The sequence below is a fragment of the Ostrea edulis genome, chromosome 10 (genome assembly GCF_947568905.1).
Source record: "Ostrea edulis chromosome 10, xbOstEdul1.1, whole genome shotgun sequence".
NCBI lineage: Eukaryota > Metazoa > Mollusca > Bivalvia > Ostreida > Ostreidae > Ostrea > Ostrea edulis.
Window position 1 is genome coordinate 11,235,132 of NC_079173.1, and position 60,948 is coordinate 11,296,079.

General features: G+C 35.6%; 3 protein-coding genes across 6 annotated transcripts; all 3 read left to right on the forward strand.

Moving 5' to 3' along the window:
• Positions 1-1,788: 1,788 nt before the first annotated feature.
• LOC125666438 (uncharacterized) lies at positions 1,789-6,725 on the forward strand. Its single transcript, XM_048899602.2, has 4 exons — positions 1,789-1,863; positions 3,512-3,563; positions 4,670-4,876; positions 6,507-6,725. The coding sequence occupies exons 2-4, from the start codon at positions 3,515-3,517 to the stop codon at positions 6,665-6,667; spliced, it is 417 nt and encodes a 138-aa protein (XP_048755559.1). The 5' UTR covers positions 1,789-1,863; positions 3,512-3,514; the 3' UTR covers positions 6,668-6,725.
• Positions 6,726-15,430: 8,705 nt separating this feature from the next.
• Positions 15,431-48,931, forward strand: LOC125666369 (serine/threonine-protein kinase Nek10-like). Of its 4 annotated transcripts, none has more exons than XM_056151919.1 (28): positions 15,431-15,898; positions 19,236-19,357; positions 24,140-24,200; positions 25,934-26,055; positions 27,055-27,153; positions 27,410-27,536; positions 27,737-27,815; positions 28,428-28,584; positions 29,396-29,482; positions 29,822-30,043; positions 30,409-30,496; positions 30,667-30,720; positions 31,999-32,038; positions 32,659-32,978; positions 34,356-34,529; positions 35,875-36,016; positions 36,375-36,496; positions 37,434-37,536; positions 39,375-39,453; positions 39,599-39,728; positions 39,931-40,001; positions 41,153-41,302; positions 42,120-42,316; positions 43,106-43,312; positions 43,958-44,149; positions 44,628-44,848; positions 45,793-45,904; positions 46,320-48,931. In XM_056151919.1, the coding sequence occupies exons 2-28, from the start codon at positions 19,317-19,319 to the stop codon at positions 46,475-46,477; spliced, it is 3,555 nt and encodes a 1,184-aa protein (XP_056007894.1). In that variant the 5' UTR covers positions 15,431-15,898; positions 19,236-19,316; the 3' UTR covers positions 46,478-48,931. The 4 variants fall into 4 exon arrangements, with proteins under 4 accessions (XP_056007894.1, XP_056007892.1, XP_056007896.1 ...); XM_056151917.1 differs by having other exon boundaries at positions 15,431-15,761; XM_056151920.1 differs by lacking the exon at positions 15,431-15,898 and adding an exon at positions 15,926-16,492.
• A 4,624-nt stretch (positions 48,932-53,555) lies between these two features.
• LOC125666804 (sphingosine-1-phosphate phosphatase 2-like) lies at positions 53,556-60,663 on the forward strand. Its single transcript, XM_048900097.2, has 3 exons — positions 53,556-54,180; positions 56,649-56,738; positions 59,837-60,663. The coding sequence occupies exons 1-3, from the start codon at positions 53,680-53,682 to the stop codon at positions 60,401-60,403; spliced, it is 1,158 nt and encodes a 385-aa protein (XP_048756054.1). The 5' UTR covers positions 53,556-53,679; the 3' UTR covers positions 60,404-60,663.
• The last annotated feature ends 285 nt before the right edge of the window (positions 60,664-60,948 follow it).

The following is a 60,948-nucleotide window of genomic DNA, read 5'->3' on the forward strand; positions in this document are numbered from 1 at the left end:
GTTCCATTAACCATTATCTAGATGATTTGCAGTAAGAGACTAAAAAACATGCGAGATGTCAAATTTCCTAAATACATTATACATGCACTGTTTTCGATCTATCTCTTGCAGAGGAAAAAAAAACCCCGGTTGGTCCAGCGACTAAATTGATTTTCCTAGGCATAGAAATTGAAATGGTGATAAAAATTGCTGAGGAGGAAATTGTTCTACAAAGAAAAACTTTGGTCAAAACGAAAATAACTCTTAAAGACTTGCAGTCCATTAACTCGATATCAGTTTAATTCAATGTTAAATAAATCCATTGAAATTGCTAAGTTATCAATATATTCTTATAAATCTCATTCTTTTCGTATAGGGGCTGCTACAGGCAGCTTCGTAGAAGGTAAATAGGGACTCTGTAATAAAAGAGCAAGGTAGATTGTCATCTTGTGCCATTAATATAATTATGGTTTCATGTGTAGGTGAGGAAAAACGAATCTGGATAATTGGGTTTTTCAGCATGCTAGACAGTCGATGGATAATGCACATCTGGGCGCATAAAAACATCAAGATTATCGAATGAACATCAATATTTGAATAATATTGCAACGTTTTACACGCCATATATAATGTTCTAAGGTTTAATGCTTACTCCTCCTAGGTATCTGATCCCACCTCTAGTATATTCACGGGTTTGCCCAACTCTATTTTGTATTGCTTGTGAGAGTTATGAGATTGATCGCTGTTCGTTGTCTTCACTTTTCATAATGGAAGGCCTAATTTTGAACATGGCATAATGTATGTTTTAGAAAGGGCTAGCCATGTTTTGCGACAGCCCTTTCATAGCTGGTGACCTCATTGACAAAAGAAACCCAAACAAAACTATCACAAACTTTTATTGTGCCTTCATTGTCTATAATAATAACATTTACACACCACAATAAAAGTGAAAAGCTATGCGTTCAATCAAAAGTAGGGACTCACAATTAGTAGCTTACACGTGCAAATGTAAGTGTTAAATGTAGAATCTAATAATATTACATGTACATGTACGATATAGAGGTTCTATACGGAGTTTACGGACAACACCCGTATTATGTAAAAATATCGAAAAGTAAAGATACACGAAGTATCCACGGCTGTTGAATATGTAAAGTACTACGAATTTGGTGTAATTTATGTCGACTTAAGAATATGTCACATTCTACCAATAATGCGTACATAATTTAAAATATTATATCAAGTCCCACCAATTTTGAATTGTGTGTAGAAATACGTCACGTTCTACCACTTCTGAAATGTGGGTATAATTTAAAAAAATGTGAAGTCCGTCGAAATTCGAAATGTGTGTAGAATATGAAACATGACAAGACCTCAAAAGTCTGAAATGTGTTTAGAATGTGTAGAATTTAGAAAATGTCAAATCTTACGAATTCTGAAATGTATGTAGAACTTAAAATATAAAATGAAATATGACAGGGTTCACGGCGGGTGTGAACGGTCGACAGGGGATGCTTACTCCTAGATACCTGGTATGTCCAGGGGTTCATCTTAATTTGCCCAACTCTTTATTTTTGTATTCCTTGTGGGATTTATGAGATTGATGACTGTTCGTTATATTCGCGTTTCATGTTCTATCAATTTTGAAATATATGTAGAATTTAGATTATGTCAAGTTCCACGAATTCTGAAATGAGACACGTGTAAATGATTGTTAAAACAACTATCGTAATTTATTAGGCTATGATTACCCCCAGGATTGAGTTTATTGCAAAATAAATGTAATTATCATTAATCATTTCTGTTACAGAAATTATCTATATATATTCGCACACGACCGGGACAAGATAGGATGAAATTTGTCAACACGTGCACACCGGTCGGGTAAGTAATTTTTTTATTTCAGGTTTCGCCACACCGGCATAATGAATATACATTGTATAACGCCATGATAGCTCTTCATGAAATACACATGTATATTGGTTGAAGAGACTTGAGGTATATAATCTTATATAGTTTCAGAAATTGAAAGACATTTCTTATATTTGCATTCTAATAATTTCAATTACATTTTAATTACAAACTGCGGTGGTCCACCTACATATGGATGAGGTCATGAAAGTCTATTTATGAGCATCAATTGCACATTAGGCCGCATACTTTTAGAGACTTTTTATACACCGTGTGAAAGGTCATAAACTAATGTACACGGCAATTACTGATAGAATCGTCTGTTAAGAAAACTTTTAAAGAAAACTGCATAGCATCAGTGCAAAATGTAAAATATGGGCTAGATGGTTTCGTGTTTAAATGTTCAATAATTATTTCTTATTGAAAGTGGTAGGATTCTATCAGTAATTCTGATATACTATGGGTATTTTAACGTCATTATCGCTAATTAGATCAATATTCAAATCTTGGGATAATGTGCTACTTTTACATTTTCCATTAAGGTACCTCCAAGATCTATTTACAACAGTCATGCAATGACGTCATACGGAAGCGCATGTTTGTCATGTTGTTATGATACAAAATGTTCTCATGTAAACAACCAAAATAGTTTTTAAGAGTTAGTAGCTCCCTCTCTCTGTGTAAGACAGATTTCAAAAATTATGCGGTTTACGTGCATAAATGAAGCATGACCTGCCTTAACATACCCGCGTACCACCGATCATAATATATGAACTATTATGATCGGTGATATGGCATTTTTAAAAACGGTTTCTATGCGAGATTTGTGTATTCCATTCAAATATATAAACTCTGAAGTTACATATTTTATCAAAATTACGTCCGAAATACCCAAGGAATTAAACATTTAAAAATACAAGGGGGGTACCGGAAGTCCTGTCCACAAGCACCTGTGTTAGTTTCTAGTAGTAATAATTTTAATGGAAAAACGAATTGTCAAAATATCCTTTTAAGCACATTTTTAATTTTTTCTTCCTCTCGATATGGTTAAATCTTTGAGTTTTAGTTTGTATGATAGGAGAATTTTTGGACTTTTCAAAGACACAAAAAAATATTCTTCTGATAAGATTATTTCGAAAGACTTGGACAACGATGTCACGTGACCACACAAGATAAAATGCATGTTCAAGAATAGTATGAAAGCTCTGAGAATACAAATATCATCGAAATCTGAAAAAATTGTTACGTGATGAGAAATATCGCTGATTTTATTTGTTTAACGTCGAGCTCATGAATTTTTCGCTCATATGGAAATGTCGCAGACACCATTAATTAACGGTGAAAGGCTGCAAAAATTTAGGCCAATGCTCGGTGCTTATAGTAGGGAGGGATCTTTAATATCGTGCCACACCTGCTGTGACATGGGGCCTCGGTTTTCGTGGTCTCATCCGAAGGACCACCCCATTTAGTCGCCTCTTACGAGAAGCAAGGGATGCTGAGGACCTATTCTAACCCGGACCCCCTCGGGAAGAGAGTTATCGAAGAAATACAATCATGCATGTAGAAAGATAAAAATGCTAACATTGACAGAATTGTGCAATAACTCTTTTTCATCTTTCAGAAAATGGGACATAACGCAGTATTCGGTCTGACTTTGTTTGCTGTTATATTAGGTATATGTTACATGAATTTCCATTTTATACAAGTACAATAAGGGGCGTTGCCGAACTTCGTCTTTACGTTAATGATTGGTTCCTGGATATACCAGAGGTGGTATCAGGTGCCTAGGAGGAGTAAGCATCCCCTGTTGACTGGTCACATCCGCCGTGAACCCTATATCTTGATCAGGTAAACGGAGTTATCCGTTGTTAAAATCAGTATGTAAAGAACGGCCCAACAATTGGTATAAAACACACCAGACAGCATTTAATTTAATGAGAGGTAGTATTTGTATATTAGATTATTTTAACGACCATATATTTTTTGCGAATGGGATATCAAAAAGAGTGGTCAAAATAAGAAACCCAGCGCTGGAGATGATATTCTCCTCCACTCAGTATCAAAATTTACCTCAATGTCCGAAATATATCGCCGCATCTGTGACAACACAAATGGATAGAATCGTCTAGTGATAACAAATTCTTACGTTCTTGTGCTACTTTTATCGTCAGAATTGCAAATGAATAAATACCGAACAACTAAATTCCCCAGTTAATAATTCTAAATAGATGGTCATTCTTCATTTGAAAACAATATGTCTTATAGTTTCTATTCTCTTTGTGTGGGTTTCTTTTATACTGATTCGATATGCAAGAGCTTGTTCTGGGTATAGTCAGTTTTTAAATCGAGGTAAGCTACTGACAAAGAAGTTGATGGTACAGGGATTTCAACAGTCTCGATTGAAGTCAGCATTTCGCAAATTCTATGGTCGTTATAACGATCTAGTTCGTCAATACAACCTCGAATTGGGTCAAATGCTGTCTGACGTGTTTCATACCGATTGTTAAGCCGTTCTTGGCACACTGATTTTGACTGCGGATAACTCCGTTTACCTGATCAGGATATGGGGCTCACGGCGGGTGTGACCGGTCAACAGGGGATGCTTACTCCTCCTAGGCACCTGATCCCACCTCTGGTGTGTCCAGGGGTCCGTGTTTGCCCAACTATCTATTTTGTATTGCTTGTAGGAGTTGTGAGATTGATCACTGTTCGTTATCTTCACCTTGCATACATGAATACTGTACGTATAATAAAGTACAAGTTAATCTTACATCCTCAGGTATTACACTCAGTATTACACCCACAAAGTACTTTGAATGTGAAGAATATCCGGGCGACGAAACAGTAGATCAAACTCGGAGGGATTGCATACGTGAAAAAGTGAATGACGTGGAGCGTTTATTTTGTAAATATTGGGAATGTACTACTCCCAGCTGTCCCGAGGCCGAGCGACTAACGGCAGACGACGGCTGTCAGTTTTGTCCAGGTTTGTTAACATTTATTTGTTTTTGTTGTTGCTTTATTTTTTGGTCTTAAAAGAAAATATTTACATTTCCAATGTTTTTGCTTTTAACATCTTTACAAATTGTAATGATAGCGTTTCTCATTGATTGTGAAAAATGCGCGTATTCACTGTCATGATCGTGTGCCCATCCAACCAATGTTCAAGCCAAGATATTTATTTAACCAAGGCAATTTAAGGGACAAATCGCATACACTGGTTCAAGTTTTCATCAAACGATATGTGCAGAGTCTATTTTACCGAAAGTATCTTTCTTAAAATGCATGAAAACATGATTAGAAACATCTTCGCCCGCTTCGAATTCTATCGAGGTAACATCGTCAACTTCGATCAATAAATTTAAAGTTGTACGTGTACATGAGTAAGAATTCCAACAACCAATCAACTTAATGATGCCTCCCTGGCCAGGCAGTGTTTTAAATTCATAAATTCGTCGTCTAATAAGTCGGTAAAATGAAGAGTATTAAGAGCCTACCTTTGTTTGGAAATGCCGTCTGCCATCTTGTTTTGTCCAATCCTGCACACGATCATGACAGTGGTATTAGTCTTCATGAATTATAACGGCTTCGGATTCCAACAGAAATGAAAGTATAAGAAATAACCTTCAATTTTGAAAAAGAAAATCCATGAGGTTATGAACTGTACCGCTTTACGCCGGTGTAACGACGAAAAGTGACCCCCGTAGAATTTTGACCGGGGGTCATTTTTCTACGTAGAAATTTGACCCCCTGGTCAATATTCTACGTAGAAAAATTACCCACTTTTTGTAGAAATTATGGCCTTGTGGTCATTTTTCTCCGTGTGGATTGTAGAAAAATGACCCGTAGAATAATGACCCTGTGTCATTTTTTGATACAAAACACTGGTATTGGTAGGAATATTCTTGTTAGGCAAATACATAGGGGTAAAATCACGCAGCCTTGTGATATCAAGTGTTCAATTCTAAAAGCTTTAAAGTTTAAATAACAAAATTAAAAGGTTATACTATACCTTACATCAGTAATACAAGATGTTTTATCCCCATTAAATGAAAACAAATAACAAGGCTATAATGATGTTCTATGACTATTAAAGCAAGAATACGCGCATTCTTAGATTTGTTTTATCACATTTATAAAATAAGTTTCCACAGTTGTCATTATTTTAAAAATGAAGACCATTTTCTTAGCTGGTGTCAGAAAGAGAGCCTTCTATAAATGAAAAATGTATAGTCTCCATAATTGCAATCCTCTTTGATTTTACTCTGTGTAAATAATGTGCAAAAAAAAAATCAAAATAAAGTCTCAAACGTTTTTCTTCTGCAGAAGTTATAACAAAGGTTAATAACGTTTTTGAACCATTTTTGAAGCTTTCAGCTAATCGATTTTTATAGTGTGGTGGCTAAAAATATGTCCATATATATTCTATTGGGGTCACTTTTTGTCATTATACCGACATACTTTATGAAGCGCTAACTCCAACACATCATCGAAATGAATACAGTAGGAATCTTCACGGGAAATTTGTTTTCTTCCCCAATTTTCTAAACAGTCATGCGGGAAGTACCGTTGTCTTAATGCATTTCAAGGTAACGCTCTGTTGTTTTTACATTCAGGGACTTGTACTATCAACGGAAAGATTTACGAAGTCGGCACAGGTACCAGCTGCATAGATAACGTCAACTCCTGTTACTGTGTGAGCACGGGATCAGTCATCCATACTTTGGTGGGATACAATCGCAACGCATTATGTAATGCGCCAAATCCTGAAACGTGATTTTTTTCCCCTAGATGTAAATGTTTTTCTTATATTAAAATCTTATTTGCACAAGAAATTCGAGTCGACTGTGTTTATCATTTTATATACATACCGGCCGATATCTGTTGTGTCTTTTATTACAAAAGTTTTACACTAGATTTATCCAACATAATTCAACTGACAAATTTCACCAATAACTATCTCCGTCATCGTCGGAAACCCACAGTCGGTTGCACTACGTTTACCTCCCGTGGGACACAGCGCTGATATTTTCGCATACCTCATTAAAATGCATGACCTTACGTGACCTATCGAGGACCAATGGGAATCGCCGTAAATATTCCAGGAACTCAAAGTCAAAGTATCAGCAGTAACCACTATCAAAGATATATAGATGAAAACTCCAGATTTGGCACCCAAACTGGCTGATTATTTTGGCTGCTACTTCACTTTCAAATGTGCCCCTCCCCGGCTTGCGAAAATCCTTGATCCGTCACTGGTATGTTTATTATAATAACTGCTACATAGCACGTGAATAAAATGCATTGTATGATACAATTTAAAAATTAGATGCAAATTGAAATCAAAATATGGTCTTTCAATCCCGTTCATATGTCATGTTGTAATTATCGTAGGTGAGACTTCAATTGTGTTTGTAAACACGAAAGAGGTATGTAAAGAAGTTCATAATTACTTATTCAAATTATGCCGACAACACAACTGGAACAAATTACGGCAGCAACTTAATACGCAGGTAAATTTAACACGCATGTACCTATAGTCCCATAAACCGATGAAATACCAAGTCTGTTTTTAAAAAAAAACACTTTGCTCCCGTATGATGGATAAAAGTGGCGAGACTACGAGTGATGAACATGTAGACCTGTATAATGACTCGTACGCAGTATTAAACGCTTGGTAACCCAGGCTTTCCCCTCCCCAGTCTTTATAGACACAAATACACCATCCGCTTCAATAATATAGATAAAGCATCTCGCTGAAAGCTTTGTAACTTGTCCAACTTAAATGTAGTCAAAATCTTCGCTTCAAAGCTTGTTTTTCTACGCTCCCGTACACTGAAATTAAGGGGCTTTTTCATTGGTTGAATATCGCAATAAGGAATGGTGAAGCGACAGGTCGCATTTAGAAACTGAGACACGTCATCCAGCGAAAATATCAGCGTTTTGTCCCACGGGAGGTAAACGTAGTGCGACCGACCGTGAGTTTCCCACGATGTATCCGTAAGCAATTCCCAACTCTTACACACGGCGTTGGTGTTCCTCTGTGACGTCCGCTCGCACTCGTTCCCTTACATGATATGAAAAGGTGAAGATAGCAAACAGTGATCAATCTTATAACTCCTATTTAAGGAATACAAAATAGAGAGTTGGGCAATCACGAACCCCTAAATATAGCAGAGATGGGACCGTGTGTCTAGGACGGGTAAGCATCTTCTTTCGACCAGTCTCACCCGCCGTGATCCCTATATCTCGATCAGGTAAACGGAGTAATCCGTAATCAAAATCATATCCATTATGTACATGTGCTTTACATTTCCTTTCAATGAGAGAAGCATTCGCTCGTGCCATGGCCGCGTCAAACCTATGATTGATTGTATATTGTTTAACGTCCCACTCAAGATTTTTTCACTCATATGGATACGTCACCATTTGCCGGTGAAGGGCTGCAAAATTTAGGCCTATGCACGGCGCTTACGGCCTTTGAGCTGGGAGGGATCCTTATCGTGCCACACCCGCTGTGATAAGGGACCTCGGTTTTGGCGGTCTCATCCGAAGGACCGCCCCATTTAGTCGCCTTTTATGATAAGCAAGGAGTACTAAGGACGTATTCTAACCTTGATCCCCACAGGACTCAAATCTAAGACGTTAACATAGGTAGTGATTGCTCCTTCACCAAACGCTCGGTATTTAGACGTCAGAATCACAGGTCTTTCGGATTAAAAACAGAGGCCCTGTGTATTGGCCAGATTGGCACGTTAAAGAACTCTCAATGCTACGACCCTGAGCGCTAAGCATAGGTCTAAATTTGTGGTACTTCACCTGCAGCTGGTGATGTCTCAATATGAGTGAATATTTTTTGAAGTAAAACAAACAAGCAAACAATCCAATGAGAGATACTCAAAACATTGTACTACATGCAATGGCGGATTTAGAGGAGCCGCAGCCGGCGCCCCCCCTAAAATATTCAAATTTAAGGTAAATCGCGGTATCTTGTTTCGGAAAATGTACTAAACGATAAAAGAAGCAATAATTTCTTCCACACCCGGAGAAATAAATGACAAAATCTTTTGATTTCTTAAATTACTTTATTGAGAACTTAATTTTTTCCCAGAACCCTTAAACTTTGCATCATTTTATTAATTTCACCGTATTTAAAATGATAGAAAAAGTACAAATGACTAAATAGGAGAAATATTTCAAGCCCCATAAAATCTGTAAAATCCAGGAGCTTCCCGGGGCTTCGCCCCCTTGGTCCCCACCAGGGCTTCGCCCTGGACCCACTGCCTCATAAAGTGGCGCCCCCCGTAACCGCAATTCCTGGAACCACCCCCGACATGTATTATACAGACATTTTGTTGAAACAAAATATGTAATTCTCAGTCACAAAAGTCCGAGTTTCGTGTACTAGCAAGTATCCATAAAACTGAATTGTGTTGCGAGCAGCCACTTGTTATCAAAAGAAATTTTTGCGTTCTATTTTGCACTCCATTGACTAGCTTGGAGGACAAGTACTTGTAATAGATACTGATAATAAAGTTTTTAAAAAAAATGTTACGCGTGGTCTAAAAAATAGTCCAGAAAACAGAGACACGTGACCTTTTACCATACCCCACAGGAAGGTTTACAAGCAGATCACCTTTATGTTTCTTTATGTGGGTCAAAGCTGCAACTTGTTTTTCTTTAAGAACCAAACCCTGTTGATATCTGTCGGCGATTCTTTTTAATTTTTCCGCGTCCTCCATATTTGTTTACATTAGTAATGCAATATTCTGCCGAGATATAATCCCTTGTAAAATACGGTGAAACAAATATATCTTTTTTTTAGTTTTCACATATAAACTATTTTGTAAGTTTTAAAGCTTAAAAATAAAACTGATAATTGATTTATTCATGATTCATTATGTAAATGTAAGTTTTGCCAAGAATCTTGTCATTTAGACGTTGACAGAGGTGTTGTAGCGCAGCGTAATACGCCCTCTGGTGAGAGATTGCCTATCCACATGTTTCAAAACCAAAGAAACTGTCCCCTGCCACCTTAAAAAAAATCGACAAAACGAACAAAAGAAAAATGCAGTTCATGAAATTGACACATTACTTTTTTAAAAGTAACTAATACAACATTTCTATGGTTACTTCATTTACAACAATGTTTTCATTTTTGCATACAAACAGAAAAACTCGCCGTTTTTTGTTTTGATTGCTTGTGTTTTGGGAATTGTCTATTCGGTAGGGCTAATCCCTACAAAACAGTTTTAATGATACCTTAAGCTAAGAATTACATAAGAATAAATAAGGTTTGACTTCAAAATGAGGATCACTGTTTTTTTAAAGCATGCAAAAAAATAATCCATCCACCTGCTGTAAGTTTAGACTGTCTGTATGAGGTTAACTTAAAGTTTTTGTTTTTTTCAACACATCTGTTCTAAAACTATCCTATTCCTTCAGAATATTTTTTTCCCCTTACAATTGCTCAAATTTGAATAACAATTATCTTTTCCATCAAACTCTATGTATTTTATGATATAATTTTTGGCAAAACTATTACAATATTCTCAGGTCTTTATCCTGGTTAATTTCTAAAGCAGTTGTACTGTACAATATGCAAGAATAATTTTTATGCAAATTTGAGCAATTTAAATCTTTTTAGTTTGCTTTGTTTCATAACTTTGTTAAAAAATAAATATTTTGATATACACACTGAAAATCTCAATCTCTACCCAGAGTTGTCGTTCCTTGCTCTCACTTACACCTCTGTTAACGTCTCAAAATAAGCAATGTTATTCCACATGTAAATCCACTTTTTTTACGGCTAATAAAACTAAGAACTATTGTATAAAATATCGGGAAAATGTAGGACAAGCAACTATTTGTATATTTTTTTCCATCACTATATATTCTTCATGTACCTATACATGTATAGACCTGGTGCAATAGAACTACCCAATATCCACGTTTCAACCCAAATCAATGCTTCTTGTGTCACAAAATAACTTGACATCTGCTCAATATTTATTTATTTACGTATATTTTTGTAACTGAAGTCAAAACCATACTTTATTTGAGCATACGTGCCATTTTACAAAAATCTTGTAAAATCCTTGAGACGTTTACAGAGGTGTAGGTGAGTGTAAGGAACGATAACTCTGGGTAGAGATTGTGAAAATCTCAGTTTCATTTGATATAGAGGCTTTAATCAGTGCTGATACAGGGAACAGTGATTTTGATTTCCAGTACATATACCCTTCATAAATACAAACTTTTACAATGGGAGTCAGGACACAGCTTTATAGGCATGATGTCCGTGAGATTATTTATTTTAGCTCAATTCAATAATGAAGACAAGGGACATAATTCAACTTCGCTCTATAGAGTTGCTGCTAAAGACGGCAAGCTTTTTTAAAAAGATTTACTTGTATTGTATCTGTATCATACTGCTGTCTGTATATATGTTTTCAAGACCACAATGTAAACTAATTTTTAAACTAATTAAATAAAGGACATTGTTAATTATTACTATGATGTTAGCCGATTTACCGTTAAATACATTAGTTTTCCTTCTATTTTACTGCATATGTTTTAAGACGATCATAAAGAGTCTTCATTGTGAATATGGTATAAACATGTTGTTATACGTCACTGGTATACCTCCAGATAGATGGAATCGGCCGAGGTGATCCCAGTGACAAGTTTCAACAACGCCTGCGTCCGACTATTCAGAATAACTTTATTTCGTTGTTTGTACATTCTAATACTGTATCTTCAAGGCGCGATGCTACTGTTAGGGCTAGATCAGTTACATTATAAATGAGCGGATACGGGATTCTCTCTCTCTCTCTCTCTCTTTCTCTCTGGCGATTTCTATAGTCTTGTTTTATTTCGGTATGATGAACAGTTTATTGCATGAATGTTCGGGAGAAATGAAGATTTTATCACCCAAGAAAAAAACACATTCCCTTCGGTCATTGCCATCGGGAAAAAAGATTTTTATTGGGTGAATAAATCTTCATATCTCCCTCACCATAATGTAATAAAATGTATAAAAGCCATCACTTGGCATATTTGCTCACGACCTCACCCTGCCCATACCTTGCACTCTTCATAAGGTTAGAAATTCTGATGAATGGAATGTTCCTGTATGTTTTAATCATTTCCATTTTGATTATTTTTTCCTCATTATCTTGCCTTACAGTGAGTACTTGGTTGTTTACCAGCAATACCATCCCCACAATTTCAAGGGTCCTGAGTCCACTCACGTGTTCCACGAGTAACATTGTGACAATAGACGATCGTTTTTAAGTTTTGAACATAACTACATGTATATGCCCATTGCACGTAGCTTGTATATAAAGAGAAAGCCGATCTATAACTGGTTCTTAGTGTGCTACTTCTACAACAAGAGCGCGTATCACTTTTCTCAGATACAAGTCTGATCTGGTCCCTCGTAACTTGGTATGGTATCATGGTGCTCGAATCGTTTGCCTGTCTTCGAAGTGAATGTGCTTAGGAAGTTTCATCACCCGAATCTGATTGATACACGTGTACAGACTAAGTAAGTAATAAGTAATTAGATCACCATCTTTCTCGTGGCCTGTACTGTGACGTGTAGAGGCCACTCATCCAAGGGCTGATCACGCTCGCCGTTGCTTACATGTACCTTGCGTGATTAATTGAAGAACTCTACCATATCAAGAGAAAAGCAAACCCTTTAATGAGGCAGTATAAGTTCCCTATATACTTTAAAATGCTACCCCTACCCCACCCCCATCTCCGCTCAGGGAAGCTTCGTCCCTAAGCTTAGCCTAATTTCTCTCTGAATGTTTGGCATCCGCCGTTCCCGAGGAACAGCCATCATCATCCCTGGACGAAATCACGTCCATACATGGACACAAAGTCCCAGAACTTCGAAGAAACTCTATACTTGAAGCAGGCTTCCCACCACACACCAGAGTCACTACGCTGTCACCATTTTGTAACATGTAGCGGTCATCCATTCATCGCGATCGCTGTTGTTTAGCTTGAGTGATCAAGACAGGGATTCTACCCCACCACCAGAAAAGCTAGCTTACTGACGAGGCAGTAGAAGTTCCCTATATGCAGTTCGCTACATTACCATAACTAGGATATTAGGCCGCAAATACGTCATTGTTTAATTAAGTAAATCTTTTCCTTTGATATAGTATTTTGCATTCCTTGCGTTTATGTACTTTTTAAAGGGACTGGTTCACGATTTTTGAACAAAATGTGAAACATTAAAAATATAGCTCATTTAATGTTGACAGCCAACATTTTGACCTTCTGAATGCAAGAATAAAAGCAATATTTTAGCCTTAAATCTGTGTTATGTAAACAAAGACTCGAGTCTTTTTATGTATACAAACAAACCAGTGAAATATTAATGTTGTAATATAAAGCATCTTAATTTTGCACAGTCACAAATTTTAACTTTTAGATGACACATTTTACCCGAAGAATGCTTGAAATGTGAAAGATATAATAAACTTAGATCGATAACCATTTCTTTAGAACATTTCGTAAACAAGAACATGCCACAATCTTTGTTTACAAAACAAAAAATGAACTCTCTAAAATGAGCTTCTGTGATGATTAATTTTTATGTGAAATCTTCTAAACACATTAGACAGCAGATTCTGATCATCAAAAGTGAAAAACAAAAATTTGGGGAAAATCGTGAATCAGTCCCTTTAAAAACAGAAGCCGCTTTTAATACATTTTATGCTCTTCCTCACTGACTGTAGGTTCACTGTGTCCAACTTAGGCATTCAAACTACCCAATAAATGCACCTCCTACACAGAAGAATCCTTGTATAAAACATTTAAACTTTGTTACGCCTTTAACAAAATGTGTTGCAATAGATGGTTTTCCATCGAAGCGATTAAGCAAGAGTTATTTCCCATTGACCGCCATATTGTAGGTTAACATGCCCGGATTCCTTCATTATTCAACCAAAATCAGCCTTGTTATTCTGGTCACTGAGGTGGAGATAAACTGTTTTTCTTATTAATATACATTTGTTGATGCATCTTTTACTTCATGATTGCAATATTGCAAAGATCCCCCCCCCCCCCCCCCCCCATATATTTCTGCCTTACATGTTTGAAATTGGTTGCCCAAAGAGGAAAATCCACCAGTTTGACCTACAAGATGGCGGCCAAGGGGAATAACTCGGGGTCAAAATACGTCATATGAAAACCATCTATTTAGTATTAGTATTTAATTAATATACTCTTACATCACTTATCAATCATTTGATAATCCATTTTTCTTTGCATTTAACTAAACTGTCAAATTCCTTCACAGTTATGGGAATTATTCATGGAGAATGTAGGCGGGAATCAAGGTTTAGCGTTCGATGGCCTTTTCTCCTCTAGACCTTATACTTCATGTACATTCGATGCCATTGACCACCCTGGGCTTGTAGGGGCGAACAAAAAATGGGGTGTGTTTCTTCGAGGTCGAAGATGATTTAAGGATGGAGGGGTGTATAGTATTTGAGACTATGTGGACCATGAATATCGGCTCAGTTGTTAGATCACCTGTCCAGTACGCAGAGGTCACGGGTTCGATTCTCGATTCAGCCCAAAATTTTCTCCTTTCCTATACACTACCATGCTATGGGAGAATAATGTTCCTTGTGATGCACAGAATTTATAACTTTTCAAGCCCACTCTATCTTTTCTAAATGAATGTGATCATTTAAGATAAAAATTTAACAGGCAGGGAGAAATTGCAACGGACCAGACCGGGATTCGAACTTGGGCCCCCTCTAAACCGGCTCTAGTCAGGTGCTCTACCAACTGCGATATCTGGCCACCTGCGATCGAACCCGGTCGACCGCTACAAAAATAAAAAGGAGTTATGTAATTTTAGGGGAAGGGGGACTTCGATAATTCAAATATATGTTGTTTTTAAAAAAAAAAAAAATCACGAATTACCTGTGTATTTTCCTTTATTGCGAGGTTATTTTTTTTGTTTTTGTTTTTTTGTTTTTGTTTTGTTGTTACAACATTTATTTCCAATTGAATATATACACTTTTATACATGTATGTGAATATTTGATGACGAAACATAAGTATATATTATTAATGTCAAGCATAAATATTTGGTAAACATATCTAGATCTTTGATATCATATCTAATATCACAATACCACATAATCATCTTGGCCTAGATGTATATATTTTGTGTCGCTTTCAGAGAGAGAGAGAGAGAGAGAGAGAGAGAGAGAGAGAGAGAGAGATTAAAGATCATCAATAATAATGGACCATCTCATCCAGTTGGTATTGAAATCTATAATTTTATTAGTTTCATATGCAATTTGCTTTATACTTTACATACTCTTTATTTCATTTATCAGACTTTTCATGTTCGATAGGCTATTTCATAAACACTCCTCTATTTCGTCTTTGTATTTGTTGTAGACTACTCATGTGATAGCAATCTTATAGACTATTGTATGTTACTTTTTGTTTCATTGTTGTTGTTTTTTGTTGTTGTTGTTTTTTGTTGTTTTTTTTTGCTGTTTTTTTTGCTTTTTTTTAACTTGTGCATGCCTAATCCTTTTAATATTCTCTGAATTTTTAGAATATCAAAACGAACTCGAGATCGTTTGTTTTCAGAAAAACAAAATCGAATTGTTCACAGTTCCCAGTTTCACATATGACAACACTTCGATGGATCCCCCCCCCCCCTTTTTTTTTCTCTCTTCTTGATTCGCCAACATACATATTTATCGTCCTTGTCCTGTATTGAAAGAGGAATTTTGATTGGTTGCCAAAGCCGCTTTTACCTGTGTATTGATTGGTAGATTATTGATCGAAGAAAAATGGCCTCCAGACAAATTTACTTACAGGTAAACAGTAAATTTCGATTTCGTGTAATGATGTGTTTTATATTTTGTCTGTAATGTCTACTTCAACGACGATTTAGTCTAGAAGCTGTTAACGGATAGAATAACTGTGTTTTCGACCCGTGCGCAATCCGGTGAATGTAAGTGGTCTAATGTTTACATTAGGGGGAAAATGACAGCTATAGAATTATTAGAAAGTATGTATTCATAAACCATTCTAATATCTCTTGAAGATTACATTAAAACTATTTGGGTTTTGTCCGAGTTTACAGCATTAACTTGGAGCTTCGGGTGTGGATAGTGTATTCTAAGCCTCAATCTAGGCATGCTCTTGCTGACCATAGGCCTATTGAATAAATATATAATGCCCTTAAATATGTAATTTATTTTTTTTTCGAGACGTAACATGTAGAGCCAGTAAATTTACAAGCATATTCAGCTCCGTGGCCTGAGTGGGTCAACAATTACCTAGACCCGTCAAAGTTAACAGTACAGTTATTTCACGCTCTGATTGCACTGAAAGACCCGTTAAGTATATAGATTTTTTGTTTGATCGGTGTGACGTCACGTGTTTTAAATGCCTTCATGACAGGACACGATCGATTTAAAAACATGCTGAACTTTTTAACATTACACCGTTAGGACACAGACTGGCGACTGTGATTCTGCATGTTGAGCAACTCTTTGACGTTTTATTAATTTGGATATATATTATGTGACTTTTTACAAGTCAGGTAGGCCTTTACCAATAAAACTATAGCTAACTAATTGCTTAAATGTATGATAAGGGATTTGTGTGTACATATGTTTATCATATAATTGCTGATGTTGCATATCATATTTAAAAGTTGTGATCATTTTAATGATTAATAAATCTATTTTCCTTAAATCAATGAATTTTAAATTAATTGCCTTAACAAGTGTTTCAGTTTTTGTTGGTCTTTAAATATGAAATTTTGATCTTTCAAATTTAATTTGACAGAGACATGAATTTATCTGATTTTAAGAGTTGTCGTTTTTAACCTTAAGAAATCTTGATTGTCAAATCAGTTAAATGATAACCATAAGAAATCTCGATTGTCAAATCAGTTAGATGATAACCTTATCATCTTGAGGATTTTGAAAATCTCCATAGATATATACCATTCAGATTGGTAGTCAGTGATTTGACACAACTCACGTCAAGGTTTCAAGCATTCTTAACCTGTGCATGTTATCAGAGAAGCACCTTAATATCGAAAGATCCCATGCCAATTTATCAGAGTTTTTGCTTCAATATTGACAGTCACATCCGCTTCTTAAGAAGAATCTTCGTTTGATTATAGATAAAAATTCAAAGCCCTAAAGTTATTTGGCAGTTCTCTGGGGGAAAAAGCTTGCTTTAGAATTTTTGAAGGACATGCATGTATGTATAAATTAATGCGATTTCAGTGCAAATCTTTTGAAAATATATAATTTCAATTCAGAAGAAAAACATAAATTGTTTATCAGAACTTGACGCTTGCCTTTTCCAGTCATTTGATAAAAGGGCTTTTGACATTTTAAAACATACATTTGTCTTTTATAGTTTGTTTACAGGAAGACAATTTTTTTTAAAATATATTTAAAGCGTCAAGTGCCTTTGGTTGCATTATAAAGATGAAGTTTTTAGTAATTTAAACAAGGATTTAATTTTTTATTCCCGTTTGATATATTCAACTGTTGGGATATACATTATTGATGTATAGACAGGCCCAGAATAATCTGATGCTTTGTACATTTAGTATTACACATACATGTATGCATATAAACTCGTGGATTTGATGTATATATTGGTCCAGGAGTTTTACAAATACTTTTTTATCTGCTAAGACAAATGTTTTTTGATTGGTGAAAAATGTTCCCATTTAAGGTGTAAAATGGTTGCATGTATCTATATCTATCTATGACCACATGTAATATTTATAATGCTCCAGGACCTTAAACTGAAAAGAATTAAATGAAGGATATTCTGTAGACAATTGGCTTGTTGACATTTTAAATCATATTCAAACTGAAATCTCAGCATGAGTGCTATTGAGCAGACTTATTTCATGGATTAGATTAGTTTGAAAACTTTTACCATGCTAGAGTCTGATATGTCATAAAAAAAAATCACACCCACACCCACCTCGATATTTATTTACACACTAAAAATTATGCACACAGATTTTATGCATAGTGCATGTTATGACTGCAGTATATGTCACATGACATAGTACTTGTGAACAACTGACAGTCTAGGTAGTGTGTGTGTGGTGGAATTTTGACATGTTATTTTGTCTGATATATTTTCATCAGCTGAGGCAGGTTACAGGTGTTCACCAAGAAGATGCTGAGTGCTGAATCTTGAACACTTCTCTTATCAATTTTAACAGGTTGGGAGCACTTCCCCTATAGCGAGATCTCGCTGAAACGCAATTTTCCCTCTTTAACGAGAAAGTAAACATCGGACCATAAACAGGTGTTTTGGTGTCTTTATTTTCAATATAATGGCAAATTCCGTGCAATGCTGAATAAGTGTGACACACACTCAACATGACGCGAATTGTCTCTATAAAATTTACAACACAGTCAAGAAATTTCATATCTTAGTTGTTGCGTAAGAGGGAAGCAGTCTGAAATCCGATGCACATCGTGAGTGTTTTTGTTTTGAATAATATATTTGCAGAAGTACCGGACATTTTAGCACTTTTTCTTCTTTTCACGCGAGACATGAAGAGATGTACTCCCCGTGTGTTTTTCTCGATTGTACGGGATATATTTACTCTTGCTAGAGAGGGATAATAAATCACATTTTCGCGAGAATATCTCGCTGTTGGGGAAGTGTTCCCAACCTGTTTAATGGTCAGTATCGAACCCTCTTTGATGAAGGCTGGCTGGCTTGTTCAGATATATTGATGATGAAATTTTTATGAATTGGTAATTTTAGATGAGTATATTATATATATTATTTATCAATGATTCCAACATTAATCAGCAAGTTTTGCTAAATTATCAGGACATTTTTGCCACAGTGATAAAACAACCTTCTTATATACTAATTCTTCTGTTTATTTTACTTGTCTATCCTGAATTGAAACTATTTTCTCTCTATTAAGTAATGATAGTTTTAGGATCTTCTTAAAACAGTGGTGGATCCGGGGGGGGGGGGGGGGGGGGGGGGGGGTTGCAACCGTCATTACATCAGAAAATTTTGTTAGAAATAGGCAAAATTTATGCATTTTGAGGGTTGAACACCACCCCCCTCCCCCATTGAAAATCAAAATTAAAGGTAGTACACGCACACCCCTTCAAACATTCCTGGATCTGCCCCTGTATAATATTTACTTTATATTTCGATTAATGAGTTTAATGTAAGTCTCTCATTATATATGTATGTAAAGTGCATGCATTAAGTTTTGACATCAAATTTTTAATATCAGAATTCGGTATGATTTTGAATGTATATAATTTCAGATGTAGACACAAACAGGGCACCAACATGTGAAGGAGAACTTCCGCCCGAGGACCTTATCAATCCAATCCGTCCATTAGAACATGCCCACCCAGGAGAGGAAACGGTCACCACCCACAAATGAGTAAGTACTGGTATACGGAGGACATAACAAATTCCATGGTTGTTTAAGGAGGTACTCTACATATCATCATAATGGCTGACTTCCTTTTAAAATATAAAAGAAAATATGAATATCAGCAATATTTGTCTATTCTTTTCAATTTCTATTGCTTAGCTTAGTAATTCAGTAGGTTAATTAGCATGTTGACTGCTAAACTGTAGATCACGGGTTCGAGACCTGGAGCAGGGGTTTTAAATTTTTTTCGGATTGCTTTCTACTAAAACTGTATTTTTTGACTAGATACAGTAAATTTGAAAGTTTTCAATTTCAAAATATTGTTAGACTACATATCTTCCGCTTTTCATCCATATCAAATTTCTCTGGTGTAGCATACCTCCTTAATAATATGAAAATGATTTTTTTCACCGACTTTTCTTGCCAGATTTAGTGGTTGGATTTGCTTACTCGTCGTATGAATCACCAATAGTGAAATTTGATAGTTTCGTACATATAATGTAACTCTTTAAGGCAGATCATTCCCATGATAATTCTTGGCTAAAATGAGTAGGAATGCCCATTTAGTGACCATAACTGGGTCAGAATAAAAGTCTGGTGGTGGAGGAAAAGTCGGTTGGTTTTTGCATGTTTTAGAATAACAATGTTTACATATCATGTTTTCTGAAACCTTAAAATTGAAGATCAAATATGTGTACTAAGTGGATGACATATTCACTTAGTTTTACACTTTGAATAAACAAAACCTGCTGGTCACACACACAGCCACACACACATAAGTGTATATGTGTTCACATACACACAGACACACACACACACACTTCACACAAACCTAAGATTTGGTGATTATACAAAGCCCTTGAAGTCTACTTCTGTTGTATCAGACATTTCAAGTTTTTTATCAGTCCAGATAATGAAATGTACTGTGAACTTTACTGGTCTGAGGAAATCTAAATCAGTCAAATCCTTCAGACTGGTAAATTTCAAGAACATTGTAGATAAAATGCAAAAATCTGAGTAATGAATTTACACCAAAAAAATTCCTTTAGAAATTATTTCTTGAAATTTCATCATGTCTTTTTGAAATACGTGTAGCAACAAATTATTGATTTGTAAAGTTTTTATACAAAGAAAGCCCCTAGCATTTTTTACCCAATTTAGTAAAGATTTCCTGATTATAATGATATATTCTCCAGTTACAGTATTGTCTATTTTGAAATCACAACTGTGTGAACCTGACTACTACCGTATAAAAATATCTGGTTCCCTGACACGACCTAGGTATAAATTGTATGTCAGCAATTATTGCCAATTCATTTAGATCTCGAGATCCTGTGACTGTCCGTTTCTTTCCTTTAAATATTGTGTTTCAGTCATAGAGGACATTTTAATAAACAGTTTTGGTTATAAACACTTTCCTGTTAACTACTATCTGATAAGGTCGTAGTACTTCGGTGCATGGAAGTAAGTGTATAATGGATAGGGCACTTCAGTCCAATGAATTGATCTCTCAGATTTCTTTTGACTTTGCAATGTGTATATCTACCAGTCATTTTTTAACATGTTTTAAGTAGATCATGAACTGAAACTCCATAGACCAAACATCATGATTATAATTAGATGTTAAAGTTCTTCAAATGCATCGTATTTTTAAAGCCTGCTTTTGCACGTTAGAAATAATCATGTTGAAATAGAATCAAAATATTTTTGGATTATAAATTAAGGCTGCATTCATTTGGTGTTTTTATAAATATAGGGGTTTTTTTGTTGTTTTTTTGTATAATTATTTGTATACAGATGCATTTATTGAATAGACTATGCGTCATTGAAATACATAAAAAGCTTATGTTATATAATCCTTTGAACTGCTAGGGGTTTTCCTAAATGTGAAAACAGGAGGAAAGTGAGAATCATATTTATATTAAGAATAATAATCCCTCCACCATGAATATGACCCTATGAAAAGTTGAGGGAGGGGGAGGGTCAATGGTTTCATCTGTCATTTGACATGGTCCAAATGAACTTAAAACTTTTTTTTTTATATAAATCTGATTAAGTTTGTTGCTTATAACTCAGAGTCTATGGATGTCAAGATTGCAGAAGATGACTCCATCAGCTGACAAAAACTGCAGTGACATAGGGGTTGAAAATTGCAAATTGGGAGAAGAAAAATGGTGGAGGGGATAGTGTTTTTTTACTAGTTGTACATCCATGTAGATACTTTAATTGTTTATGTCTTCTTTCTTTTTTGATAACAACAAAAAGCACTGATTTATAGAGAACTGAAGATTCGAATCAATATCCCTGGAACAAGATTCAATAGCGATTTGAATTATTTATTTATAAACATACAGTCAAACTGAAAAGAGCGATAGTGAATTTAAGCAACAACTTTTTTTTTTCCATTTATTGATATAGTACATGATGAAATATCACACACAGTAAAACATTGTATCCTGTGTGCATTTTTTGTTTTTGGTTAAATTGTATTACATTACAAAATCGTCGAATTTACTGGCATACACTACCATTTCAATGTAAATACTTTACTGTGGACACCTCAAGGCCATAAAGTAAAAATTTTGATTATAATTTAGATCGTAAAATTTATCTAGCACAAACTTTTTTTTTTTAAATGCTGGTTCATGAAAAATGAATTGAATGCAAACATATGCTGACAATTTTATTTGTTTATGAAAATCCTTTCAGGCGTTATTCATAGACTTATTAATAAGTTCTCAGTTTATGGTCTTCAGGCCCGTTTAAGCTTGATTATAAAGACCCATTCAAATATGTTAGAATTCATACAGATCTATGGAGAGTCCCCTTAATCTGCTTTATACAACTTACATTGTACTGGTCAGTATTTGTATACAGATATATACAGTGTATCCAGCTAATATTAGACAAACCAGCCACAATGAATTATGAATGTCAGAGTCCTGGTTCTGAAGGGTGTGGGGGGGGGGGGGATTTAGCAGAAATATCAGTTAGCATGCTTTACTAAGCTTTTCATCTATAATCAATTAGGATGGTATCGCTGCATGCAGTATTGACTTTGTAAATCCTGATAATACCTGAAATGGAACGTAATTAAGAATTTCCCCTCTAAACTTGGATAATTACTTTTTTCGCACCCCACATCGATACAATATGAAGTTGTCGGGTTATTATTTGGCTATATACACACAAAGACATATATATATATATATACATTTAGTATTCTTTTCATTTAGACTGCATGCAGACAAGCGATTAAATTAAACAGCCGTATATAAATTTATTCTGCTATTTGAGTTAGTTGAAATTTTACTTTGAAATATCACATCATGTACAATAAAAGGACTTGCATGATAGCCATATCCGGGTTTCCAATTTTATCTGTTGACTAGATTTCCATCATATAATTTAATTGTCATTGTTAGGCATGTACAAAATGATTTTGAATTCAAGAAATAAAGAGGTTTTTTCCCCCTTTTATTCATTATTCTTATTTTCATTTACTATTTTGGTATATACAATGTAGTTTGTACATTTGCCAGCATGCAGTCATCTTGTAACAGTGTTAATTACAGAATTAATCTAACACATCTTTAATGCCAGTCGATTCTTTTCCGTACAATATAAGGACTGGTTGTCACTGATTCAGAAGTACATAATGAATATAAACCAAAATAAACTTCTATTTTAAACACAAATAATACTGTCTTTCTAAAATTGAAATAGAAACTGTAATTTAATTCCATCAGCACAAAGACTGAATTCTTTTTGTGAGAATTCAGAGGTTTAAAATATTTGTGATAAAATCCTGTTTGTTTAATGGACCCTAGGTTAAGAACTTAATGGCTTATCCTCCCACAACACTGGGAGGTGTATGTATATCTAGACATTGGGTACACTTTGTCAAGGGCCAATTGTACGGACTATAAATGTTGGGGAGTCTTTAGTGCATATGACAAAGGGGTGAAAACTATACAACTGTAATCTACAATGTAGACGAGAGGATTTTCTTTGCCAATTCATTTCTTTTTTTTATTTGAAAGGGAAACCAATGCATCTGAGCACTTTAGTATTAATATTAGATTTAACTAAAGGTTCATATAGGGCTGAAAAATGAAAAAGCTAGGGGAAAGTTAATTTAGATAAAAGCATATTGTGTATGGGTGTGGCCTGGTAATCTTGGAGTGCAATATACACTGTGTGTGTCTTTCATTTATCTATACAGCATACAAAACTTTTAAATCTTTTAACTTTTAAATCATTTCTCACTTTTAGATACAAAATTCAATACTTTTTTTTTTTTAAAAATTTAAACATTATTTATTTTACGATCATTAAGAAATGAGTAGGTCTGCAACTTATATTAATGCTTTTCGTCGGCTTGCATTTTTGCGTGAAGGGGTCAGTTAATGTGGGAGGAAACCATGCAGAGTACCCAGAGGAAACCCACGTACGTGTGTGAGTGGCCGGCTACAATACCCTCTCACATACAACCACTGCTGATCCTGAGGATCGACCTCGGGTCACGCGGTGAGCTCGGGTCGCGCGGTGAGAAGAGAGTGCGTTTACCACTACTCTACCTGGACACGTTTTTATTTGAAAATCAATGAAGAAAATGCACCCATTAAATTCACCATATCCTTCCATATCCGGAAGTCCTATATAAGCAGATAAATTTATCTGAAAACAATCCTTGCTGTTAATGAGTAGGTGAAAACTGCATACTAGGATTTAAGGCTTATTGCATTGTAAATGTCATTTTATTCAGTTAATTCTTATATTTTACAGTGAATGCAAACCTGTAAGACAACTCCTGCAACTTCTAAATGCACCAGTAATCGGGCAACAGGTGAGTCAAATATAGGTCAGGTAACAGGTAATTATAGTATTGGTCAGGTAACAGGTAATTATAGTATTGGTCAGGTAACAGGTGATTATTGTATTGGTCAGGTAACAGGTAATTATAGTATTGGTCAGGTAACAGGTAATTATAGTATTGGTCAGGTAACAGGTGATTATTGTATTGGTCAGGTAACAGGTAATTATAGTATTGGTCAGGTAACAGGTAATTATAGCTTTGGTCAGGTAACAGGTATTTATAGTATTGGTCAGGTAACAGGTGATTATTGTATTGGTCAGGTAACAGGTAATTATAGTATTGGTCAGGTAACAGGTATTTATAGTATTGGTCAGGTAACTGGTAATTATAGTATTGGTCAGGTAACAGGTAATTATAGTATTGGTCAGGTAACAGGTAATTATAGTATTGGTCAGGTAACAGGTAATTATAGTATTGGTCAGGTAACAGGTGATTATTGTATTGGTCAGGTAACAGGTAATTATAGTATTGGTCAGGTAACAGGTAATTATAGTATTGGTCAGGTAACAGGTGATTATATGTGTATGTGTGTGTATATATATATATATATAATTTTTCACATTTGGATATACATGTATATATATAAAATGGTATTAAAGAAGAAATATATTGGGTGATCAGAATTCAAAGTGTAGTGTAAATGTCTATCATTTATATTGAAGAGCTGTTCTCACATTAGAAATGTCTTTGGGGGGCTGTCCTCACATGAGAATTGTCTTAAGTATCTCGTTAAAAGAACTTAGTACTTACTTATTATTGCTTCATCATTGTATACATTTACATAATAAATCAGGGTAGGGTCGACTTACAGGATATATACATTTAAAACCCCGAAAGATCTCGAAATCGCAGAGAATGCCAAAGTGGTGTATGTATGCTTAGGAAGATTAAACCCTTTAATTGTAGAGTGAAGGTGATGTGGGCCTGTTTGTATAAAGGACAATTTCACTATTAAAACTGTTTTCAATAGATTTTTTGTAGACACTTGGAAGTATTGCACAACTATTTTTGTGTATTTGCTCTCATATCAAAACGTTTAGGTTTACTTTACTTTTAAGGAAGGTTAAGATTAATTGACACATTTCTTGGTCGAGAATTTAGAAAATCAACAAATGTCAGACCGAATTTTTTTTAAAAACTGCATATATTATGTAAACAACTTTTTTCTCTTCTTGCATATGTATATAGTCTTAACCAATTTACATGCAAGAACATTGAAGTTTTATTGTAAAAACACTGCATATTTTCTAAATATTTTGATGGAATTGCTTTAACATTTTCATTCTCTGTATGTCTATATAAACAGCTGATACACTGTATACACATTGATCTTAATCCCAAAAAAATGTTAATTTTGAAATACCAAATAAGCAGAATTTTTAGCGAGGATTTAATTTTGGCATTATTAGCGAGGGTGTTGAGATCGCTAAAATTGAATATCGCTAACAATTTATTCCATATTGTAGAGAGTTATCTGTCTTGGAATTATAAAGTCACAAAAATTAGCGCTCGCTAAATATACATACCCATTGTTATGAACAAAATCGCTAAATGTGTTTCGCTAAAAATTCCACTCATTTGGTAGCACATATGACATAATGATGAAATCGTTCTTATTATGTATATCTTGTTATAATTCTCCACACATAACTTTATAATTATACTTTTCTATCATTGAACAATATCAACTCTATTTAAATTAGCTTCCTTCCATATCGTCAAAGAAAAGTGGGAATGACACTTATCAACAATGGCCCCGTCCACAGGCCAAAAGCGTGCAACACCAGCAACAATCCACAGAGAGCCTGGTCCTGGAAAAGTTTAAGTAAGCTTTTGTCTTTTTTTTTTACTAGGACCCCACATTGAAATTGAATGAACCCTGTAGAAAACCACATTGTGTGTCCTCTATCACTGTCATTGAAATATAATACCATGAATCATAGCTTTCAACATATTATATTGTATACAAAGGCAGTTGATGATTAAAGAAAGACGCCTAAAGATTTTGGGGTCATGAGGTCAAAGATCAAAGTTATAACAGACCTTTTACTATGAGAAGTTAAAAGGTTCCCAGCATAGACCTTTTAGATACTTATCCAAAGGCAGTTGATGATTAAAGAAAGACACATAAAGATTTTGGGGTCATGTTGTCAAAGTCACAATAGACCTTAGTTCTCTAACTTTACAATGCTTTCAGCATGACGAAAAAGTTGAAAAAATTTCAACATAGACCTTTTATTTTATACAAATTAGGTAGGTTATGATTATAGAAAGATTTTGTGATCACAAAAGATCATCAATCCAAGTTTGACACACCTTAGGGTGACACAATATCTTGAAAAGCTTACCATCAAACAGTTTTCAGATTCTAGAGAAAGTTAATTATTCATTAAGGTAGACACCCTCTGATAATGGGCATCTGTCTGTCTGTCAGTCCACCATCTCTTTCCTTTTGTGACTCAATGTATTGGACATATTTCAACAAAAAACCTTTCATACTGAATACAAAGGCAGTTGATCATTGAAGGAAGACACCTTTTATTTTAGGGTTGTCAAAGGTCAAGGTCACAGCATGCTTTACCACTAAGTTGACTTCATTTAGACCTTCCATATTGTTTTCCAGAATAGTAGATCCTGCAGCTGAAAATGAAATACATATCTGGGAAAAGAACATATTCATTTTTCTCTGTCAATACAAACATAAACTAGTACATGTAATATATGATTTTTAAAGTTCTCAGCAGGGCCCTCCCTGACTGATTCAGTTTTCTAGTTAGTCTCCATGATATAGTCGATGTATTTCCACATTGTTAATCCTATTTAGCTTACGGTACCAGTCCCAGAGACAGTTTGTGTGTCATCCACAACATGAACGTTTTTCGGAAGTCTTTTCGGCCTTGATCACACGAAGATTATGCTGTCTGTAAGTATAAATTTAAATTTTTGAAAAGGATTCTGTGATTTCATCCATTACATGAGCAAAGATTCACTTCTCTGATGACTGACACAAACACAAAAGCACTGAAAATGGGTGTTCAACAAAAACTGATGAAACCATAGTATGCACTTTGCATCATCCTAGGAAATGCTTTAAATGTAGTACTGTATGTAACTGAATTTACGTCTTGAATAATGAATATACATCTAATCTATGGGTGCTATCTCATTGTCTTTCTTAGGGACTGGATCAATTCGGCTCCTCCAGAAAACATTCTCCGACTGGTGACGTGCCTGAGGATCCTGATGAGAGAACCGGAATTCCAGAAAGCCTTCTACACTCTCAAGGGACTACAGGTTCTGACAGAGGTATAGTTTATCATGTAGCTGAGGGGCCGGACTTCTTCGATTTCCAATTCAACGAATATTTCCGTATTATATTTTAACGCCATAGCTTCTGGGGATGTTAATGAGATTGTTAGTCTAGTTTGAATCCGGTTCAGACTGGAGTAACTTTTCTATGATAAATTGCTTGTTCTGTCAGTAAGTACATGTACTTGTATTTACAGCTGTTCACCAAGGCCACCAACAGCTACCTTCTGTATGGAGACTCCCCCTATCTGGTGGACATTCTGAAGGAAATGTCAAGTGAGTGGATTCATCATTGGCTGTGTATACAGTAGAACTTATCTGATCCGACACACTGTGGGAGACAGATTTCGTGTTCGGATAAGACAGTACGTCAGGTTACACAGTGTGACAATCACTTGGTTGGAATTCACGGTGAAACAGAGTTCAGATTAGACAGTTGTCGAATTAGACAGGTTTAACTGAACATGTCAGATTAGACAGTTGTCGGATTAGACAGGTTTAACTGAACATGTCAGATTAGACAGGTTTAACTGAACATGTCAGATTAGACAGGTGTTGGATTAGACAGGTTTAACTGAACATGTCAGATTAGACAGTTGTCGGATTATACAGATTTAACTGAACATGTCAACATGTCAGATTAGACAGTTGTCAGTTTAGACAGGTTTAACTGAACATGTCAACATGTCAGATTAGACAGTTGTCGGATTATACAGGTTTAACTGAACATGTCAGATTAGACAGTTGTCGGATTAGACAGTTGTTGGATTAGACAGGTTTTACTGGATGTATTCCTGAAGGAGCTCTTCATTCAAAAGAATTAAGATATTAGTTAAGATTGCTTTGCATTTGATAATTTCTGATATAATCATAATCCCCTGCTTTCAGACATTTTCCAGAAGTTTGCTGCAGTAAATGAGACTCAGAGAGAATGGCTGATTGAATGCAAAGTACATGAGGGACTCCTTCTTCTTCTCCGTGGTCATGGTGATGACCTTATTGCACTACACTGTGCCCTACACGCTCTTCTTGCCTTAGCTCAATGGTAATTATGATGTATTGAAATATTGAAAGTAATAATTATGATATACAGTGATCCCCTGCTATATTGCCTGCCCCCGTTATAATGCCATTCCTGCATATCGCCAAAAAAGTTCAAAGTCTCGTTTTCCTCGCTATGTAAAACCTCGTTATATTGCCATCCCCCGCATACCGCCAACCTATTTGCAGGTACGATTTGGTCAATTATCGTTATAATCACACCCACTAATTATCGCCAATCAATGGCAGGAAAATTTCAGTGAGCAGGTTGAACCAATTATCTGCCATTAGTCCTCCAGATATCAAAGTTTGGAGCAGATAATAAGTTACGTAAACGATAATCATCTGAGTTCAAATATGCAGTATTGTTTTTGAAATCTGAGTATGGCGGACACACCGAAATCTAATAGCACATTGATGTAGTAGATAAAATTTGTTTGATTTCTTATGACAGCTGTACACCCCCCTCCCCCGATATAATGCCACCCCCGTTATAATGCCAAAATTGCGTAGGTACAAATGTTGGCATTATAACGGGGGATCACTGTATATAAATAATACTGGTAATTATTGTACATCAGAAACAATGTTAATTACGGTTAATTACGGTAGATATAACAATGCTAATTATGATACTTCAGTAACAATGGAAATGGTGATGCATCAGTAGCACTAGTCATTCTGATACATTAAAACTCTTCAGGATTTGGAAAATAACATATTTTACACGAGTAGCACATCCTGAATTGTTCTAAATTCTGGTAAAATTATTTCAAAGGAAAAGTGTTGTAAGGAGAGGACTCTTTCTTTTACAGTCCCAAAGCCCGACAGTTGATAGCAGAGAGAAGCTGTGCTGAAGATTTACTGGGGATCATAAAGGACTATGACAGTTTGTCTAAAAAGTAGGCCAAAAGTTTACTTTTAAACAGTGACATACATTTATTTGATAAATATAAATAATTGATTATTTATAGAAAATTCAAATTTTTCAGCATCATCAGTTTGCCAAATTATTTTAAATTTAATGAAATATTCTTGCACAAGATATATTTCTATTACGCATAATGTTTTTAATCAATTAAACCTATGACGTCACATGAAGGTGGAAAAATCATTTACAATATGTATACATGACATTGTATAAGCTTGAAATATATTTTTGTTTTTTGTTTACACATTTTGCTGATAATATACCAACAGTGTGCCGTCAGATTTACAATAGCATGCTAACATTTTTGTAGACTGGCAGCGAAGCTCTTACAGAAACTGTGTCATGAGCGTCTGTGTCAGGAGACTGTACAGGAACACCAGGGAATCCCAATCTTACTGAGCCAGTTACACTGTGACAATGTCAATCTTCTACTGCCCGTGCTGCAGTGTCTCATCCACATGTGTACCCACCCCGAGGCCAATAAAGAAATCCGTCAGATGGGAGGAATACCCACAATTCTGGCGCTTTTAAGGTCAGTACAGGGTCAAACACCTGGGAAATATTTCACGTGTCCAGGAAGTTTTCAGTAAAAAGTGCAAGTGAATACTGTATAGGGAAAATAAATCACGGTGGAAATTTTTGAAACTGAATACTATTTTTTATAACCTTTCTTTAATGCACAGTGTTTAGAAAAAGGGGGGCTTTAAAGTGATTCGAAGCTGCGAATTTATGAACCCACAAATGTGTCTAAAATGGGGAAAAAACGCAAAAATTACAACCCATGAAATTATTCCCCAATACAGTACTCCTACTCCGATATTTGTCATAACACTAAGGGAAACTGCTGTGTTAATCGGGATTTTTTTCCTAATTTTGCATCATTTTATCCTATTATAGGTTTGACAGGCATTTCGTGACGGAGCGTAGCGAGACCGGATGTGGAGCCGCGAGTGCGGGTCCCCACGGCAGATCTGCTACCGAAGATGTAAGAATGGATCATTTTACTCACATATAAAGAACAATTATCTTAAGCTAATCAAGAAAAGCACAGGTACAAAATTCATCATTTTTCTTTTTCAAAGACATGCATTTCAAAGAAAATGATATGAAAACTTTTTAAGATAAGTTAATTGTCTCTCTTCTTAAATCTGACAGATAATGATCAATAATGCCAAGGCAGCAAATGAAAAACCATCAGGCAGACAAAAGGTGATTTCTAGCCGTGGTCTATTGCCTGTTTTGCTGTGATCAAAATCATCCTTGCATGTCACCTTGCTGAAACAAATAGAACAATTCTGCGCTTTCTCATCATATCATTTAAACTAATATGCAGTCATGCATTCAGTATATCCATTTGGCACATTTCACATCCTACTAGACTATGGTACATTTGTAATTCCTCTTGAGTGTTGGAGTGTGCATGCACATCATTACACTTCTTTTAGCTTGAGTGGGGGGTGGGGGGGGGATGTAAGGGAATAATCAGAATGGTGCAATCATGGCATTAGATTGTGTTTTATGATTAATTGCTGTTAAATAAAAGACAGTTGGATATTGTATGATATTTACATTCCAATGTTTGTTTTCCTTTGATATCTCAACAAATTGAAATGATAGCCATTTCCTCGTGAGAATTTGCTGTATTGTGAACTATGCGTGTATAATCTTGATAAATATTGTATGTCTGTTTTAATGACAGGGAATTCTTTCAAAAATGAAAGTAGAATGTAATTTTCTGAAAATACATGAAGATAATACGCAAGATCGTAAATACCGAGTTAGCGGAAATCTCTTTTAAAGAAGTCTGGAAAAGTGTGTCGATCTTGGGCATTTTTTGTTTATTCAAAACATGGCATCGGAAGACGATTTAACTTCCATGTGCTTTTCACAATTAAAAGCATTTTTAAATGAAATGTGTGTAAAAACGTCTGGATACAGGAAAAATTAACTTCTGAATTTAGATCGTGAAGCTATATATTTTGACGCAAGCTCTTCTCAGCTTTGGGAATTTCCTGGCTGACAGCAGTGGGAAAAATCCACCACATTTCCATTAAAATCAATCAGTTGTGGATATTTCTGCGTATCATGTTCTTTCTTGAATCATTACTACAGTCTACTGCAATGCAATGATAGTACACCATTGTTAAAATCGGGTGAATCGATCACGACAAAAGTTGCAGAACTGGTATTATTTACCAACATGCCCAAATTCTCGCATACTCTGGGTCTCACGAGACTTTGAAAGGGAAAAGTAAAATTTAAAACCAAGATGGAAAAAGTAGTCGCGATCTTGCGTATTAACTGTAACGCTTCACGCTGGTATACTTTTCATGAAGCACTGTAACTGTAGTCTGGTCAGAATCCATGTGAACTGAAATGAAATGGATTGATCTTACATTTGAAAGGTATTATAAGGAATTGAACTTTAATTCAGGAGATTTAAAAGTCTTAGAAAATAAAGATAAACTTTTTTTTTTATTGAATCAGGCAGAAGAACTTATGGATCAGAAATACCAAGTTAGATGTGGTAGGTACATTGATTAGATAAGTGTAAACCAAATTTTATTCGCAGCTATTTTATTTCACAATTCACCTGTAGAAACTGGTTCATGGCAAGTAATTTCCGTGATCGAGTCTATGACAGACATTTAAAGAGTGGTTCGAGACAAGAAATATTCTCGACAACGAGGTTCTCGCAAATCTCGCAAAATTTTCTCACATGCGAATAAAAGTTGGTTTACAGCATACAGAAATGTCTGTATCAAAATTGAACAATCATTAATAATAATTCTTTTTGTAATGCTGTGAAATCAGTAATTTTCGTGAGGGTTAAACTTCCCATGTTTTAAGTGGAAGAGCATCTTTTCATCTTTTCAAGGTAAGGGATTTTGGTCAGCTACATTCTGCATAAAAGTTTATTTATAAAAAGGGCAAAAAACTCTTGATTTGAGAAGGTGGGTAAGGACATGCCTAAGATATCAAATCCATGAAATCAGGACATTGGGGTTATGTTATTTTTATATTATATATATATATATATGTGTGTGTGTTATCAAACTGCAAATATTTAAATTCATAAAAACAAAAGATTCCATAGAGAATCCATGATGTATTTTATTTTTGAGTCTGAAATTTCTATTTTGACAGCATGCTGCACAGCTCTAACGGAACTAGTCATGAACGATGCCAACGCCCAGCAGATAGTGCAATCTAACGGCATTTATATTCTGGGAAGCTTAATATTACCACGATGTGAAAAGTGCTCACCGGAGGAAACAAAACTGTGTAAAAGTTTACAGAAGTACAGTTTTCGTGCTCTGCGTTTTCTGTTCAGTATGGAGCGAAATCGACGACTGTTTAAACGCCTGTTTCCAGTGGATCTTTTTGAAATGTTCATTAACATTGGCCATTATAAACAAGACTTAAATGAATATAAACCATTAGTGGAGAAAATTAACAGACTACCTGTGAGTATTGTGTTTAGCTGTGATTTCAAATAGTTATCAAATATCCAGTCTAAAAATTTAACTGATGGACCAAGTCTACTCCAAATTGGATTGGGCCATTTTTTTTTTTACACCCATTCTATTCTTGGGGATGACACTTGTATGTACTACATAATTGTATTTTACAACTAAAAGTGCATAAGGAAAAGCAATTTTTCTTATGAACTTCCAAGCTAAGAAGGGGGAGGGGAGACAGAGCTGACTTTCCCAAGGTCTGATTGATATTACGATTCATTATACCCGGGGCCTAGTGTGGTCCTGTGGCACTTTGCATCGTGTAGGGGACCAGTAGACTAGGTCACTAGGATCAATGGGAGATAATCTGCGCAAGTTTGTAATCTCAGATCAACGAGATGTTACTTTGCGAGATTACCAGTATAAAGGATGGTTAATAGGATTATGGAAGGTTTTTTTTTTTGCACTAAAAAATCAGTCAACTTATGTGTAGGCTTGGATTTTCTCGGCCATAATCTTTAGAGCTCGCTACTTGAGCAGCCCTTTGGGCTATTTGCTAAACTAGAGTAGTTTTATTTTTTTTAATTTCCCAAGTATTGTACAAATATCAAAATGAAATGATATATGTCCCACTTAGCAAAATTGTGAAGGTCATGGTGGAGATGGTTCCAAAATTAGTGGCAGATCCAGAAATATTGGAGGGGGGGGTGCGACCCCAGATTTATACCTTATATGCCCAAAATAAGGTTGGTTGAAGACTCCAAAATTTAAAAAAAAATGACGCATTTGTTGAGAATATGCACACCCACACATATTTGCCACTACTGCCAATAGGAATGTTTTCCCATTGCAAATCTTAATGTTAAACTGAAAGCTTTTAAACAAAGAAAATAAGCATGATAGATCTGTACATCAAAGAAACATCGACCTATTGTCTCTGCCATTTAAAAGTTAAATTTTTAGACTGTGGCTATTTTCTTGTTTTAAGTAGAAGTAATATTCATACATGCAGTAATTAATGGTGTTCGTTAACCATGTTCACTGTGGTTGTTGTGTACTGAGAAAAAGAAAAAAACTTTGTTAATACCGTATGCATGTACATGTAATAGGTAATTTTTGCATGGGGAATATTTGTCGAATTTTCTTTTTAAAAAGAGGTCTGAAAATAATGGTTCTCAACTGCTTGACAGATTTTCATTTTACATAATTTATTTCAATTTTTTTTTTTTTTTTTGGATTATTTTGACATTTTAATGTTATAGCAGATTTTTTCTTCATTGCCAAAGTGTGAAAATTACCCAATATACAATATCATGAAGAAAGCTGTATTGCAGGTGAAGTGGATGCTGAAATCTTACGAAATAATCTTATTTATTTTAACAGCCTGATCTTGTGGAGGAGATTCGCATTAACATTCAGGAGACGAATCAGAATCGATCTCCGACTCGCCATATTGGTGACTATGCTGTGTTTGAATTGTTAGGGAAAGGTGCTTTTGGGTCTGTTTACAAAGTGTGCAAAAGGACTGCCGGCCAGACCTTCCTAGCCATGAAAGAGGTCAGTTCAAGCCAAATTAGCTCACAGTCAATTAAAAAATGTAATGTACCTATCATACGAAGGTAATGGTAAGAAATAAAATTAGATGGAACAAAATCAGGATTCAAGCCCAGGTCCTCGAGATCAATTAACAAACTCGGACTTAATTAAGTCAAAATTTCAATCACCTGTGAAATATTCATTACTTTTGAACTGAAACTCTTAATTTGCAGACACTAGAAATTTAATGAACTTTAATGTATAACAATTTAATTTTGGAATGATTCTCAATCATTTCATTACAATATTCAGATTTTGACTTAAGTTTAAGATGTCTCATGATCCTGGGGCCTGGCTTCTAGAATATCCTGTTAAATCAATTAATGTATCTAATCACCGCCAGAAAATTAATCAGGTTCCCCGACAGTGAGATCCCAGACAGTGAGAGAATAGACAAATAAATCAAAATTCCAATTTATAGTAATTTTACAAACCATTAAAATCCATACTAAGATTATAGATTGAATATGATTCAAAATGTCAATTGATAGATTATGGTAGTATGATTTTCACAAGTTAAGGATAAGCGAAATCAAATTTTTGGCCACCTTCACTAGCCAAGAGTTTTCGGTCCACTCCGCTCCCCCATTTTCCACTCCCCATAAATTGGGAGCGAAGTGGACCGAAAACCCTTGGCTAGCGGAGTGGACCAAAAACCCTTGGCTAGCGAAGATGATTTTTGGCATTAGTCTATTCTGTTGATAGTCATGGAGCCTGACCTTTAACATGTTAAAAAAAATTTGATGCTATGTCATGGCATTCTCTTGCAGAGGTAACTTTTTTTGCTGTTTTTTCTCTTGCCTGTGCTTTTATGAAATTGTTTGTTAGTCTGCTATGTGTATGAATTTCCAGAGAGTCCTGAAATACATGTGTTAATTAGTCAAAATCAACCATTTACAATGGGGAACGTGGCCAAGATGACAAATGTTGAAAATCTGATTCCTTCAAAAATCCTGATTTTAACTTAAGCTGATGAATTTTTTTGTTTCTCATGATCAAATTTAGTCTGATTAACTATTATGAGACTACCATAGATTTTGAATGGTTGTGAAATTGATAATTCAAGATGCAAATTTTGATAAATGAAGATTTCATTTTTGAAATAATTGCAACTTTTGTTTTCGTTTTTTTTTTTAAATGTATAGACTCCCAAGTTGATTACAAATATCATACCATTTTGTACAATGTACATACCCTGTTCGATCATTAGAGAGAGGGTTCATATAGGCGAAGCCTGCTGCCCAGTCTCATCTATTTATTGAATATTTTTTTAGTAAAATAGAAATTGCAAATTTTATTTTTGTAGATAAATTATGAGTCCCCTGCCTTTGGTCGAAATTCCCAGGAACGAAATCAGAGTGTGGGAGAGATAATCAACGAAATTGCCATAATTCGAGAACAAATGAAACATCCTAATATTGTGCGATATTACAAGACATTTGTGCAAGGTGAATATAGTTTATGAATGGTGTCTGACTTATAGTTTCACACAATAATAACATGTATTATACATGTAAACTTTCAATACTGTTACATACAAATTCTTTTTGGACATATTTTTTATTAAGAACCAATTGATCTTCTTTGCAAAATTCAGAAATATGTGTGGCTGTAGGTGGTGGTGGTGGTGGTGGTGGAGGGGGGTATTTATCAGATAATTGTGTGGGTGTATGACTGTGTTTAGTATTATCAGATCATACAAATTATGCCAATTAAAAAATATTGATAGATGATAACTTATCTATAAAAAAAAAATTCTTTTGCATTATTGAGCTTCACATCATTTGTATTTTTCTTTCCTAACAGAGCAAAAATTATACATTGTGATGGAGCTAATAGAAGGGGCCCCATTAGGGGAACATTTTAACTCCCTAAAAGAAAAGAATATGAAATTTCCCGAGGACAGGATATGGAACATTTTCATGCAGGTTAGTTGGTTATTGATAGTGTGCTGGACAGGAACTTCCAAGACAGGTTATATTTTTGCTAAAGTATAAATCTCTGGTGACCACTGTGTGGGTGATTTGCTTGACCACTGAGTGGTTTGTTTGCTTGGAATTTAAAGGATTTAAGGAAAGCAAACGGAAAATCACATAATGCAGATAATTAACTATTTATTTCGTAAGGATTAATTTTGATTATAGTTTTAATTAATGTTATCTCATATCTTTATATGGGCACAACATCTGGAGGTAGCTTTGTACAGCGTGTGTTGGCTACAGCTGTAATTTATCTTGTGGTGATACACACTGCATGTGTGAGATAAAAAGCTCCTAATGAAATTTGTATTTAATTATCTGGTACTTTTTATTATTATTACATTTCCACCGGATATTATTTTATGGAAACCTAAAACTAATTTGGAAGATTGACACTTAATTATTTTGGCAGATTATCATGTTATGCAATTTTCAAGAATTTTGATTGCTGAAATTTATGCTATAAATGCTAATTTTAATAAAAATTTTCTTTGGCTATTTTTCACCCACAATAAAACCTAGTATTTCCAGCAAACCAAAATTACCTGAGATAAGGCCACACAAAAAAGTGCTACCAGTTACTGTAGAATCATTTAAATTCGTGGGGGCCAATTTTCATGGATTGCTGAATTTTTAGGGGTTCGTGGGGACGTAATTTCGTGGATTTATATATTTGTAAGAAAGATAACTCTGGAATGTTTGCTTCGTTGAGGATGTAAATTTGTGGGTGAGGGGTACCCACGAATTCCACGAAAATTGAGCCACCACGAATTCTAATGATTCCACAGTATATCTATTGAATTCCGCTGTGTTGTCAAATGATGGCAAATTCTGATTAAAGCCGCAAATGACTGTTTTGTACAATACAAGTTGATTGTGTTGATAGATGGTGCTGGCGCTGAGGTATCTGCATAAGGAGAAAGGGATTTACCACAGGGACCTGACCCCCAACAACATTATGTTGGGAGAAGATGACAAAGTTACTATAAGTAAGAGATCAATTCTATCATTCAGCAAACTTTGGCAGATTCCGGTACCCTACATCTTACCTCGGATGTATGACGTGAATTGATTTGTAGTTACGCCTAACATTTGTAATGCAGTCGTCTATTTACTCTCTCGGAAAAACTTATGCTTTTAGAAAGTAGTTGTCATGACTTTTTAAAATGAATCTATCAAGTTTTCCTTAGAAAAGTGTCCTCTTTGTCTAGAAAAAAATGTAATTCTCAAAGACCAACAGTTACAAACATTGAGTAGAGTGTTATATGTTAAAATGGACTGTTTTTCGCGGGAGCTGTCAGTAGTTCCAGTTGATCAGTGACGTTAAATATGTTATTATACATCACTGTATACGTACTATAGCGGAAAACATCATACATCCGAGATTAGAGTCGACCGAGGTGATCCGAGTGCAATTCTATCAGCTGTGTCTAGTCCCCTCTGTCTGTCTGTGTGTTTGTGGGTGTACATGTATGTGAGATATTGTAATGTTTACGGTGAACGCAGCCAGTGTATACTTTTATGTATAGATTTATCCACAACAGGCACGTAGAATTAAAAAAAATCCAAATTTATCTTAACATCTTGCAACATAACTTTAGGCATTTAATCCACTGATTCATTTTATATGGGAAATATAATGCAGTTGATGCAGACAGTGCATTGTGATGTCATATTTACATGTACATGTAACTTCACTGTTGTCAAAAACAACAAAACATTGTTACTGATATGATGTCTATATTTAGCACAAATGATGAATAGTTTGGGTTTATTCCAAATGTATTGGTTGAAAATGATATCTTTATATCTGAATGGAATTTTTTAATTGATGTCATGGATGTTTACATTTGGGGGGGGGGGGGGGGGGGGGGGTGTCAATAATGCCTGGTTGAAAGAAGAGAACTGACATCACTGCCACATGTATACTAGTCAATATTTATTATTGATGGATGGATGGATGTATATGTTTTAATCTCCCGCTTGAGATTTTTTCGCTCTTATGGAGACGTCACCATTGCTGGTGAAGGGCTGCAAAATTTAGGCCTATACATATCCTCAGCACTTATGGTCTTTGAGCAGGGAGGGATCTTTATCGTGCCACACCTGCTGTGACACGGGATCTCGGTTTTTGCGGTCTCATCCGAAGGACCACTCCATTTAGTTGCCTCTTATGACAAGCAAGGGGTACTGAGGACCTATTCTAACCCAGATCCCCACGGGATTTTATTATTGAATTATGAAACAATTGGTATATTGTTTTTCAAATTGCTTATGTTTTTTCTCTGTAAATAGAATGTTAAGTTGATACTAAAATATTTTGCATTTTAACATCACTGTCTTTAATTAGCAGCTTGAAGTCTCCTGGGTATTTAAATTTATTGAACAGTTTGTAATACTGTAATGTTATATGCGTGTGGGAGAAGCCTAAATACCCTATTCTTCAATGCTAGTCAATGGAAAAAGCTTGATACGAGTTGTGAAGATGTGTTACAGTGACCTCATAGATATGTCATGTGACTCGAACGAAAAAAATATGAGGGTAAAGAATGTGGCCCAAACTTTGGATTTTGAACTCATTTTCTTGTATACACGTGTTACCATTAGAGTTTGCTGTGTTTACTATAATCCTCTTAGTATGATTATTTATAATTGCCAAATGATCTTATTAATATAAAGCGTAATGCATTAGTACACAATCTATAGTTTTCATACAAAAATTGATTGTATTTTCTATTGAATTTAATTATGAAATCAAATGCTTGTGTATTTTCTATTGAATTTAACATGAAATCAAATGCTTGTCATGATTGACCTTTACTTACAGCTGATTTTGGATTAGCCAAGCAGAAGAGAAGTGACTGCAGTAAAATGACGTCAGTAGTGGGCACCATCCTATACTGGTGGTAAGCCCCATCTAAATGTTTTAATTAACTCACTTCATCACAAAGCTTTAAAATGAAACTCGAGGCTCAGTTTGTATGTTGCTTTGTAAGAGCTCTCGAGTCGGTATTTGTATATATTACATTTTTTCTGATTTTTCCTCCATAGTCCAGAGATTGTGCAGAACTTCCCCTATGGAGAAAAGGCTGACATTTGGGCCCTAGGTTGTATTCTGTACCAGATGTGCACCTTACAACCTCCATTTTTCAGCGACAACATGTTAGTGCTAGTCAATAAGGTGAATATTAACTTGATCTTTACCAAAACAGACAGGATTATATTTCATCTCCAAAGCTTCTTCATGTAAAAAATATATCCATGCTTTTACATGTTGAAGAGAACACAAATTTTAATTACAATCTTAAATTGGCACGTTAAATCCATACAACAGATAAAAGAGTAGTTCACAAAATGATGAATGTGAAATCTGCTTTTTACAGATTGTGAATGCCGAGTATACCCCCATTCCAGAAGATTATTATTCAGATCGAATTGTTCAAACCGTCAGAAGGTAAAGGCATACAGAAAAAAAATCTATTGAAATACTAAAAACCAACTTTTATTCGCATGCGAGAAAATTTCGCAAGAACCTCATCATCATAGCGAATATTTCTCGTCACGAACCAGACCTTGAATGTCCGTCATAAGCTCGAGAAAGGCTAGATCATGAAAATTACTCGCCGAGAACCAGTTTACCACAGATGAATCGTGAAATAAAGTAGCCGCGAATAAAAGTTGGTTTACAGTAACAGGTACCCAAATACTAGGGACATGCACTGCTGAATGCATATCATTAAATGTAATATGTTAGAAGGCCACATTTGGGACAGTCATGTGAATTGGTGCCAACACTGTTAAACCATATTAATTTATTGTGTAAAATCAACTTTGTTCAAGGGAAGCCTCTTGTTTTTGTGCAAAATGGGCATAGCGAAGAAAATAAATCTTTTAAGGCAATGATCTTCTCTATCAAAAGCTGTATATATAATTCGGTGGGTGGTCTTCTATTTAAGCTGTATATGTAAATCGGTGGGTGATCTATTTAAGTTGTATATATAAATCATTGGATGGTCTATTCAAGCTGTATATGTAAATCAGTGGGTGATCTATTTAAACTGTATATATAAATCGGTGGGTGATCTATTTAAGCTGTATATATAAATTGGTGGGTGGTCTATTTAAGCTGTATATATAAATCGGTGGGTGGTCTATTTAAGCTGTATATATAAATCGGTGGGTGATCTATTTAAGCTGTATATATAAATCAGTGGATGGTCTATTTAAGCTGTATATATAAATCGATGGGTGATCTATTTAAGCTGTATATATAAATCAGTGGGTGGTCTATTTAAGCTGTATATATAAATCGGTGGGTGATATATTTAAGCTGTGTATATAAATTGGTGGGTGGTCTATTTAAGCTGTATATATAAATCGGTGGGTGATATATTTAAGCTGTGTATATAAGTTGGTGGGTGGTCTATTTAAGCTGTATATATAAATCGGTGGGTGATCTATTTAAGCTGTATATATAAATCGGTGGGTGATCTATTTAAGCTGTATATATAAATCGGTTGGTGATCTATTTAAGCTGTATATATAAATCGGTGGTTGATCTATTTAAACTGTATATATAAATCGATGGGTGGTATTCTATTTAAGCTGTATTTGTAAATCGGTGGAGGATCGACCAGACACTGTGGAGTTGGCTTCCCAGATTGCCGACAAACTTCTTGTACATGTGGACAACCTCCGGATTAACCAGATCACACTGGAGAAAAAGCTAGAGAAGGAACGAAAGAAAGCACAGAGGTAATAAATAAGAAATTCACAAGGCAGGGCTCAAGTCAGTGTCGTGAATCATGCGATAAAGATTTGTTTGTTGACATATGGCCAGACAACCCACTGGGAAGTGAAGACTTTAAATGATTTGGGATTTTGGGGGGGGGGGGGGGGGGGGGGGGGGGGTTGCCTGTTGTATAATTACAGTAAATCTGTGAAACACGAAATTCTGTGAATGGGTCAGTAATTTCGTAGAACATTGATTGGCCAATGATTTAGATAGTGCTCTTAAGATATTGGTAAAGACCTGTAATTTTAGATAAAATGGTCCTGAAAGCTTTATGTCTAATTCTCAATAGATGTTTGTACCAGAGGCATACAGGTGTATTGTATGATAGGTAGTGATCAAACCAGTGTAGAGATGTGCAAACCAGTGTAGAGATGTGCAAACCAGTGTAGAGATGTGCAAACAGGTACTCATGCCAGTCTTCTGTGTCAAATGAGTACGTAGAGATGTACCTGTGATTCACGACAGTGTTAGTGTGAGAAAAGAAATGGTTGTACAATCATGTGATTCATGACATTGTTCAGTGTGAGAAAAGAAATGGTTGTACATGTGACTCACGACATTGTTCAGTGTGAGAAAAGAAATGGTTGTGGTGAAATAAACTTTTTGTACGTAGGATACATACTTTGTTAATTCTGTCTCTTGAAGTTTGACAATATATGCTTAAAATTTCGTACTGTGCAAACTGAAGAGTGAGAAGAATGGAGTAAGTTTGAAATGTTTTGAATTCATCTCTGGAAAATGCCACATACAACTATACATGTACATCTCTTTATTCAGACATTACTTTGAGGCCAGTCAGAACATTCAGAAGTATCACCAGTTATTCCAGATCTCTCAGGAGAAGTACGACCGCTTGGCCAACCTAGCAGGAAGTGGCGGAGCAGTGAGTCTGAAGAATGGGGACGTCGTGGATCCGAGTCTCGTGGAGGTTGAGTTTACGCGGGCTTTGCAATCAGAGTCTCTTTCGTCAGGAGGTAAGGAAAATCACCATCATTCATTGATATACATGAAACATGCGGTGCTCAAAATAATTGATAGTTGGGGGCCAGTAGATTATGGATTTGGGCTAGTGCTTTCTTAAGAGCATGTGTCCTTATGTGGCTAGTTAATATTAATACTTTTCAAAATCCTGCAACGATTGGGGTAGTAAATTAGTATGTGTCAAGGTTTTATTGGATGCAAAATAATTTTTTGATTTCACTTTTGTTAAGTTGTACCATGAAGTAACACACTGTAAATAAAAACATGAATGTTTCTAAGAATGAGTTGTTTTAAGTGGAGTATAACTAAGAATGAAAAACAAGACCCCCGACTAAATATTTTTCTTCAATATAAATCAAAACAAGACGACTTATTAAGGTTCATTCTGGTCTTTTCTAAGCTATTTGCTGGTATGGGTAAAATGTTGACCATTTTCTTATGAAAGTGTTTTATTATTCTTCAATCATGGAAATTGGGCCAGTCGTTTTCATATCCACTGGTTCAAAAGGACAGTAAAAATCCTTAATTGACCCGAAAGATTTAAGTTGATAGTCGAAATGACCAGTGAATAAGGATCATTATTTTTAGCCCAGTCTTGGATTTCTAAAAAAAAAATCTCAAACTTAGATTGGAGTTTTCCTTCATTTGAGCAGTCAGAATTTAAGTAAAATCTCAGACTTAGGTCCAAGTTTCAACTTAAGTTTATTTCAAGAAATCCAGGCGTCAACATGTTCTGTATTGCACACACATGCAAATGTAACTGATGATGCATTTCCACTCAGGCCTGTCATCTGATGAGGAAGATGAGAGCTGCCCCAGCAGTGAATGTGAGAGCCGGGAAAGCAGTGCTGGGAGTACGCGGGGGACGAGACACCTCCCCTCCATCCCTAGACCCCCCCACACACCAAAAACTCGCCGGGCAGAGCGCAGGCCAAAACACTCACAGTACACGCTATCACCCCTAAGTCTGGACATCCCCAATGGCCACTGTAAGATTCAAAATGATTATCTAATGGAATTTTCAATATGATTTTTATAAGTTTATAAAGACTGTTTATCTTAAGAAATAATCATTGTCATACATGTATGTGAGATTTATGAAGAGCCTTTCCAGTCACTTTGATTATGTACATGTATGAGGTGTAGATGTTGACTGATTATATATGAGGTGTAGATGTTGACTGATTAAACATGAGGTGTAGATGTTGACTGATTGAAACATGAAGTGTACATGTTGACTGATTATATATGAGGTGTAGATGTTGACTGATTATATATGAGGTGTAGATGTTGACTGATTATATACAAGGTAAATATGTTGACTGATTATATATGAGGTGTAGATGTTGACTGATTATGTATGAGGTGTACATGTTGACTGATTTTGTACGAGGTTTAGAATGTTGACTGATTATGTACGAGGTTTAGGATATTGACTGATTATGTACGAGGTTTAGGATGTTGACTGATTATAATGGTCAGGTTTGTCATCACAAATCACGAAGAAAGGTAGTTGCTGATAATGATTTGTTTACAATATGTTTGAGATTTTACTTGATTGATTTACAATAAATCCTATTGAAATATGTTCAAGTAACTTGCAATAGACAAGAATTTTTCCATTTACTCTATAGCTCGTACAATTCGGGACTCTGGATACAGCTCGGGTGACCCCTCCCCCAATAATCTGATGTCTGCCGCCAGTCCCTCTGATCTCATCCTCAATGGTCATGAGCAAAACCTGACCACCCGGGATTACCACCGCTCAAACAGCCTGCCCGCCCCACGGCCTGTCAGCAAGAACAGGAAGAAGACCAAGAGACCCAGTGAGTTCAATAACTAGTGTGTCAACGACAACACCCCCTCCTCCCATTATTTAGCGTCCTTTTGTCTCAGACTAAGTGAATTGTTATACAGCGGTGGCTTTTATTTCAAAGAGACTTGTTAAAAGGTTTTCATAGAAATAAACGAGAGAAAGTTTAGAATGCGTGGTTACTACTGTACACTTGTTAAATTCCTATGTACGTAGGAAATATTGGTGTTCATGTAATACCATATCACAGGTATTTTCTGTGTTTGTTCAATGTTTTGTGGATAAGAAAAATCTGCAAAAATAAGAATCAATTATACATGTAAATATTAGATAGAAATAGGTATGTGTAATTATAATGCAACTGCAGAAATTTGAAATGCATATCATAATTTGCTACTTTTTAGAAATCGAAACTCAAAAATTTTCACCTGCAGGAATTACCTGTTTATAGTGCACCTGTCCCTATTGTATGATAATTTTTTTGTTTACAGATAGTGCTAACACCCCGACAGTGACAATTTCCCAGCGTCGAGTCCGACAGATCAGTGATCCCATCCAACAGATGATGCACCAACTCCACAAAATTCTTTATATCTGCCAGCTCCCACCTACACTGGATCCGCACCCCAAACGTCGACTGGTGGAAAAGTTTAAAAGAGCACTGTTTGCTCCCTATAGCGACAGTCTCAACCTCAAAACTGAAGTGAAAAAGGTAACAGAGCTTATATTGTGTGATAGATAAGCTTGAGCTTTAGGTCTCTGACAGATAAGCTGTGAGCTTTAGGTTTCTGACAGATAAGCTGTGAGTTTTAGGTTTCTGACAGATAAGCTGTGAGCTTTAGGTTTCTGACAGATAAGCTTTGAGCTGTAGGTTTCTGACAGATAAGCTGTGAGCTTTAGGTTTCTGACAGATAAGCTGTGAGCTTTAGGTTTCTGACAGATAAGCTTTGAGCTGTAGGTTTCTGACAGATAAGCTGTGAGCTTTAGGTTTCTGACAGATAAGCTTTGAGCTTTAGGTTTCTGACAGATAAGCTTTGAGCTTTAGGTTTCTGACAGATAAGCTTTGAGGTTTAGGTTTCTGACAGATAAGCTGTGAGCTGTAGGTTTCTGACAGATAAGCTTTGAGCTTTAGGTTTCTGACAGATAAGCTGTGAGCTGTAGGTTTCTGACAGATAAGCTGTGAGCTGTAGGTTTCTGACAGATAAGCTGTGAGCTTTAGGTTTCTGACAGATAAGCTGTGAGCTGTAGGTTTCTGACAGATAAGCTTTGAGCTTTAGGTTTCTGACAGATAAGCTGTGAGCTGTAGGTTTCTGACAGATAAGCTGTGAGCTTTAGGTTACTGACAGATAAGCTGTGAGCTTTATTTGTCTTAGAGATAAGTTTTGAGCTTTATTTACAGATAAACTTTAAATTTCTGAAAGATAAGCTTTTGGGTTTAAGTTTCTGTCAGACAAGCTTTGAGCTTTATTTGTCTGACAGAAAAGCATTGAGCTTTGGGTTTATGTGAGATGTTCATTTTTAAACCTTTTTTATCCATATCATGTCTTTCTCTTTTTTTAAAATAAAAAATTTCTGAAACAGAACATGCTTTAAAAACCTTAACATGGTCCGTGGATTTCAGTATCATAAAACTGATTTTATAAATTTCTTTCTCAGTTAATGTCAGGATCAAGGGAGATAATAGATATGAATTTAGGCCCAGTAGAGAGCAAAAGGGTCAGCTCAGCTAGTTCTGTGGAAGGGGAGACCACTCCAGATGAAAAAAAAGGTATCAAACTTTTAATTCCATGCGTAGAGTAAATTTCTTGGTGCTTTTTATTCAATTATTTCTTCACTTAGGGCAGTTATGTTTATTTCAGAGTTAATTGCAATCTTAGTGCTTTATGAAATATTCGAAATGCAGTGTGCATCATACATGATCCTCAATCGGCTTTGTGATATTTTTATTATATATTATTTATTATTAAAATATTATTATCATTCATGTTTGTAAAAGTTAAATTTTTCAGTGACGTTAAATAACCATAAAATTTTGGGACAATCCTCGTGTGTGTGTGTATATATATATATATATATATATATATATATATATATATATATATATATATATATATAAACTGCAGGTGTGGTGGATGTATGTACCGATAAGTGTGTGTAAAAAAATATTAATTTGTTCTTTCCAGTGAACAACCAGTTTGATCCGGATTTTAAGGAGGCAGGAATTACCTACGAACAAATGCAGACTTACATAGAGGGAATTCTCAGTGACTGTGGCTACTACAGTAGTCTGCCCAGTGCCCGGGGCAGAACACCTCCACTGGGACCAATATTACCTAAGTAGGCCCAGGTCTGGCCCATTACTTAAGAATTTATCAGTGGTTCGGTTTATTTTAGAATCAAGTTTAATCAGCAAGAGGTAGGAGTGACGATGTTTAAGTTTCAATCCCTTTTGATGTCAGTTTAAGGATGTTAATCTTAATTCCATCGTGTAGAATTATCTGCTATGAGTGTACTTCAAATATTCTTTTAAAAAAAATCATTCCTTGAATACATTCCTGAAAAATCTCCTAATTCTTTCATAATCATTCCACTATGCTGAACGAGCAGAAAAACCGTAAAATTCTTCCATATTCTGGAAACATAGAACGAGGATTACTGAACACAGGAATCATTAAAAAAAAAGGATTTTAACAATGTGTTGAACAAATAAATTTCAAGTGCATTAACTTATGAAAATTGCCAAATCAAAATATAGTATTCCAACCATCGGGTGTTGTTAAGCAATTTAAATACTTTTATGATTGTTACAAAGTCGTATTTATTATGCATCTTGAAAATATTGAATTATCAAATTTTCATTTGCAAAAGAGACTGTTATGTTGTTGTTACGATGTATTTTTCGGTACTTACCAAGTCCATGTTTTTCAAAGGTCAGTCAAAATGTGATTGTTTATGTGCGTCTGAGAATAAACATTTTAAAAGTTTTGTGGACGATCATTTTTTTTATGTTTATCTAATTTTGTGGTAAGTTTATTTTCATAGGCTGATATTTTTTTTACATCACCTTTAAAGAAGAGTGTGTGATGAAAATGGACCAAAATAATTATATTTATTTTTGTATGTATCAAGAGAATGTTTTATTCTTTGATCTGTGCTATATTCGTTTATTTTATTGATGCATATTTACACAATTCCATCCAGATTTTACAAGTGTTTATGCATTATGTTTATGTTTATGCATTTTTTGTTCTCAAAACAAAAATGATTTGTGTGGTGTTTTTTTTTTTTATTATGCCGTCCATAGTTTTACTTGTCTTATGTGTACAGTACCTTTTCATAATATGCCAATTTCTTTACAAAGAATTGTAATCTATAGATAAATTTCCAGGATTTTCACACTTGCCTGAACTAAATGATATGCAAATAGATATGAAAGATTTATGCAAAAAATTGAAAGAGATATAATTTCTTTTGAAAGAAAACTATTAATTAGTTTTTGTTCAACTGTTTTGGTTTCTAATGTGTTTAAAAGTTGGATCAATTGGGGTTTTTTCCCTTACTTTTCATAATGTTAATTGTATGACCCCCCCCCCCCCTCCCCTTCCTTATTTAAGAGTTGGATTAATTGGGTTTTTTCATAATGTGAATCATATGACATCCCCACCCCCCTTAAAAGTTAGATAAGTTGTTTGGGCTTTCTTTTCTTTTTTTATGTAAATTGTATAACACCCCCACCCACCCCCACCCATCCCGGCATTAAAGTGCTATATATAAATACTTTGAGTGTGTATTTGTGTGATAGGTTTGTTGATCATCTACAACATAGAAATCCTAGCAGACATATACACTCAACATGCTGCAAAATTTTGTTGCAATGATTAAGAAAAAAGAGTTACATTTTCTTGTATGCAGAAATGAGTCCTTATGTATTTACTAGGGTGATCTAGAAACATCTCGGTGTGTCGTATATGTACTTATTTATTGTTGATCCAGATGGTGGTTTTTTTAACCTTTTGTTGTGGTATATATACCGTCCAGTTCTTTTATTTAAAGGTTGAATGTTGTTGATAATATTATGATAATTAATAAATTATTGATATTTAATATATATATATATTAAATTTATAAAGTAGTATAGTGATATTTAATTCTAATTTTATTGATTTTTGTTGATTTTGATACAATTTAATTTTTATTTTGTAACAAAAGATATCTTTAGTGCTGTGTTTTGTTCCATCAAGAAATCAAAATGGTGTTTTTGGACAATTTCGTCCATTTGCATGGCTTTTAAGCAACTGATTGAAGGGTAGTATTAATGGAGGGAAATTGAAAACTTCAAGGATTATTAGTTTTTACAAAAGTGCTATAAAATTATTTAGAATTAAAAAGTATACATAATTAATGACATGGAAATCATTATCATTTTATGTAATGTTTTAGTCATCATTTGCAATGTACAGTTGTGGACCCCCCAGGTTTTTATGTCCGTGCAGTAGATATTCCATTGTTTTATCCTACTTATTTTTATTTGGGTTTTTTCCGTCCAATTTGTGAGTGAGAATACAAATCTTGCACAAAGTCAATCATGTTTAGTTTGTGACCTCTACAAGGTCAAACCTGAGTCATGTGACTGTGTTACATCACTTCTATATTTGTGTTGTATCGGAATTTCCTTTGTATCACGTGATAAATTTGCATTCCCATTGATTTATTTCTTGTTGATGAATACATGAATATTTATTGTATGATGTATATTACATGACAATTTCACTTGTCAATAAATTTAATAAACTGACTTTCTGTTGATCTTGTGTTTTTACAGGAAATTTAGCTCTTGTGATTCCAAATTAAAAATGTTCTGGAGAACAAGATTAGTCTATAGCTATGGTGAAGTAATGCTAATGTTTCCATGGGTGGTTTTTAAACATTGGGTCAAAATGCTCCGCGACACTATTAGTTTGAATCCCCCCTCCCACCTTAATTTGGTGAGCATTGCTAATTAAGCTTTTCGTGAGCATTGCTAATTAAGGTTTTCGTGAGCATTGCTAATTAAGTATTTGGTGAGCTTTGCTAATCAAGCTTTAGGTGAGCATTGCTAATTAAGCTTTGGGTATGCATTGCTAATTAAGTATTTGGTGAGCTTTGCTAATCAAGCTTTAGGTGAGCATTGCTAATTAAGCTTTGGGTGAGCATTGCTAATTAAGTATTTGGTTAGCATTGCTAATTAAGTATTTGGTGAGCATTGCTAATCTGGAAGGAAGAACAAATTCCAGATGATTGGCGAAAAGGACTCCTTATTAAACTTCCAAAGAAAGGTGACCTTTCCTCATGTAACAACTGGAGAGGGATCACCCTGTTATCCATTCCAAGCAAAATCCTATGTTATGTCATACTCTATCGAATTAAAGCAAAATTAGACAAAATGCTTAGAGATGAACAAGCAGGATTGAGACAAGAGCGTTCCTGTGTAGACCAGATAGCAACCTTAAGAATCATAGTAGAACAGACAATTGAATGGCAAACATCTCTTTATATGATCTTTGTAGACTTCGAAAAGGCTTTTGACAGTACCGACCACCAGGTACTGTGGGATATTCTCAAGCACTATGGCATACCTCATAAAATCATCTCTATCATTCAACAGCTTTATGATGGATATAACTGCCAAATAGTTCATGAAGGAAACCTGACCGATCCGTTTGATGTCACTACTGGTGTAAGGCAAGGCTGTATCCTGTCCCCTCTCCTATTCTTGATGGTTACAGACTGGGTAACTAAAACAGCATATAAAAACCCAAAAGGTATACAGTGGACAATGCAAAACCGCCTGGAAGATCTTGACTTTGCTGACGATATATGTATGCTATCACATAGATTTCAAGACGCAAAAGAACAGACCATCAGTCTAGAATCAACAGCAAGACAAACAGGCCTTCTAATCAATCCAGTAAAGACAAAGATAATGAAAATAAACACTGCTCAGACAGAGAAACTACAAATAAGACACAAGGAAGTAGAAAATATAGAAGAATTCACATACCTGGGCAGTATGATCAGCACTACAGGTGGAACCGACGAAGACATAAAAGCTCGGAAAAGGAAAGCTCAACAAGCCTTTGCCATGCTAAAACCAGTCTGGAGAAGCACCACCTTGAGAACTAGTACCAAACTAAGGCTTTTCAACTCTAATGTCAAATCTGTCCTTCTCTATGGGTCTGAAACTTGGAGAGAAACATCAGCATCCATCAAGACACTACAAGTCTTCTTAAACCGCTGCCCAAGAAACATCCTTGGTGCGAGATGGCCAGATACGATTAGTAACAAAGAACTGTGGAAAAGAGCCAAACAAGAACCAATTGAGATAACAATTAGAGCAAGAAGATGGAAGTGGATTGGACACACCTTAAGAAAACTTAACACCAACATAACTAAACAAGCTCTAGAATGGAATCCACAAGGCAAACGTAAGATGGGCAGACCGAAAAACACATGGCGTAGAGGGATCAATGCAGAGCTACAGGCCATCAATAAAACATGGGGAGAAACCAAAAGAATAGCCCAAGACAGAAAAAAGTGGAAAGCTACTGTGGTTGCCCTATGTCCCCCATGGGACGAAGTGGATTAAGTAAAGTAATTGCTAATCAAGCTTTAGGTGAGCATTGCTAATTAAGCATTGAGTGAGCATTGCTAAATAAGTATTTGGTGAGCATTGCTAATCAATCGTTGGGTGAGCATTGCTAATTAAGTATTTGGTGAGCATTGCTAATCAAGCTTTAGGTGAAAATTGCTGATTAAGCTTTGGGTGAGCATTGCTAATCAAACATATTTTACTTCTCCAGAACCGCAGGGCTAATTTCAGCCAAACTTACCACGAAACATGCAGTTTAATGTACAAACCAAGTGCCATGCCGTTTGAAAGTGGAGATAATCAACAATTAAAAATTTTGTGGCATCATTTGAACATCTTCTTGACATCATATTGTGGCCCCAACCTAGCCCCAAAGGATCACAACATAACTGAAAATGAATTCCTATAACAGATGCATCAACACCATTATGACTAACATGATCTTGCTGTTCTGGATAAGACAAAGGTCATAGATCATGGTATGATATGAAACACCTTGTCATAAGAAATCTATACACAAAATATGAAAGATATATCTTGAATACATGAAGTTCAGGAGATATTGAATAGTTGTTGTTTTTTTATAGGTCAAGGTCACAAGATCATACACTAACGCATCGCATGAACGGTCTTTCCGTAAATAAATGTAAATACAAAATATTAAACCTTTAGCTTAGATAGTTCAACAGATATATTTTAAAGATTTTCCCTATACAGCATATAACTTTGATCCCTATTGTTGCCCCATCCCCCCCCGGGGGGGGGGGGGGGTGTCATGATTAAAGCAAACTTGATCTACCCTATGTCAGGAAGCTTTCATGTAAATTTCCACTTTTCTGACCCAGTGGTTTTTGAGAAGAGGATTTTTAAAGAGTTCCCCAATATATTCGCATGTATAACTTTGACCCCCTATTGCGACCCCATTCTACTTCCGGGGACCATGGGTTTAACAAACTTGAATCTGCACTAGGGCAGAAAATTTTCATGTAAATTTCATCTTTTCTGCCTCGGTGGTTCTTCAGCACAGGCACTTGTTTCATACATGGGTCCCCCTCCTTAATAATACCACACAGGCACTTGTTTCATACATGGGTCCCCCTCCTTAATAATACCACACAGGCACTTGTTTCATACATGGGTCCCCCTCCTTAATAATACCACACAGGCACTTGTTTCATACATGGGTCCCCCTCCTTAATAATACCACACAGGCACTTGTTTCATACATGGGTCCCCCTCCTTAATAATACCACACAGGCACTTGTTCATACATGGGTCCCCATCCTTAATAATACGTGGTGTTATTATCGATAAAGAGGAGGGGGGCAGGGCATGTATGAAACAAGTACCTGTGGTATTATTAAGGAAAGGAGACCCATGTATGAAACAAGTGCCTGTGTTCTTGAGAAGATGATTTTTAAAGATTTTCCCGATGTATATGCATGTAAAACTTTGATCCCCTATCGTGGCCTCACCCTACCCCGGGGCCATGATATTTTTTAAACCAAAATTTACACAATGCTTTTCTGGCCGCGTGGCTCTTGAGAAGAAACATTTCTAATGACCCCCACCCTATTTTTGCCTTTTGTGTTTATTAAAGGGGACATGGACTTGGATTCTGTTTACCTATGATTGATTTGTACCAAGAATGATTGGAATTGGCACTGTGGTTATGGAGATAAAAATGTAAAAAGTTTACGGACAGATGACAGACAAAATGTGATCATAAAAATCGTTTAAAAATCACAGTATCTGACGCAACAATAGGGCCAAGGTGATTAATGTGAGCGATGTGGTCCATGGGCCTCTTGTTATTTCTTCTCGGCATTTCAGCCATGCTTACCACAAAGCATCCTCTATAGGCAAAGGAAATTAAACTTTGTTCAAATGGAGGGCCATAGCCCATTTTCAAGCGGAAGTGTTAGAAAATACTAGGTGAAACCTCAATAAGGTTTGAAGTTTTCCATAGGATTAAACAGGAAAATTCTACGATATCTCAAACGGTACATAACATAATCAGTTAATGAAATTTTAGCGAGGATCTAATTTTGGCACTATTAGCGAGAGTGATCGATGGGGAATTTACTCCATATCGGAAGCAATATAGCTATCTTCCTTGGAGTTATAAAGTCGCTAAAATTTGCTCTCGCTAAATACATATACCCATGATTTATGAAAAATCGCTAAATTTGTGTCTCGCTAGAAATACCACTTATACGGTAAATGCAGAATGGCTTTGGGAATTTTGAAATAGATGCGATTGACACAGAACCCACGTACATACAATATGAACCATACACATGATTTGATTTGAATATACATGTGTATTCTATTGTATTTTTAAATGCATATTAAACACACGGTTTGAACACAAGTTCTTTCAACTTATGGGGTTCTCACCATAACCCCATATCAATAACAACCTGACCCAGAGGCTAGGGTGGGGGTGGGGGTGTCTTAACTGAGATTGAATGTTTTACATGGGAAAATACAATCACCCAGGTGAGCGATGTGGACCATGACCTCTTGTCTATATAGGAGCTTTATTAAGAATGTTTCTAATTATGAAGTTGGTCATTCTCAAGCTGAGTGTATTCACTGCAGTCATATTTGCTTTGATTCTGTTAATAGGACGGGACTCGGATGGGTTATAATTGTAATATTTGTTCTGATTTTCCCTTTCAAATTAATTAGAGAGAGAGAGAGAGAGAGAGAGAGAGAGAGAGAGAGAGAGAGAGAGCTCTGTTATGCGATATATCGGTCGCTTTAGGAATTTAAATTTTTACCTGTGACCCACGCGTGCGTTGTAACTCGATTTGTTTACCCTGGTTGGGAAGTATTCATCGATATGTTTATACTAAGGGATATTGCAAAATAGACTACATTAGTGCATCGAGAAAGACGCATTCTCAAACATGAATGGCCTGAAAAAATTAAACGATGCGAATTTAACAGCGAAGTTTCAAAAACTTTGTGGAGTTTCACACAAAAATGTGGAAAAGTGTGGCGAGTGCAAGGAACTACACAACAATGGAAAGACAAACACGGAATTTGGAAATAGCAGGTGCTCCAAATGCCGGGTGAAGGTGCCTGAAAATATAGGATCCGCTGTGCTATTTTACATCCTGTCCTATTCCTCGTCTCTGGGAAATGAGGTGTTTTATCTGCTTTTTTATCCATACTGTGTGTGGAATGTGGACAGTGTCATGATCAGGAAGACGGCCCTGGTGTGGAGCCTGTCTATGTATATAGGACAAGCCGGTAAAGATTATTTCTGGTGGCCACGGCCCAGGTCACCCCCTGTGATCCGCCTAGAGACCGACTTTCTCCAGGAATCGTCAATGCCTTCCACCCACGCAGTGTCGGCCACAACCATTCCGTTTATGCTCGCCTATTATCTACTGAACAGATACGAGGTTTGTATGTCCTAATACCTCCATATTAAAAAATTTTGGACCCCCACCCCCTCCACACACACACCTCACGTTCAGCACCCTGTACTCGGTATTCACGTCATCTGAATATTAATCATAATACAGGAAATCAACCAAAATACTGGGATGACTGATAGGCGGAACCATGTTTGTAAGTATAAAATTATACTTTAACTTGACCTTTGATCTTGTGACCTGAAAATCAATCAGGATCTTTGAGAGCAACCACTGTCTCAAGTTTACTTACTGTCAACTATTTCTCAAGAAATTGTGGTAGTTTGTTTAAACCCGACCTTTGACCTGATAATCGATATGGGTCATCTATCTAGGGACAAACACTGTACCAATACTGGATAGGCTGATAATCAAGCAGGAGGTTCTTTATTCTTTAAATATTCAGCAGACAACACACATTCTACAGACGGATCCGAGACTTGGGTCTAAAATATAGTCCCTTCTTTTATAAAGGAGCATAAAAAATAGTAGCTATAAGCCATTTCTACATGATGAAAAAAAACAACACATCTCAATGTAATATGCATCAAGTAAATAGCAAGATATCGGGGGAGGGACGGGGGGGGGGGGGGCATCAGAGCTGGAATACCACATAAGCACTTTTATCTTGGTACCAGTAGAAAGGTCTTGTCAAAAGAAATGCTCATGTATAATATGAAAGCTCTAATATTTACCATTTAGAAGTTATGACCAATGTAAAAAAAATAAATAAAAGTAAGTTAAATGTCAAGGTCAAAAGGTTTAATACCAACGGAAAGGTCTTGTCACAAGGAACATTCATGCGAAATATCAAAGGTCTATCACTTATTGTTCAAAAGTTATTAGCAAGGTTAAAGTTTTCAAAAAGTAGGTCAAACTCCAAGGTCAAGGTCACGGGATCAAAAATGTTGGAACCCACGGAAAGGTCTTGTCACAAGGAATACTCATGTGAAATATCAAAGCTCTATCACTTGCTGTTCAAAAGTTATTAGCAAGGTTAAAGTTTCAGACAGAATGACAGACGGGACAAAAACAATATGCCTCCCGATCTTCGATCTCGGGGGCATAAAAAAGCCCATTAAATAGAAAATATATGGTGTAGTCGTCGTTTTAGGCCATTTGAAATGTTGAGAGTCTATATATCCCGGCTGATAAAAGAGAAAGTTTTCGGATAATGACTTTCACGCATAGAAATACGTATTTGATTTAATTGATAATATGATGGGAACTCTAACACACATCTGAGCCGCTGACTAGAAACGAAAGGTGTCAAAGCGGGTCACATAATAGGAATTCAACGTGCATACATGTATATACAGAGACAGGTGTGAAAGCGGGTCACGGAATTATATGTAAAGTGTATATATTTGAAACTCATTGCAGCATACTTAACATTCCTTAAATTAACTCAACAGTGTAAATTTGTTTTGGATTATTTATTTTTATGTAAATATATACTGGGTATATCATACACTGCGAATATGGAATTTTTACAGTTCACCTTGGACTTTTCTGATCACAATTTATTCATCGCCTATCATCGCCGTCATCGTCTTCCGTCTTCGAGGGTCATAGAATCAATTTTGATCAAATTTAGCACAGATTATCACCAAGTAATCAAAGAAAGAAACAAGCCCCCTTCATGGAAAGACTGATTTCCAGCAAAATATGAGGGCTGGGGTTGAAGAGCTAAGAAACACTATAACAAAAAGATTCTATAATTTGTCCACGTCATCACCCCGCGGCCAAGTTCTAAATAGTTCTACATGGTGATAATAAAGAATTATTATATTGATTCTCAGGAGCCACAGTCATGTTTATAAAACTAATAAGCAACTTGTTTGAATTCGTGTTATATAATGAGGGGAAAGTTATTGCCCTTTGATATGCAATGTACATAATTCAAAATGACGTAGCACCAATTTCTGGAAACACTATGTATCGATATATTTCAGAAATAAATTTCATTTGAGGGTATGCATCGTGACGCCTCACATCGGCATACTTCGTGAAGCGCGTTAGCGAAAAATCTGCTGCGTGAAACATTGCAGTTCATACCTTCATTGACTCTGATAACTTTTATTTCGATTATACTTTCATTTTTGCTGGAATTCCCAGCCGTTAAAATAGATGTAGCTACATTTATCAGTATCCTATACATATCTGTATTCATACGCATTCACAAGGAAGCAGCTATCATTACAAATTTGTAGAATTATCAAAGACAACAATATCGTGGGCGTAGATATTGAAATATACCGATGCAGTCTTGAGTCAGAAGTTACGGGAAAACGATCATGAATATGAAGTCTAGGGAGAATTATAGCACTGAGACGATGAACAATAATTCCTAACACACTGCTCCTGCGGGATCCGCCCGACATACATCAGCATCTTTAAATGCCCCCTCATTAAGGACACCGCTATAAAGAGCCCCTCGATTATTTCTTTTTCAGGTTTCCCCCTCTCTGGTTCTGCCTGTTGCCTTCCTGTGGTGTGCTTTGGTCTGCGCCAGCCGTTTGTACCTTGGGGTGCACACAGTCTTGGTATGTATGAAAAAGGACTGGAGGGGGGGGGGGGGGGGGGGGGGGGTTCGTGGTGAGAGCAATGGTAGAAGGGGAGGGTGTTGATTACAAATGGGGAACCGTTGTGGCGATAGAGATACTCATAAATCAAGGCATCGTCATCCATCAGACCATTACCCTTCTTTGTGACCAATGGTGTGGAACAACGAAGCTCTTGACCTGGGAAGGTGAGGGGAGGGGGGGGGGGGGGTTATATTATATAGACATATAACATAAACAAAGGGTGGTGGTGATGATGACAGATCAATCTTAGTGCTTTGTATATAAAGTTATATATTAAACTGGCACTGTATGATTTACAGATAACACCAACCCTACATTTACATTTCAAACAAGAGGTTCCAATTCTTATGGAATAACACTATCTTACGTACAGTCCTGTCGAATTGGAAAGTTGAAAGCATTCTATAATAAAAATACAATATAAATAATTATTGTTAAATAAAAATGAAAGTGAAGTAGATGAAATTCACATGGCTGGTACATGTATTTAAATGATTAGAAGCTCACCTTTTTGCACTCGACACTTTTTTGAAGAGTTATCTGCCCTTTATAAAAATAGGAAAATTATAATTTTCTAAAAAATGTGTGTGGTAAATGATTAATTTTATTTCATATTTTCATAAAGAGAAAGTGTGTGTAACTTTCTACCAAATGATTTGTATGAAAATATAATATCTTTAAAATATTTCAATAAAATATGCTCTTCCCATAGACTTCAATGTTGAATTCTAGGCGAAATAAATCAAGCAGGAAACAAAATTGTAAAAAATCCTAATGTGGAATCTTTTTATTTGATGAACCCTTCAAAATGATATCATGGTTACAAAAATACCACCACCAATTTTACTAGATATCAAAGACGGTCATTATACATTGAATACCTTAAAAAGTCTCTAGATATAACAAAAATGATAAGATTGAATAAAGAATACATTGTATATACCACACACACACATATATGCAACTGTACAGAATACGATTTCAGTCCTTAATATTGACCCACTGAAACCTAAAAAAAAAAATGTGTGTTTACACAAATCTGCTTCCTATAATTAGTGTTTACGCAGTTGAGATATTGGGACCAGGTGTTACGTGCAAATACAATTTTAGGACAGATTGACACTTATGAGTTGGAGAGGATCGGTTTGAGTGATATCTCAAGGATCTATGATGGATGGTTTGTGCCATTTTACAATTTGTCGTCTTTTTGTTGTTTCGAGACGGCAAAACGAAAAGACGACAAAACGAAGATCAGGAGGCAAAAAACAAAACAACTCTCCCCCCACCCCCACAAAAAAAAATATATATATATATATAAAAAAAACCGAAAAGACGACAAAATACACGAAAAAAGACGAATTTTCGTTTTGTCGTCATTACGTGGGGGAAAATCGCTAATCTTCGTTTTGTCGTCTTTTCGCCATGAAATAACGAAAATATTACAAAATATAGAATGACACAAATCAGTCACCATAAATCAGCTTGACTGTGTTTCTTAAGAAGACCCATTTATTGCCATATCGGTCACTGCATACGTAAAATTGTCTAAGTCGGTCTTCATTTGATATTTTATCTGGGCAGGGATAAATGTTCTAGTATCTAGAAGAGTTTAATGTATGCATGTGATATATCTGTACCACCGGGAGATTTACATTCTATCAATTTAAGATAAAAACTTTCTGAATGAGCTAGCTATCAAAAGACTACACAAATTAAGGGTTAATTCCCACGTCGCCTGAGCCAATTGGCCCGCGAATTTATTGGAATTTGAACATGGGTACACGTGTACCTTTCCAACCAATCAAAAGGTGATGTATAGATCTCCAATATGTATAAAACTTTTGATTTGACAATGATATTCAGAATAAAATATTCATCGTCATCCTCTCTCTCTCTCTCTCTCTCTCTCTCTCTCTCTCTCTCTCTCTCCCAAAGAGCTAGAATAGAATAATCTTTATTTTTTAAAAGTCGTGCAAATTTATACCTTATTCTCAAAACAAGTAAAATCCGCGGGTAACCCCTTTTACAAAATGACAACTTATTGACAGTTCTAATTATGAATCATGGGTCATTTGTCGAAATAGGTACAGTAACCTAGATTAGATAAAAGGGTGGTTGTTTTGACTAGCAAAATTGAAAGATGATCGAGTTATCACCATCTCGCGCCGGGTCTTAAAGTAGATCGATCCTCATGTGATGTCATAGGGTTTTGCAAAAATCTTTATTAAAACTAGATTTTGCGCATGGTTAAATGGTAGAGATATATCCTTCAGAGTAAATTTATTCACTTGATAAAAAAAAAATGGTAAACTATTGATAGTGAAATTTTTTTATATTTTCCATAGATAATCAAAAACAAAATGTCAAGGGAAATACAAATGTACATGCATCTCTTATGCGGGTATTTCCTCTACTGCATATGTCTGTCATATCCTGATTTTCCTAATATCCACAATTAATTTATACAATATTCATTAATTAGCAGTTTTCTAAACTGTGGACATTTAAAAAAAAAAAATAATTTTAACAAGTTTTTGTCTATTTTTAATAATTCCGTTCTACAAAAATGTGTATAATTTTCTGATGCTGACCAGGCCTGGAGGTTATAAAACTTTTTTGAGCACATTCTCATACTCAAACTATGTTCTCTGAATTGTACACATACTCAAAAGTGAAGGTTATAAAACTTTAATAAAATCATTCTCGCACTCAAATGGAGTACATTCTCAAGGTTTTTCGAGTATGTTTCAAAGTTTGCTCAGAGTTATACTCAAAACAAAAATGACTGAGTTTGAGTACGAGTACGATAAAAAAAATTATAACCTCAGGCCCTGTACTTCTGTTTTTTAAGTCTGACGTCTTAAAAATGTGGCAACATACACATTTTCTTTGATTATTAATAAATTACAATGTATATCGAATGGAAATTAATACAGTTTTTCCCACTTTCAACCATCAATATTAATAAGTCACGTGAGGATGGAACCACCTTAAATCACGACATACATCAGCCCCTTTCAACAATACTTTGAACTTGACAATATTTTCTTTTACAGGACCTCCTGGCTGGCATATTGGTCTCCCTTGTCATCATGGGGGCCACGTCTCCTTTTTTGGAAGATTTTGATTGGTACCAGCAGACCCATCCTTTCGCCCCTTTTGTCGTCCTGACAACGACGATAGCCATGTGTACAGTTTTATACCCACAGAACAAAGATGGATCCAGTGCGAAGGGGGACGCCGTGCAAATTGTATCGGTATTAGCCGGAGTCGGTGTCGGGTCATGGCTGAACTTTTACTTTCAATTTACCACTACCGGTGGTCCGAGTGGTCCTTATGACGTAACTATTCCCACAGTGCGGGATGTAGCACTTCAAATATTAAGGTTTTTCATCGGTGTCGTCATCATAGCGTTATTAAAATGGACACTTAAAGAAATCACCGTGCGACTATTTTCCAGATTTTATGGTCTGAAAAAACCTAATTCAGAACACCCGTCTATTAAGGTCGCCTACAAGTTTACCGTATACAGCATAATTGGGTTTTCGATTGTTTTCCTTGTGCCGTTTATCCATTGTATGGTTGGACTTGAAAGAGCGTCTTATTTTAAAGAAGTGGTTTAATATCATGTGATGAATGAGCAATGTAAAGCAAGCACGGCTAATCTTTGAATATACATGTTTATATATCAATGAAACATCAGACTGGTGCACGTGAAGATTAAGGCAGACCTGTGCGTTTGGAAATGGTGCGGGGGGCGGGGCGGAAACCCCCTCCATGCATGATTGTCCTTTTCTCCAGTGTCAGTACGCAGGAATAAATGTATGCTAAACTATTTATTTTGTGTAGAAATAAATAATGTGTTAATATCATCGATATAGTATTTACTATTCTTGTTTTTTTTTCAATTTGTTTGTTTTTAATTTCGCTATGTTGCAAACTTTGGAATTGCAGACCTCGACATTTTCAAAGTCGCAAAATTTACGGACAGTTACTAAGTAGTATCTCAACTTATCCATGATGCATTTTGAGTTCTATTTTTATCACATCTTCTGTAGTGTGGAGTCGGCGTTATCTTCCGAAAAGTTTCAGCGAATTGTTTCATAACTGAATGTCATCCAATCAGAGAGTAGTATGGGGATCCAAGACATAAAACGGAAATATTCAT

Excerpts from the sequence above, each read along its gene's own strand:
- LOC125666438 (XM_048899602.2), top strand. The coding sequence starts at position 3,515 with ATGGGACATAACGCAGTATTCGGTCTGACTTTGTTTGCTGTTATATTA. Across the intron at positions 3,564-4,669 it reads TTTGTTTGCTGTTATATTAG|GTATTACACTCAGTATTACA; the intron begins GTATATGTTACA and ends TTACATCCTCAG. Across the intron at positions 4,877-6,506 it reads CGGCTGTCAGTTTTGTCCAG|GGACTTGTACTATCAACGGA; the intron begins GTTTGTTAACAT and ends TTTTACATTCAG.
- LOC125666369 (XM_056151919.1), top strand. The coding sequence starts at position 19,317 with ATGCCCACCCAGGAGAGGAAACGGTCACCACCCACAAATGA. Across the intron at positions 27,816-28,427 it reads CATTCTGAAGGAAATGTCAA|ACATTTTCCAGAAGTTTGCT; the intron begins GTGAGTGGATTC and ends CCCTGCTTTCAG. Across the intron at positions 40,002-41,152 it reads ATTGTTCAAACCGTCAGAAG|CTGTATTTGTAAATCGGTGG; the intron begins GTAAAGGCATAC and ends ATTCTATTTAAG.
- LOC125666804 (XM_048900097.2), top strand. The coding sequence starts at position 53,680 with ATGAATGGCCTGAAAAAATTAAACGATGCGAATTTAACAGCGAAGTTT. Across the intron at positions 54,181-56,648 it reads ATCTACTGAACAGATACGAG|GTTTCCCCCTCTCTGGTTCT; the intron begins GTTTGTATGTCC and ends TTTCTTTTTCAG. Across the intron at positions 56,739-59,836 it reads TTGGGGTGCACACAGTCTTG|GACCTCCTGGCTGGCATATT; the intron begins GTATGTATGAAA and ends TTTCTTTTACAG.